We start from the raw sequence: 68,437 nt of genomic DNA, 5'->3' as shown, positions 1-68,437 counted from the left end.
TGATTGGTGGAATTAAGAGGTGGTACTTGGGTGATGTAATATTAAATGAGGGCATAAATGGAAGAAAATGAGATAAAGTGTTTTGGATATGTAAAACAACAATGGTTTTGGAACAAAATGAAAAAGTTAAAACAACAATAGTTTTGGAACGGAGGGAGTAGTGTACTTTTATCTCTCTTCATTTATTCTTTTCATAGCGGTATTATATGCAAAAACATCAATTAATGCTCCATTGAAATTCTAAGTGGACAATTATTGTGAAACAAATTTTTCCTCTCTAAGTGGACAATTATTATTAAACGGAGGGAGTAATAACTAGCTATATTTGAATGATAATTTATACTATTAATTATTAATTGTAAAATTTATAATATGTGATTTGGCAGAGAACATAATGCATTATGGAGGAGAGTCGTCTGTAAGAATTATGGGTGGAATGACAAATGTTTGTTACTCCATCTTGTGGCGGAGAGATATAACCGTTGCTCTCTTGTGTGGCAAGATGTGTTTATCTGTGTGATGGGATTGATATCAGGTAATTCATGGTCCTGGAGGATCGAACTCAGAAGGCCGTTTTGGGGTGGGAAGTTGATGAGGAAAGAGCCTTCCATGCTGCAATTGATTCATTCCTTTCATACTCGAGGTCAGATTGTCTAATCTGGTAGGGTGATCAACGAGGTCTCTTTTCTGTTAAAAGCTTATATATGCAATATCTTAGAACAAAAAATTCTCAATCAGGAAATTTTTTCCATCCCAAACCGAGTCCGCAAAATCATTCCGCCCAAGTTCTCCATGTTTCTATGGCAGGCAGTTCTTGACAGAATTGTAGTGAAAGAGAATCTGGTGAAGAGAGGCCTAGTTATTGAGAACGAGGGAAGATGCTTCTTGTGTGGGATATCAGTGGAATCGACTATGCACTTGCTCCTGCATTATCACTCGATCTGGAAACTCTGGTGTGGTGTTCTATATAGGGAGAACAATATGTGGTGCTATCCAGATAAACTACATAACTTGATGTCAAAATGGCCTGAACTCTGTGGTCAGTCCGATTCTTTGGGAACTAATCCCCTACGCGCTAATTTGGTCAATCTGGTTAGCTAGGAACAAGCAGGTCTTTAACAACAAAGTTTTCTCAACTGTTGAGGTTTGGGATTTACATATCTCACGCATAGCTTGGTGGGTGAAAGCTAAGTGGAAAGATTGTTCCTACTCTGTTAATGACTTCTTCCAGAATTTTGGGGATGTGAAAATTAAGTCTGTAAAAGTTAGAAACAGAGAGTATGAATGGGCTCCTCCCCCCGAAGGGGTTCTCAAATTGAATGTTGACGGGTCAGCGCTAGGTGCTCTAGATCGAAGTGGTGTTGGCGGTTTAGTGAGGAATTCTATGAGGCAAATCTTGGGTGATTTTTCAAAATCGATGGGTGAGCTTTGGGCCTATGAAGCGGAAGTTAAAGTTATTCTCCATACCTTGATCTTCTACAAACATTTTTCCCTTCACCACATTCTTATTGAGAGTGATTCATCTTTAGCTGTGGGATGGATCTCCAAGCATGATAACAAACCTTGGAAGCTAGCTCAAGACCTTAACCTCATTGATGCTCTTTGTCTGGAAGTTGACTGTATTGGAATTAATCATATATACAGAGAGTCTAACCCCCAGGCAGATTATTTGGCCAAGTCAGGGTGTTGGAGAGAGCAGGATGTTTGGGCGTTTTTAGGCCCTGTTTCTCTGAGTTGATCTTCAGATTGTTGGGGATTGCTACGATCGTTGTTGTACCGGTTTACAACAGGATGTTTCCTTGTTGTGGATCGGGTTTTCCAAGCATTCACTTCAGTCTATACTGCTAGAAGGCTTCAAGGGTTTCAAGATCATTATTTATACTTTACCAATTGTACCGTTCAAGTATTGGTGGTAGGAAAATTGAAAAGTAAGAATTAATAAGAGAGATCAAGGACATAATATGAAGTTAGATAGTAATTTTAATAAAACAAGAACATTAATTGTTATTTCTTAATACTTGTGCAACAATCTTAAAGTATCAGTTATATAAGAACGTAGGGAGTACCAATTATATTTATTAGCTATTAATGGCAAAACTTTAAATGTGTATCTCAATCCTAGTTGACTATATTCAATGGCTTTTATATTATTAATTATATTAACTTTATAAATGTAAAAAAATTAATGCGTATAAATAACATACTAATTAGATATATTGAATGATAGTTCATACTATTAATTATTAATTGTAAAATTTATAATATTATAAAAATATTAATAAGTGATTGATGAAGACACTATATATATCGTACCAGTTATATTTATTAGCTATTAATTGCAAAACTTTAAATGTGTATCTCAAGCCTAGTTGACTATATTCAATGACACTTTGTATTACTAATTATATTAAGTTTATAAATGTAAAAAATATATAAAAAACATATTAATTAGCTATATTCAATGATAGTTCAACTATTAATTATTAATTGTAAAATTTAAAATACATTTAAAAAAATATTATATATTGAATTGACTTTATTTTTACATTAATAAAACACTTTTTTTAATTATTAAAGCAAATCATGTAAAAACATTAATGTGCATAAACAACTATACTAATGTTAGTAAGTATCCTGTTCACTACACTTATTTTTTTTTTCGAAAACAAAATGATATATTATTCACAGCTTTGAAAACAAAGCTCAAGACGATACAAAGTATGCACAAGTGGTTAATAGCAACAAAAATCTAACCACTCCACATTAAGAGGCAACCTCTAAATCTAGAAATTAAACCAAAAAGCTATACAACGCCAAGAATCCAAAACAAACCCACAACAAAGAAAAATCATCAAATGCAGCAAAAACCAACCCAAGAGGTACAAAGTAAAGCTAGAACCAAAAGAACTCAGAGGATAAGAGAGCAACCCAGTTGATCAACAACCGACTCCAAACAACACAAACAAAACACCAACCACCACTACATGCATGAATCTGAGCTGCAATTTGGTTCAAAGCAAACTCATATGTACAATCATATCTCATACTCAAGTACTTCCCCATCAACAGAGCACTCCCCTTGTCATAACACCATGTGGCTCTGAAAACTCCGGTGGCAGAAGTACCATTTGATTCCCTACATTTTCCACCTCAGAAGTCAAGTCCTCAGAAAAAGGACATCCACTAGAAACCTCAACTATCTCAGCCTTTTTCCTACCTATCTTCTCAACTTTCTCGAGCCTACTACTAGGCCTAGTGGTTTTAACAACAAAAGATCTCAAACTCGTTTTCCTAGGTTGTCCACGACTTCCAGGGGTAATCCCACTCGGACCCTCTCTAATAGAAGAAACACAACCAAGAGCAGAAAGACATTCATCAGCTCCAAGAGTCACGTCCAGATCTACTTTGCGCACTCCATCAATACCCCCACTGTCCGTGCAAGGAGATCGATTTTCCATCACCTGTAAGACCTTAATTTTATTAGGATGATTATTATTGTTTGAGATGAATGATAATTGTGAAATTCTAATGAACAGTGTGTTTTACGTAATTGATGACGTATGTGAAATTTGTTATGTTGAGATGAATGTGATGAGGTTTTATTACAAAGAAGAGAGTTATGTTGATTTATTTATTTAATTCAGTTTTTATTTAATAAAAATTGAATTATTTAATCGTCAAGGCCAACAAGCCCATGCGATGTAATCTTCTTAAAAGCTCCCATTCCATCAAGGTTAAATTGATAGAGATGTTGAACCTGAGCCTTGGCGAGAAAGAAGTCGCGGCCACGTTCTTCCACGACCTCAGCAGCAACGTCAACTACCAAACTGGCTTGAGAGGTCTTGATCTTGGAGTCCATATCCGCGAGGGCCTGGTTTTCTGCCTCAAGTTGCGACCTCACATCAGCCAGGGCCTCGTTCGTCTCTCCCAACTCGCTCTCAAGGAAAGCGACTCTTTGCCTTGAACGATGCAAGTGGCCCTGCCGGTGTTGATTGTCTCCGTTTTTGCCTTCACCTCCTGCTGAAGTTCATACCAATCCAACTCCAATTCATCCATCCTTTCCTTGCAAGCAGCCAGGTCCTCCTCGTAGTAGTTCATCTCAACGCCTACGTTGGTCAGTTTCCTCGTTTGAGCTGCCATCTAGGTCAGCAACTTGTCCCATTCCTTCTGGGCCTCCTACGTGGCCACGCGGTAACCTTCAGCCTCTTGTTGAAGGTTCTCCATTTCTGCGGAAGAAGCTGAATCTTGGGATAGTTGGGCGAAGAGGCACCCCGCTCGCAAGAGGTGGTTGAGGGCTTCCTGCGCTGCGACGTCAAGGTCAGGAATCTCAGTTGCTCTCATATTGCCGAGAAAGGCTTCGAACAACATGAAGTCGATGGTGGAAGGTTCTTGGCTTGGTGAAGGTTTTGTTTGATCGCCGGTAGTAGCATGGCTGGTTTCAGGAACATGGGGGCAAGAGACTGACGACGCTTGGAGGTTTGCGCCTTCGTCCTGAGGGCTCACCGGCCGGGGGAAAGATGTTCCTGCTGGATCTGCCCCGACTTGATCAGGGGAAGGAATTGTTTGGTGAGGATTTTCAGAAGGTTGTTGACCAACGGAAACCCCCTCTGGACAAGGTGATGACTCAGCACCGCCCAAGGGCTTCGGCGACTCTTCGCTCGCCAGGTATGGGGCGGACGCTTCGCCAGCTGAAGGTTTCTTGCCTTTCTTTTTCTCCAGGTGTGGGGCTGACGCTTCGCCAGCCGGAGGTTTCTCGCCTTTCTTTTTCTTCTTTTTCCCTCTGAATCGGGGTTAACTTTTTTGGATTTCTGGGACCTCTTCGGGGGGGAAGGCGGAGCGGCGTCACCATGGGATCTAGGGGCCAGATCGTCAGTAGGCTGCGATGGGGCGACACCAGGTGTAGCCTCATCAGACCTAGTTGAGCCTGGAGCAGGGTCAATTGAAGAAGATCCTTTGACTTTCTTCGACGGAAGAGCGGCAGTCTCTGCGTCAGAATCGGCGGCGACGCGTTTCTTCTTGCTCACCTGGGTATTGAAAACAGGAGGAAACTCAAGTGAATCGGCAATTAAGGCGCGCTGTAGGGCGGCCACAGTAAATTCAATCCCTTCGAGGAGGGTGTGGAGTGTATTTTCACGAGCGGCTTCGAGCAACTAGGAGCATTCAAAGATGGGGAACCCGGCGAGGAAGCCGAGGATCGCTTTGTCTTCATTATTCAATGATGCATCGGATGGCGGAGGAACGTCGCGGGGCTCCTCGGTCCAAGAAAAGGGAAATGAAGCAATCCCATCCCGGCGTGTGAAAGCTTCAGGATAGGAGGGGTGCACGATTATGCGAAAATATCGGCGCCCGGGCCCCATCTTGATATTGCTCTTATAAGGTTGGAGACGCTGCCGACCCGTTCGGGACTTTAGAGATACCCACCCGGGAGTCTCAGCTTTCAAGGATATTAGCTCCACGTCGTAGAAGTAAAAGAAATGGGAGGTTTTGGCTTCAAGGTTGACGGCGTCACATAGAATCTCATAGCATCGAATGAAGGCCCAGGCGTTCAAGTGAAGTTGGCTTGGGGCTACATTAATCTCCCTCAAAACCTGGCAAAGAAAAGGGGAGAAGGGTAGTTTGATCCCCAGATTAAGAAAGAAGTACTCATAAACATAAAAGAAGTGGGGCTCTTCCGCGCCTTGTTCGAGTGTGCGACACTTCCAGGGGCGACGGTGTAAGATCATGATTTGGTCATGTAGTACAACTCTATGTTTTGATGATAACAAGTATTTATTTGTGGATGAACAATTATGGTACTCTGACGTTTGTCTTGAGTGTTTTGACAAACAGGTTCTGATTCTGATACCAGAAGATATATTCATCAGAAGATCTGAGGATCAGAAGATCTGAGGATCAGAAGTTCTGATGATCAGAAGATCTGATGATCAGAAGATCTGAGGATTAGATGTTCTGAAGATCAGAAGAGCTGAAGATCAGAAGATCTGTAGATCAGAAGATCTGAGGATCAGAAGATCTGAAGACCAGAAGCTCTGAAGGATCAGAAGCTATGAAGGTCCAGAGGCTCTGAAGGTCCAGAGGCTCTGAAGGTCTAGAAGCTCTGAAGTTACGAAGGTCAGAGGATCCAAGCTTCCCTCTAACTCTGATCACCAAGCTTCACAAGTTCCAACAAGAAGCGTCGTCAGATCAGAAGTAAATGGTTAAAGGCAAATGTCACTATCAAGAAGTACAAAAGCAGTGTACTATTCTGACAAGCCTACCTACCAAGGTTCAGCCACAACAGGTTCTGGAAGTTCCAAAAATGCCCTCCAACGGTCATATTTTCTCAACAGAAATATCCTTCGCACCTTGGACTATTTAAGGTTGAAGATAAGAGAAGAAAGACTGAGGAGAGCGAAACCAAGAGCTGCAATACACGAAAAGATTCAAGCCTCTACTTTCTTCATCAGTTCTTATTTAGTTTACACTCAGCTTATTCAGAAGCAAACCTTTGTAAACACCAACCTCAAACAGTTGTTTGATTTTCCTTAAGGGACCGGGTAGGTCAGTATCCTTAAGAAGACTAGGATCTGTGTATCTTAGTGGTGATTCCTTTAGGAGATCAAGGTTGATCGGATCCTAGAGAAGACTAAGAGAGTGAATCTCAGTGTGAGCTAAGTCAGTGTATTGTTAGTCACTTGTAGGTTTCAAGTGCAGTTGTAACAATTATCTGATTAGTGGATTGCCTTCATTCTAAGAAGGAAGAAATCACCTTAACGGGTGGACTGGATTAGCTTGAGGGATTTATCAAGTGAACCAGGATAAAATACTTGTGTGCTTCTCTCTTCTCTCTATATTTATCCGCTGCACCATCTATCTCAGATAAACCGAAAAGATTTACTTTAAATATTAAGGGGAAAGCTTTTATATTCAAAACTCTATTCAACCCCCCCCCCCCTCTCTAGTCGTTTTTCACACCTTCAATTGGTATCAGAGCGCAAGTTCTGATTACCACACTTAACAGTGTTCAGTAGATCCGGGCCAGTGTGAAAAACTCATGGATTCCACCACTACTACAAGCAAATATCAATACAGTGCAAGACCACCTATCTTTGATGGTCAGAGATTTGATTTCTGGAAAGACAGAATCAAAAGCTTCTATCTTGGCTTTGATCCTGATCTCTGGGATTTTGTTGTTGATGGTTACACCCCTCCTGTTGATAAACATGGTGTAAAGATCCCAAGGTAGAAGATGAGTGAAGATCAAAAGAAGGAGTTCAGAGATCATCACAGATCAAGAGCTATTCTGCAAAGTGCCATTTCATATGAAGAATATGAGAAAATTACTGATCGTGATTCCGCTAAGTGTATCCTTGATTCCTTAAAGATGACACATGAAGGAAACAAAAAGGTGAAAGAGACAAAGGCGTTGTCTCTGATCAAGCAGTATGAATCCTTCCAAATGGAACCTGACGAATCCATTGAGGATATGTTTTCCAGATTCCAGTTGATTATTGCTGGAATAAGACCTCTCAACAAAAGCTACACTACAAAAGATCATGTCATAAGGGTCATTAGAAGTCTTCCTGAAAGCTGGATGCTGTTAGTGACTTCAATAGAGCTTACAAGAGATGTTGAGCATATGAGTTTAGAAGAACTCATCAGCATACTGAAATACCATGAGCTGAAGCGCTCAGAGATGCAAGATCTGAGGAAGAAATCTATAGCCTTGAAATCCAAATCTGAGAAGGCTAAATCTGAGAAGTCAAAAGCTCTCCAAGCTGAAGCAGAAGAATCTGAAGAAGCATCAGAAGATTCTGATGAAGATGAGCTGACTCTGATATCCAGAAAGCTCAACTGCATCTGGAAGCACAGGCAGAGCAAATACAAAGGCTCATCAAAGGACAAAAAGTCAAAGAAGCATTTCAAACCAAAGAAAAGTCTGATGGTGACTTTTGATGAATCAGAGTCAGAGGATGTTGACTTTGATGGTGAAGTTCAAGGACTCATGGCTATTGTCAAAGACAAAGAAGCACAGTCAAAAGATGCAACTAACTCTGACTCAGCATCAGAGGAAGATCCTAAATCAGACGATGAAAATGAGGTATTCGCTTCTTTCTCAACCTCTGAACTAAAACATGTTTTGTCTGATATTATGGATAAGTATAACTCTTTATTGACTAAGCATAAAAAGTTGAAAAAAAATTTATCTGCTGCCTCTGAAACTTCTGTTGAACATGAGAAAAAGATTTCTGAATTAAATGTGAGTAATCATGCTTTAGTTAACTCTAACTCTGTGCTAAAAAATCAAATTGTTAAGTTAGAAGAAGTTATTGCTTATGATGCCTCTGTTAGTAAGAATGAATCTAAATATGAAAAATCTTTTCAAAGATTCCTAGCTAAAAGCGTAGACAGAAGCTTAATGGCTTCAATGATCTATGGCGTAAGCAGAAATGGAATATATGACATTGGTTATTCTAAACCTTCTAAAGTTGCTCCATCATCTCTTAAGAAAGGAACTTTCTCTATGTCAAAATATCATGCTCAAATTCCTTTATATTATCCTGTTGAAAGACCCAAAGTTGCCAGAACTTCTGGGCTAACTAACAAGAAAGGACCCAGAAAGTGGGTACCTAGGGATAAGATTATATATGTTGCAGATATCTTCAATAGGTTCATCGAAACTCCAACCATGGAACCTGGACAGTGGATGCAGGCAACACATGATGGGAGAAAGGCATATGTCCCAAGATCCAAAACTTGAACCTAAAGGTGAAGTTGATCTTGGAGGCATCAGTAGAGTAAGATTTGGTCAAGGAATCATTGGTTTTTGATAAGAACCCCTCTGTTGATATTCTGAACGCTATTCATGTAAGAATTAAAGACAAGCTTGACTCTGACAAGTCAAAGCTAGCTGAAAAAGCTTGCAGAGATGAGCATGACCGTTTCAGAAAGAAACAAAGACTCAAAACTTGTCAAACTAGAAGCAACAACATCAGAAGATGCTACTACAACTTCTGACTTGCATCATCAGAAGAAGAGTAGGTTCATAGCTTCTCATTCTGAAGTATCTGAAGATGAAATTTTGTCCAGAATGGAGATGTCACCAGAACCACACTTCTGCTCTCATCAGAAGATATACTAATCAGCAGCCAAGTATCCCTTGGTATTCCTTCTGAGGGGGAGTATTTCGTCTTATGCTCTTACTATTTTTTTCCACCTTCATTCTTTTTGCTTATGACAAAAAGGGGAAGAACTAATAGTATCTTGAGAACTCCCTTATGTGATCAATTTCTATGCTCTGACGATACATTATGATTGATGTCATCTCTTTCAATGCTATGATACATCTTATGACTCAATTAACTCTGATCACATACTTCAATATGGCTCAGAATCTAGATACTTCTAACGAGGTTGATATTAAGTATTAGATTCAGGGGGAGCTTAGCTCAGAATCAAGCTCGAGTCTTGGATTCAGAAGGAGCAAGATAAACTATACACATCAGGATAAGTTTTAACTCTGATACCTTATACTCTGAGTGTATTCAGTTTATTTGTTTAGAGTTGTTCATCAAAATACATGGTTTTGTCATCATCAAAAAGGGGGAGATTGTAAGATCAAGATTTGGTCATGTGGTACAACTCTATGTTTTCTTGATAACAAGTATTTATTTGTGGATAAACAATTATGGTACTCTAACGTTTGTCTTGAGTGTTTTGACAAACAGGTTCTGATTCTGATACCAGAAGATATATTCATCAGAAGATCTGAGGATCAGAAGATCTGAGGATCAGAAGTTCTGATGATCAGAAGATCTGAGGATCAGATGTTCTGAAGATCAGAAGAGCTGAAGATCAGAAGATCTGTAGATCAGAAGATCTGAGGATCAGAAGATCTGAAGACCAGAAGCTCTGAAGGATCAGAAGCTCTGAAGGACCAGAGGCTCTAAAGGTCCAGAGGTTCTGAAGGTCCAGAAGCTCTGAAGTTACGAAGGTTAGAGGATCCAAGCTTCCCTCTGACTCTGATCACCAAGCTTCACAAGTTCCAACAAGAAGCGTCGTCAGATCAGAAGTAAATGGTTAAAGGAAAATGTCACTATCAAGAAGTACAAAAGCAGTGTACTATTCTGACAAGCCTACCTACCAAGGTTCAGCCACAGCAGGTTCTGGAAGCTCCAGAAATGCCCTCCAACGGTCATATTTTCTCAACAGAAATATCCTTTGCACTTCGGACTATTTAAGGCTGAAGAAGAGAAGAAAGAGTGAGGAGAGAGAAACCAAGAGCTGCAATACAAGAAAAGATTCAAGCCTCTACTTTCTTCATCTGTTCTTATTTAGTTTACACTCAGCTTATTCAGAAGCAAACCTTTGTAAACACCAACCTCAAACAGTTGTTTGATTTTCCTTAAGGGACCGGGTAGGTCAGTATCCTTAAGAAGATTAGGATCTGTGTATCTTAGTGGTGATTCCTTTAGGAGATCAAGGTTGATCGGATCCTAGAGAAGACTAAGAGAGTGAATCTCAGTGTGAGCTAAGTCAGTGTATTGTTAGTCACTTGTAGGTTTCAAGTGCAGTTGTAACAATTATCTGATTAGTGGATTGCCTTCATTCTACGAAGGAAGAAATCACCTTAACGGGTGGACTGGATTAGCTTGAGGGATTTATCAAGTGAACCAGGATAAAATACTTGTGTGCTTCTCTCTTCTCTCTATCTTTATCCGCTGCACCATCTATCTCAGATAAACCGAAAAGATTTACTTTAAATCTTAAGGGGAAAGTTTTTATATTCAAAACTCTATTCAACCCCCCCCCCCCCCTTCTAGTCGTTTTTCACACCTTCAGACGGATGCTCAAGCCCCGGCTGGTGATAAGGACATCTTCGAGAGATTTTCCGTAGCATAACCCTCCGACCTGACGGGCGTCGGTGGACCACTCAGAGGGCTGGCAGATGGCCTTTAGAATAGGTTCCTGGGTAGCTGACTGTGGGAGGGTGGAAAGGACTTTGTGTCAGAAGGCACTCTTTTCACTTTCATTAAGGGGAAGCCCCCCGGCAGGAGGAGGAGTGGCCGGGGCGCGGGATGTTTGAGCGGGGCTTTGGGGTCGGGAGGATCTTTTGGTGCGTCATTGAGGAGTCATCTTTTGCGAAAAGGGACTGGGACGAAAAAGGAGAAGATGCTGGAGTAACAGCTTGGGTAACTTTGCGAGATTGTGGAGGGTTTCAAAAGTGGCAAGTGAGAGAAAGAAGTTGAATTTAAAAGTTATGATAAGAAACGGATTGGGAAACCGTGCTCCATCATGGCAAAGGTGGAATGATTACCTCAGGAGACGTGGCATAGATTTTAGGAAAACGGGGGTACCGCATTAAATGAAAGCTGCAACGGCTGCTACTGATTGGTGGAAGTTCAAAATTGCTAAAGTTATGACGCGACTGGAAATGACATGTCAAAGGCAGCGGTTGAGATTCTGTGGATTCACAACCCCTGGCGTCACTTCGAGGCACGTGCATACCTATGCTGAGGCGGGCAGATTAAAAGCCGTCACCACAAGCCTGCTTGTGGACTTGGGTCGCCCGGAAGAAGAGGGCGCGGCTGGAGATCCAAAGTGTTGATTGCAAAGACTTTATTAATCAAGCTATGTTGACCATTGTTTTTCACTTTTAGATTTTAAGTTTTTAAGCTTTAGTCAGTATCCTTAGGGATCTCGCCTTATTTCTTACTTAAAGACACACTCAGCTCTCATGCTTCGAGCTCGATGTCTTGTGGACTTGTAGACTGGGTGAGACCCCAGGGTCCCTCGCCCAGGGAACCTGACCTTGGGCCGGGGGGGGGGGGGAGGGGGGTGCCGTGACTTTGGGTCATCCCTCCCGAGGTCCGACTGGCCCATTTGGCCATCAAACATTCGGAGGCGAAATCAGCAGAGTCAACAATTGTTATTTTTTAATGGGAATAAATGAGGATGTTTTGATTATGGTGACACAAGACTGATGAATTGTGGTGGGGGCTATAATTTGGATTTTTTTATAAGCCAAAATTGTATTTAAAATAAGCATAAGGGGTGCTTAGCCCGAATACAAAAGAGAGTGCCAAAGCACAAGAGAAAGTGCGGCAATAGTTATATAAAGCCGAAGCCAACCACAGGATAAGAAAAAGTGAAAAACAAAATATTGCCCAAAATTTATTCAAACCCCTAGGAGATATACGCATACAATAGAGTATCACAGTATCAAGAACCACTTGAAAGAATACCAGCAAGATTCCCACCACACGCTAAACCAAGTGCAATGATGAATTTTGGAAATCGAGTGAGCCCTCCTGGCTTTGCCACGAGGCAAAGTTCGCAAATGTACATGCCCACGGGTATGAACTTTGGGTCACTTCAGGCTATCAGGCAGCAGTTCGACGATAGCCAGCACGAGATGGTTAACATGTTATCTCGACAAATGAGGGAGATCTTCAACCCTTTGATCCAGAACACAAATGCCAATAACCAAGAGTTAGCCCATCAGATGGGGCGTTTGGCGACAGCGTTAGGAGCACAAAACGAGACAGCACCTCTGCCGAGAATTGAACCAATTCCACCAGTCGCAATCCCAGCTCGCAGGCCCGTACAACCCTACCAACACGTAGGACAAAACCCTTTATTCGAAGAAAATGAAGGGGGACCACCAGGGCCGCAGAACGTATACATGGTAAATAGGGATGAGCACGCTGATGGAGTGTTGGAAAGAATTCGAGACCAAAATGCTGGGGGGCAACAAAACGTTGCTGCTGTGGTCGAACAATTGCTAAATCAGCACGGTTTTATTGTAGGTTTTGCTAACAGACCCCATTTTGTTTCAGCCTTCACTGAAGAGGTTCTCGATGCGGAGCTCCCTAGAGGTTGGAAAGTCCCAAAGTTCACTAAGTTCTCTGGGGACTCAGGGGAATCTACTGTGGAACACGTGGCGAGATACCAGATTGAGGCTGGAGACCTGGCCATTAACGAAAATTTGAAAATGAAGTACTTTCCAAGTTCCTTAACTAAGAACGCGTTTACATGTTGACGAACGCACTGTCGTGATGCGTGCCAAAGTATTCTGCTTTGAATGCAGTACAAGGTGATGAACACCAGGATCGATCTCACAAGGACTTGATAAATTATTAATTGATATTAGAGTAAAATAAAGCAATTAAAAAGGGGAGTTTTTTGATTGATTTGATAGAAGGTAACAAACAGAAATTAAAAGAGATTTAATTCAGATAAAAGAAAGTGTTAGTCCTCGGATTATAACATTCAAGTGCAACAAACCTTCATAGGTTACAAAAGATTAATTCTTCCTCATTGTTTCCCTAATTCGTGAGAGTTGATTAACTAAGCGAAAATCAATTCACAGTTTCCTAAACTAAGCGATTAAGAAACAGTTACGAACTAACATGAACTAAGCGAACATGCATCAACTCTTATTTCTAAAACTACAGAATTCAGCAAACCCTAGATCAGAAATAGAGATAAAGAGAATTAATAAAGAACAAATTTGCATTAAGAACAGAACCTCAAGTTTGCAAACACAAGAATATTAAAAATCCTAAGACTAACTATGGAGTTTAGCAACTCATACTAGAAAAGATGGAGAGAGATATTAGAGGGGAGGAGGTGAGGTGGTATGTGGTGAGGTGGTGTAATGGTGAGGTGGTGAGGTGGTGGTGTCTAACAAAAGCCTAAACTCACTTATTTATACTAATAAATAAACTTGTTCATCAAGTAACAATCTTTGTTATCTAAATCTTTTCTAAATCTTCACAAATCGGGCCCACATAAAGGAGTAAGCTGCTGAACAATCAGGCATTCGCGGGTCCCACAAGAAGTATGAATCTTCAATTGAGGTAAACATGAGAGTTGTATCTCTTTAAGTCAGCTTCGCGGGCCTTCAATCAGATCCTAATTCGGAGTTTTGTAGCCCAAGATATGATCATTTTAGTGCAGACTGTTCCAGACTTGCAGGATTAGCGACAGCAACTTTGCAAGGAAATTATGACCAAGTTAGAGGCTGATTCGCAAATTGTGCTGAACATGAAAGTTGTAGGTCTTCGAGTTAGCTTTCCAACGACATATTATGGGCCTTATTTCGATATTTCTAGCTCCCTATTCAATCTGTTCTAGCAAAACAGTCATAGAAACTAAAAGTGTAGAATTAAGCTCTTTTCCATGAATAATCCAAATAAACACTAATGGTCAAAACATGACTAAGTCATAAAAATTAAGAACAAAAATGTATATAATGAAGCTTAGAAAGACACACGTAAAGTGTATCAATTATGCGCTTATCAAATACCCACACACTTAACCTTTTGCACTTCTGGGCAAAACTTAACTTCAAAGAAGATTCAGAAAATCAATTATGATAACAAGTACTTCCTAAAACATAAAAACTCAGCTCACACTTATCTTTGAGAAGTAGAAATTCAGGTTTATGAGCAAGAAAACAACCACTTCATTTTCCACAAAGATTAGACAAATTAGATTCCATCACCTACATTCCAAGCCAACAAGAAATCGCAAATTGAACATCAAAGTTGGATGCAAGTGTTATACTCTCTACTCTCAAGTGTTTGGGCTTGTGTTTAATCATGCTTAAGCAACTCTCATCATCTCATGAAAACATGCATCTATCATAGGCTTGACAAGATTCTAACACACTAATTAAATTGAACAAATGCATACAAAAATTAAAGGACTTTTCAAGGTTGTAATGAGGCTAAGGTCAAGGAAGGATTTATGGAAGATATTCAGGGCAAAAACCTTAGGAAAAATAAGAGCAATGGAGAATAATTCAAATTAAATTTACTCACAACCCCAAGAATTAACACATTCTTCCTTTTACAACTTCATTTTTCAACTTCCACTTCCTTTTCTTTCTTTAGTGCCTTCCTTCACTTTGTAACTTCTCTTTTTTTCTTTCTTTTTCTTTTTTAACATTTGCATATTTTTCCTTTTTTTTTTCAACTTCTTTTCAGCTTGCTTACAATTTATCCTCAAGGAAGGCACCTCTATTGAGCAACTTAGACCATGCATTCAAATAAATCACCCCCGCACTTGTTGAATACTCATTCCCAAGTCAATTCCAAAGCTCTTACATTTCCTAAGGTAAGGGTATCATCATTGTTTTTCACTTACGCTTGTAATGAGCTACAAAAGAATAGAGATATTAGGCTCAAAGGAATTAAAACAAAGGTTAAAACATGCAAGGTAAGCTTTTTAGGCCAATAGCTTATTGAAAAAGAATGCCTTATCACATCAAAGTATGAAAATGAACAACAATTTGAGTCAAAATCAAGTCAAGTTCTGCAGTGCATATAAACATGAGGAAATCACACAAGAAAGAAGATATTCATGACAAAGATATTACCATTCAAGTGTTTGGTCCAAAATCTCACAAAGTAGTCTCATATGGCAAGCATATAACACAATGAATCCAACAAATCAGTTCTCAATGCAAATCATGATGAACTCAAAATGCAAGCAACTCCATCCAAAAGAGACATGAAACTTAACAGAAAAGTGGTTACATTGCTCACAAACTCAGCATCTCTAAAACTCATTGAAAAAGTGTGAACTATTTTATTGAAAACAATAAAAACAAAGCAAATAAATTGAAACTGCAAACTATCCTAACTGAGGTTCTACTACTCCTAAATAATATTCCTACCCCCACACTTAAATCACACATTGTCCTCAATGTGAGGCACAAATCATCAAATAAATTAGATAAGTGTAATAAAAGAGAAAGGTTAGGAAAAACCAGGGATCAAGGGAACTGGCGACGCATGAAACCTGGTAATGCTCTGAAAATGCTATCACCTGGATCTGGTGAAGGCCTTGCATTAAGCGGAAGCTCATAGTCTTGAGGCACAGCAGCAACAATCCACAAGTCAGGTGGCTTTGGAGGGATCTCATCTGCAACAATCTTAACAAACCCAAACTGTTTTCTAACACCTTCAGCATGACTCATGACAATGTTCAGTTTGAGTGAAAATGTTTTTCGAGCATGTGTCCAACCTGAAATAAGAGTAAATGAAAAATCAGTACATTCAACAATCAACTCTTTGTCTGGAGGTTTCAATAGAGGTTTCAAAACATATTCCTCTATGAAAATTGATTGCTTGCAATCAACAGAGTCTTCAATAAGCACGACTTTTTCAAAAATGTCTAGATTAATTAAAAGCGGCTTATGTGGAAATATTGCTAATTTAGATCCACGTTCTACATCCATCTTCTTAACTTCATCCCTTGCAAAACACTTCTTGAAATCATCCAACAACTTATTTTCTTCTTCACCGGGGATACATCTTCTCATTCTCATAAGTTCTTTGTGGAGGAAGGAGATGTATTTCTTGTTGGTTGGCTTCATCATTAGAACCAGCATCAGAATCAAAATCAACTTCAAACTCACTAACATCACTAGAACCATTAGTCTTAGCATCAAGATGAGTATCATCACAAGGATTAACTTCATCATGAATCTCTGCATCAGCTTCATGTTGCAATGTGGGAGCGCGTGCAACTAGCTCGTTAACTGGAGCTTGTAAATTTGCAGTATCTTGCAGGTGTTGATCAGCATTTGCATTGAGATTTGCAGACATTTGGTTCAACATGTCTTGAATTTCTTGCAATATGGAAGGTTCCTCGTGTCGAGGGTGTTGAAACTGGGCTTGGTTTGCTTCATATTGCTTTGAAATGTCTTCCAGAAATTGGGGTGGATCATTCCAAGGTTGATGAAATTCCTCTTGTGAATGATGTGGATCATGAAATGGATATTGAAATTCCTCTTGCGGATTGTAGCATGGTGGTGAATAAATAGGCTGCTGGAATTGCCCTTGTGGATGATAGCAAGGTGGGTCACACCAAATATTTTCAAAATCCTCTGGTGGATAACATTAAGGTGACTCAAACCGTTGTTGATAGCTTTTGAGCAACATTTGTGTAACAGAAAATTGTATCTCGTCGAGTTTGGCTTCTAGCTTATCAAGTTTAGCTTCCATCACTGCAAAAACTCCACAAACTAACACTTGTGATCCAATATTATCTTTTTTTTCACCACAAAAAAAAAGAAAAAAAAGGGGAGTACATGGTGACGAACGCACTGTCGTGATGCGTGCCAAAGTATTCTGCTTTGAATGCAGTACAAGGTGATGAACACCAAGATCGATCTCACAAGGACTTGATAAATTATTAATTGATATTATAGTAAAATAAAGCAATTAAAGAGGGGAGTTTTTTGATTGATTTGATAGATGGTAACAAACAGAAATTAAAAGAGATTTAATTCAGATAAAAGAAAGTGTTAGTCCTCGGATTATAACATTCAAGTGCAACAAACCTTCATAGGTTACAAAAGATTAATTCTTCCTCATTGTTTCCCTAATTCGTGAGAGTTGATTAACTAAGCGAAAATCAATTCACAGTTTCCTAAACTAAGAGATTAAGAAACAGTTAAGAAATAAGAAGAACTAAGCGAACATGCATCAACTCTTATTTCTAAAACTACGGAATTAAGCAAACCCTAGATCAGAAATAGAGATGAAGAGAATTAATAAAGAAGAAATTTGCATTAAGAACAGAACCTCAAGTTTGCAAACACAAGAATATTAAAAATCCTAAGACTAACTATGGAGTTTAGCAACTCATACTAGAAAAGATGGAGAGAGATATTAGAGGGGAGGAGGTGAGGTGGTATGTGGTGAGGTGGTGTAATGGTGAGGTGGTGAGGTGGTGGTGTCTAACAAAAGCCTAAACTCACTTATTTATACTAATAAATAAACTTGTTCATCAAGTAACAATCTTTGTTATCTAAATCTTTTCTGAATCTTCACAAAATCGGGCCCACATAAAGGAGTAAGCTGCTGAACAATCAGGCATTCGCGGGTCCCACAAGAAGTATGAATCTTCAATTGAGGTAAACATGAGAGTTGTAGCTCTTTAAGTCAGCTTCGCGGGCCTTCAATCGGATCCTAATTCGGAGTTCTGTAGCCCAAGATATGATCATTTTAGTGCAGACTAGTCCAGACTCGCAGGATTAGCGACAGCAACTTTGCAAGGAAATTATGACCAAGTTAGAGGTTGATTCTCAAACTGTGCTAAACATGAAAGTTGTAGGGCTTCGAGTTAGCTTTCCAACGACATATTATGAGCCTTATTTAGACATTTCTAGCTCCATATTCAATCTGTTCTAGCAAAACAATCATAAAAACTAAAAGTGTAGAATTAAGCTCTTTTCCATGAATAATCCAAATAAACACTAATGGTCAAAACATGACTAAGTCATAACAATTAAGCACAAAAATGTATATAATGAAGCTTAGAAAGACACACGTAAAGTGTATCAATTATGCGCTTATCACATGGTTCACAACCCTTGCTCCTAGGTCAGTCCACACTTGGACACAATTGGAAAGGATTTTCCATGAGCAGTTCTTCAGAGGGGAGTGCAAAGTGAGACTAAAGGATCTGGTCAGTGTCAAAAGAAAGAATGTCGAATCTATTGATGACTATCTAAATAGATTCAGGATGTTAAAATCTCGATGTTTTACTCATGTCCCAGAACATGAGTTGGTTGTTTTGGCTGCAGGTGGTTTAGAGTATTCGATTAGAAAGAAACTCGACACGCAGTATATTAGAGATATGTCTCAGCTCGCTGATAGAGTAAGGCATGTCGAATTACTTAAAGCAGAGAAAAACGATGAAAGAGCTAAGACAACTCACAAATGGCCTAAAAAAGAGAAAGTGGCCTACATAGATACAGAGCTGGTGTGTCCAACACAGTACAACTGCCACGAGGTCACCCCCGAAGTCGACATTAATGACATCAATCTGGCTGAGCTCTAGCCAGGAGATCCTTATGTGTGTAAGGCATTAAAGCCTTATGAAAACAAGTTGGGAGAAGAATCTCCCAAAGACAGTATTCCTACTGTCAAAACTTATACTTTTGATGTTACCAAATGTGATGCAATTTACGACATACTTGTCTCTGATGGTTTAATTGTGGTCCCTAAAGACAAAAAATTGCCTTCTCCTGAACAGAAGAAGGGCAAAAAATACTGTAAGTATCATAACTTTTTTGGCCATTGGACCTCACTGTGTGTTCGTTTCAGGGACCTTGTTCAAGGAGCACTAGATTCTAGCAGGCTCAAGTATGGCGAGAAGACTAAAGGCCAAGCGAAAGTCGACTCAGATCCACTCCAGAAAGCTGAAGCCAACTATGTGGAGCCCCTCTACATTTGCATGGTAGATATCACTGAGAAGCTCGACTCAGGCTTGATTCTGGAAGAAACAGAGACAAAAAAAGTGGCAGTTGAAGCACCAGTTGAAGAAGTTAGCTTAGAAGAGGTTTACCCCAAAGCTGGAGAAACTCTTGTCGAGTTCCTGTCTCGAAGCCAAGATGGAGAAAAGGAAGTCATGTTGTGCCCTAGATGCAGCGCTGTTTTCGATAAGTCAGCAGCCAAGGCTTACCAAGACTATGAAATGAAGAGACATTATCAACAACAAAAAGCACCTGTGGCCAGAAGATTGCCTTTCCCTCATGAAGAGGTTGCCACCCATATGGATCAAGATCGAAAAGGGAAGAGCAAAACCTATCTCCCCAATGCTGAGGTGCCAAAAAACCAATGGTTCTGGTCAACACCACCTAAACCGAAGCCAAGGCAGAAATGACAGAAAATCGACTTGGGCCAAGGATCTTCATACGTTAACAATTCTCAGGTGTCAAGAAACTATTCCTATGGCTCGAGATACTACTATGGGCCAACACAGATGACCGGGACCCAATTCCGACGCTTCTTAAGGAAAAAGAAGGCGGAGCGAGAAAGGGGTGGTAAATTTCGATCCCTGTGAGATATCAAGCCTGCAGATGCCTCCGAAAACAAGTCAAGCGTGGCATCTATCATCAATCATCTGGACCAGGCCATCAAGCAAGGGATGACCCTGCCAAACCCCATTCAAGAGAAGGCAAAGGTGGCTGCTGGGGATGAATATGAAGACGAAGACATGCTAGAGGACTTCGACGAAAGTGATGGGGAAGACCTCAACATTATTTTCATAGTGTCCATACTCCCGGCTGATTTCGACCGAGTCTCAGAGGTCATTGAAGGCGACGAGGACTACTATGTCGATGAAGAGGCAGATGATAACCGGTTATGCTATTATGTCATGCAGAGAGAAGCTGTCGAAGACGACAAGGCCATTTTCCAAAGGCCTTCAGAGCACATGAAGAGTCACTTGAAGCCACTGTTTGTGTGGGCCAAAGTGGAAGACAAAGGAGTCAATAAGATACTTGTCGACGGTGCTGCTGCAATCAACCTGATGCCCAGGTTCATGATGAAGAGGTTGGGCAAGACAGAGACAGATTTGATTCCCCATGACATGGTTTTATCAGACTATGAAGGCGAAACCAGCACCTCCATGGGTGCTATCATGCTGAATATAACAGTAGGGACAGTGAGAAGATCGACCTTGTTCATTGTAGTGCCTTCAAAGGCCAACTACAACCTTTTATTGGGCAGAGAATGGATCCATGGAGTAGGGGCAGTGCCTTCTACCCTACATCAGAGAATCTCCATATGGAAAGCAGACGAAGTTGTCGAGAATGTGCAAGCTGACCAAAGTTACTATTTGGCGGAAGCAGGCTATGTCGACAAGAAGAATTTTGAGAAGAGTTTGGCTACAATTGCCCCACTTGACACAGTGGCCAATCAGTATTTCAACCCTTACTCAGAGTACTCAGTGACCCTAGATCCAATTCGAGGATTGCACCTCAATGAATCATGCAAGGTGGATGCTATGAGTGGATGGCACAGTGACGAAGAAGAATTTGCCGCTAAAGAAGTGGCAAGTAATGAGGCTGCCACCAATGTGGCAACACCGCACAATAATGATTAATTCGAGCTTGGCTCGAATTTCGGCTTACGCAGCCGAAAACAGGATGAAAACGGCTCTAGAGGCCGACAAAATGGCTAACAATATGGCCATGAAAGTAAAGTTTAAAGTTACAGTTTCACCTACCGAGATGCTATCTCGGAATGAAAAAAAAGACGGCGTATGTGGAAACGAGCCAAGCGAAGAGGCCAAAGAGGACATGTGCGATTTGAGGTTGGATTGCATTTATGATGATGGTCTGTTGGGGTTCGAAAAACCTTTAGTAGATGCCACGAAAATGGAGGCTCAAGACCCTTTGGAGGAAGTAGATTTGGGAGATGGCTCGAAGAAAAGGCCGACCTATATAAGTTCCTTGATAAACCTAGAGCTTAAAGGTAGGATGATCGAGTTGTTGAAAGAATTCAGAGATTGTTTTGCTTGGGACTACGATGAGATGCCTGGTTTGAGTCGAGACTTGGTGGAATTACAACTGCCAATCAGAGAAGACAGGAAGCCAGTAAAGCAACTGCCCAGGAGATTCCACCCAGACGTTCTAGTAAAGATCAAGGAGGAAATCGAAAGATTGCTAAGGTGCCAAGTTCATCAGAGCGGCCAGATATGTTGAGTGGCTAGCCAATGTAGTCCTAGTGATCAAGAAGAATGGTAAGATGAGGGTCTGCATAGATTTTCGAGATCTGAATGCTGCCACACCCAAGGATGAATATCACATGCCCATAGCCGAAATGATGGTAGATTCAGCAGCAGGCCATGAATACTTAAGTCTTTTAGATGGATACTCTGGCTACAACCAGATTTTTATTGCCAAGGAGGATGTGTCGAAAACAGCATTTCGATGTCCTGGTGCCTTAGGGACATATGAGTGGGTGGTCATGCCATTTGGTTTGAAAAACGCTGGCGCGACCTACCAGAGGGTAATGAATACTATTTTTCATGACTTTATTGAAACTTTTATGCAGGTTTACATTGATGATATAGTGGTCAAGTCCCCCTCTAGGGATGAACACTTGTCACACTTAAGGAAGTCATTCGAAAGAATGAGGATACATGGCTTAAAAATGAACCCTCTTAAATGTGCATTTGGTGTAATTGCAGGTGATTTTTTGGGTTTTGTGGTGCACAAGAATGACATCGAAATCAACAAGAACAAGGCCAAAGCCATTCTCGACACAAGTCCACCAACTAGCAAGAAGCAGCTACAGTCGCTTTTGGGCAAAGTCAATTTCCTCGGAAGGTTTATTGCTAACCTTAGTGATAAAACTAAGCCGTTCTCATCCCTTCTTCGACTAAAGAGAGAAGACATTTTTCACTGAGAAGCAGAACACCAAAAAGCATTTGATGAGTTAAAAACCTATTTGGCAAACCCTCCTGTGATGATTCCTCCTATAAAAGGGAAGCCAATGAGGTTGTATATTTCAACTACAAATGAAACCATTGGCAGCATGTTGGCACAAGAAGACGAAGATGGCATCGATAGAGCCATATTTTATTTAAGTCGTGTGTTAAACGATGCTGAAACTCGATACACTATGATCGAGAAACTGTGTTTGTGTTTGTACTTTTCTTGTACCAAGCTGAAATATTATATAAAGCCAATTGATGTAATGGTTTTTTCTCACTTTGATATAATAAAGCACATGTTATCCAAGCCTATTTTACACAGTCGAATTGGTAAATGGTCTTTAGCATTAACCGAATATTCACTCACTTATGCCCCTTTAAAGGCAATTAAGGGGCAAGCAGTAGCTGATTTCCTGGCAGATCACACTTTGCCTGAAGAGATAGCTTATGTAGGATTGCAACCATGGAAGTTGTTTTTCGACGGCTCAAGCCATAAGGAAGGATCAGGAATTGGTATGTTCATAGTGTCTCCGCAAGGCATCCCAACTAAGTTCATGTTTCGGATTCGGGAAAGCTACTCCAATAACGAAGCTGAATATGAGGCTTTAGTCTCAGGCCTCGAAATATTGTTGGCCTTGGGGGCAAAGAACGTCGAAATTAAAGGTGATTCGGAATTGGTTGTAAAGCAACTTACGAAGGAATATAAGTGCGTAAGTGAGAATTTGGCGAAATACTACGTAAAGGCCATGAGTTTACTGGCCAATTTCGACCAAGCAGGAATTAGCTACATACCCAGGGTAAGCAATCAAGAAGCTAATGAGTTAGCACAAATTACTTCTGGGTACATGATAGATAAATTAAAATTGCAAGAGCTAATTAGGATCAAGGAAAAATTTAGCCCTTTGGATCTCGACGTTATGGCCATCGATAACCTTACCCCTAATGATTGGAGAAAGCCAATAGTCGAATACTTGCAGAATCCTGTAGGGTCAACTGACAGGAAAGTCAAGTATAGGGCTCTAAGTTATACCATCATAGGCAATGAATTGTTCAAAAAGAATGTCGACGGCATGTTGTTAAAATGCTTAAGCGAAGACGACGCTTTCATAGTCGTATCAGCTGCTCACGACGGCCTATGCGGCGCTCACCAAGCAGGGGCAAAGATGAAATGGATACTATTTAGGCAAGGGATGTATTGGCCAACTATCATGAAGGATTGTATCGAATATGCAAGAGGCTGTCAAGATTGTCAAAAACATTCAGGAATCCAACATGTGTCAGCCAGCGAATTACATTCTATTATCAAGCCATGGCCCTTCAGGGGATAGGCAATTGATTTAATTCGCGAGATCCACCCAGCCTCGTCAAGGCAGCACAGGTATATAATTGTGGCAATTGACTATTTTACTAAATGGGTCGAAGCCATTCCACTACAGAGCGTGACACAAGAAACGATGATCGAATTCATACAGAATCACATTGTGTACCGTTTTGGACTGCCGGAGTCACTCATAACTGACCAAGGTACAGTGTTCGTAGGATGAAAAGTGGCAGCCTTCGCAGAATCTTGGGGCATAAAACTTCTAACCTCAACCCTCTACTATGCTCAGGCGAATGGCCAAGTAGAGGCTACCAATAAAACTCTAATAAGCTTGATTAAAAAGCACTTGGGTCGAAAACCAAAAAGCTAGCATGAGTCTCTTAGCCAAATCCTTTGGGCTTACAGGAATTCACCAAGGGAGGCGACAGGAACAACACCTTTTCGGCTGACCTATGGCCAAGAAGCCGTGCTACCCGCAGAAGTATATTTGCAATCGTGCAGAATACAAAAACAAGAAGAAATCCCCAGTGAAGTTTATTGGAACATGATGCTAGATGAATTAGTAAATCTCGACGAAGAAAGGAACTTGGCACTAGACGTCTTAACGAGGCAAAAGGATCGCATAGCCAAAGCATACAGCAAGAAGGTTAGAAATCGATCTTTTGTCACAGGAGACTATGTATGGAAGGTTATTCTCCCAATGGATAAGAAAGATAGGGCCTACGGAAAATGGGCCCCCAATTGGGAAGGGCCATTTAAAGTCGAGAAAGCGCTACCTAATAATGCCTACGTAATTAAAGAATTAAGCAATCAACGTCAGGGCGTTACAATAAATGGCAAGTACCTAAAAGCGTATAAGCCAATGTTGCATGAAATCAAAATCGAATAAAAGGTAAGGGTCGAGACTGCCAAATTGGAAATGTTTCATTAATCAAGAAGAGCATTACAGATATGGCAAGATACAAAAGGAATTAAAAGCCTAGAACGGAAGATTGGCTTTATATCCGTCATATCTAGCTTGCATAGGTTCCAGTCGATCCACCAGCGCCGCCATCTGGCCCTCAAGTCGAGCCTTCTTTTGACGAGCGGCTAGGTCTTCAAGAGAGACCGCAGATATCTCGACAGCCAGTCAAACGAGGCCTTCCGGGTCTTGGTGGCCTAAGGAGGCTTGGAGAGAATTGAACTTCCCTTCCAACTCGTCTATTTGATAGTCCTGGAAAAACACCATCACTGAGAGCTCCCTGAATTCTTCAAACAAAGGCTTGGCTTCTAAGAGTAGCCCCCGGAACACCTGAAGAGGGACCCTAACGCGGGCAATGATAGGCCGTTGGAGCAGTTGATCAATGAGCCCTAAAAGTTCAACAAGGCGAAAAGAAGATTCATATAGGCCATGGAAGAGGTTATGCTGAAAGGCCATGTCTCTGATACGTTGGAGGATAAGTTTGCTAGACATAATTAGAAACGAAGATGGTAGTAGCAGGAAGAAGATGAGAATAAAGAGGAGAAGTTACTGATGAGACAAAGGTAAAAAACGGCTTTATTTATAATAGGAATGTAACAAACAGCCGCATTAATGCATGGCATGCAGTTGCCAAAGCGTTAACCAAACACGGCAAGCCACGTCAGCCACTACCGTGAGTGAAGGAAGTTCTTCAGTCATTGAACAAAAACTTGGTAAAAGAGCGTCATAAATTACCCTACTTTCCAAGAAGTTGATTAATGGTTTGGAAGATGGAAGGTTAGATTATATGCCAAGTTAAATGGTATGAAACTCACAAGTACTATGCAGGAAATGTTTTAATGAGAAATCGACAATAAAAATTCAATTAGAAGGTAAACCATGTCGATGTCATTAAAACGAAATTCATTGTCAAACAAAGTCATACGAGTTGGGCATTACAGCATTGGCAACAAGGCCATATAAACACATGGCCACTACAAAGGCAATGAATAAAAAGTATGAGTCCTAAATCCTCGACTTGAAAGCTTCAAGTTGAACCCCGGCAGCAGCAATCCTGGCATCCAAGCTTTGCTTCACACCTTGCTCCGCTACGACCTCCTTAGAGAGTTGAGATGTCGACAACATCACATTTGCACACTCAGCAGCCAGAGTGTTCAGCTGGGAATTCACAGCTGGAACTTCTTCGATCAGCGTTGCCTTCTCCTTCTCGAGCCTTGCCATTCCCCTCTGAAGCTCATCCAGTCGAGTATCAACACTTGATAACTCAGCCGTTATAAGAGTTTTCCTAGCAGTCAGCTTGAGAATCTCATCTTTTGCAGGCAAAAGCCCATTGGTGTTAGAAGCCACTTGTTCCTTTTTGGTCTAGATGAGCTGCTCCACAGTATTAGCCTTGTCAAGTGTGGCCAAGAGGTCAACCAAGAAAGTCTGAAGCTCGACAAGAGCATCTGCCTGAACTTGGTCAAGTCGTTGGCTCAACAGGAAAGTAAGCAGCTCTTTGACATCATAGCCTGGTTGAGGGTTGGCCCGGACACTGTCAATGAAACCTTCGTCGAAGATCAACCCCTTCAGTTTACTTAAAGCTTCTTCAATCTGGCCAGCATCAACTACCCTGCTAGATTGAGCAGTCTCAATAGTTTCAGGTTGACGTGGCGGAGAATCGAGATCCAGAGTGCCATCAAAGAAGCTCTGAAAAATGGTGAGTGGATCTTCGACCAAAAGGGCATTAAGCCTCTCACTGGAAGTGTGGGAAGAAGCGGCTGTCTTGGAAGAAACCGAGCCTCCTTTGGCATGAGGAGAAAGCAAAGCAACCCTAACATCCCGTTGAAGCTGCTGGGGAGAAGGTTCAGATTGTGTTGAGGCCAGAACATCAGCCTTTGGAGGAAGCATAACACCAATCACCCGGTCAGGCTGAATGATTGGGGCCACTTGACCTTCGCCACTCTGAACCTCGACATGTGGCGCACTTTCTTCACGAACAGGGGAAGACACGTTCTGAGTATCCTGCGGAGGAAAATTAGAAAGATTATCTCGACATTCTTTGGTGTAATAAGGTTCGCAACCAGGGTGCTGCCAAGCGATTGGCTTCGAGTTAAAATAGAATGTCAACTTGTTCCATACAGGGTCCGACTCATTAGAGTCTAAACTCGAGCTCGAAGAGTCTAAACTGCTCAAAGAGCTAGACAGAACAACTGGTAGGGGATTAGAAGAAAACCATGTGGCTCGAGGCACAGCCATTTTAGACATGCCAACCCTCTGAAGAATAAAAGTGGAAATAGATGAGAGGGAAGACAAGAAAACAAATCAAGATAAGATGTGAATCACAATGATTTACCTTAGGATCAGATTCTTTGAGAGGACTGGAACTCGTCGAACTCTTAGAGTGGCGAGAAGAGGAGCTGCCAAACTTATGACTAGACTTCTTCCTGGAGGTCTTCTTGGCCGAAGCCATCTCGACAGGAATAGGTGTAGTGTCTTGAAGAGGGCTGGAGGCCTATTGATCACCACCTTGTTCATCGCCTTGCTGGATCTCTTCATGTTGGCTAGTTGACTTGGCCGGGGAAGGATTGCTCACAGCAGACCCACCAACACCTTTGGCCCTTTTCGGGCTTGCAGAGGTGGTGGGCGTGGCCCCTCGTTTTTGACTCTGAAATAAAAGGCAAAGGTCACAAAGAGTATATATCGAAGAAAGATTGAAGCTCCACAGTTAGATATTACCTTAGGCACTTTGAGCTTATCAGCCAGACTAACATCATCATCGTCATCCTCAATCTCGACAGTAGCAGAAGTTACTCGGGGAGAAGCTTGAGGAGTTGGTCGAGGAATTGGCTCAGCTGCAAAAGAAAAGCAAAGAAAAGTTAAGCCATAAATATCGTAAAGATGCCAGGTCGAAATGATTACCTTGACCAATAAGCGTTCTTATCGATATGTGGTTGAAGATTTCGACCGACACATGGAAAGGAAAATTCCATAAGTAACACTTAGTCCAGGTCACCCGCTTCCGAGGAGGCAATGTGCTATGATAAAAGTTCTTGATACTCACGTGGTCAACCCATTTAGGAAGGACCACTGGAAAGGCCAAAGCATACTTACAAGTAGGCAACGGTGGGAATTTAAAGCCTGTTTTTCGAGTAATGAAAGAAAGACCATCCTCACCAGAAGGAATAATCAATCGAGTTTTCTTGGCTTTAGATTCCCACATTTGCCTTAGAACTTGAGCTGCTTTGGCAACAGTCTCTTGAAGTCGAGGACCTGGAAAGTATACTACACCGAAAAATTGCTGGAAGGCGTTGATCTCAGACGTATGCATACCTTTGGTCTTCTTAGGAGCTTGTTTCTGCAAAAGAAAAACATTCGTTATGCGCTGGAAACAATCTTCAATCGACATCGAAATGTCGCTCCAATAAGCAGACCACCAAGCTTTAAACGCCTTGGTGACATAAAAAGATGAAGCAAAGTTAAAAGGGTTGAGGCCAATCAGCTCCTCATTGTAGTAGTTAATAGTAGTGTCGAAAGCACTCCGTCTGGTGATGGCGCCATGATAAAGGACAAGAGATTGGTCGAACAATGTGTTGGGCAAATCCTGACTCAGCCCAAATTGTCGAGAAACAAGCTGAGGATTATAGCCGCACAGAGTGAAGTCATTGCTGGCAAAATTTATAGTCAGCACCCTAGGGGATAGTATGGTCTGCCAGAGTTCGATTTGGTGTTGAGAGAGGTCTTCTTAGCCAGGAAGATTGGGGTAAGAATTCCTTAGCCACCGAGGGCCATAGGAAGGTTTGCTATATGGTGCAAAACTAGAACGAAAGCGCTTCAATTCAAAGAACATGGTGAAGTACTTCTTGAAATCAGCTTCAAAAGTAGAAGCATCATAAGGAGGAGTTAGGGTTTCAAGCCGGTGAGCGTCGATCCTTGTGTTGGACACCACGGAGGGAGATTTCTTGGCTGGAAGAAACGGACGTGAAGCCGAATTACGTGATGGTGCATAAAAATTTGAAATCCAACGGTTATTTTATTATATAACCGCAGAACCCTAACATGTAGGCCAAAAAGGAGCCATGATTACCCTAGGATAGAGACGGCGGATGGACAGACGAAGTCAGACGCTAGAGCTCCTGATTGGGGTAAAAGTAAGACGCTAGGATTGCTGATTTGACGTGAAGTCAGAAAGGCAGGGGTGGCGAGCGACCGTCAATTCCGTTCGAAATTCACAATCAAAAAATGCTTGATTCCTCCAAGGCCTGGTAGTCGAGAATCAACATTTTTGGGGGGCATTTGTTGGCCAAAAATGTTTGGCCCAAAACGCAATAAATTTGGCCCAAAGCACATGAGGCAGTCGAGTATGGATCAAGGGAATTACGAAGAAACGCCAAGTTAGGAGAGTAGTCGAATTCGACAAAAGGACATTGGCAACCGTTGCTACAAACACGGGCACATTTAACACGTGCAGCATTGACTGAGTCGGTTTCTCACCATGATGATCGAGTACGCGGCCAATATGCAGTTGAAGAACACGATCTCCACCACCATGCATGGGACTTCCGGGACAAGCATCAGATCGTGGGGGAAACCAGACCCCCCATGCATGGGACTTCCGAGACAAGCATCAAATCGTGGGGGAAACCAGACCCACTAACCCATCCATCGAGGGAGAAAACCGCCAAGGGCACACGGGATATGAAGCTCTATAAATAGGAGAATCCAATTCAGAAAAAGGGTTCCCAACTCAGCTCTAGAAATCACTAAAAAGCTCTCATGTCCGCATCAAAGAGACTCAACGAGCCTAACGTGATCATGGAGGAGTACGTTGACGAACCAGCCATTTACGATTTCTGCATTTAGATTTTTCGAACTTGTTGTTGTTACCGCTTCGTCGTCAATTTGACTTTGTGTAAAGCTTTTCAATTCGCGAAACACGGCTGTCGAAAAACCCAATTTCACACGCGCTTTGGCAAGACGTTTTCCCAAAAGAACCCTTAATTCGCGAAACTCTTAAACTTTTTCCAGTCGAATCTGGAAGATGTTTGTTTACCAAATATCACGGTAAACACTAAGATTACTTCGTATCATTTCCAGTCAAACAATCAGGCAAAGTATATATAAGATGATCACTTGTATAGTCTTGCACATATTATCATTTCCTTTGTTATTACTTGAAAAGTTCTGAGATATGAATACAGGCCTAAATGTACATAATTTGTCGAAAACTTGCTAAGGATAGAATTAGAAGCCAACGATTTTAAATACTTTGTTCTGATCGTGAGCCAAAAGTTCATAAAGTATCTAGTTGCATGAAGAAAAAGAAGGGGTAAAAAATAACTCTTCACAACAGCTAGCGACATTGTCAAAGGGTGCAGTGGCCGGCAACTGGAGGCAAAAGACGAGGGCGGCGCACAACTACCAGAGGAAAGGGCTGCATCGCATAACGAACATGAATTGATAGGGTTCTGTTCTCTTTCAATATCTCTCGTGATCTCTCAGTTACTCTCATCAACATGAATTGTTGTTTCGCTTTCACATACATACATGCCTTGATTCAAGATAGAATCATAAAATATTTGTATAGCAATTTGCTTCATTCCATGTCCAGAAACAACAAAGAATCTGTGATTGTTTATATGTTTATGTTTATCATGAATGCGTTGGAAGACAACTCATTTTGCATTCAAGACTCAAAGCCACTTTCTAAGATGTCGGAAAATACAGCCATACTGATAGGAAGATTCCTATCAAAGATCTAGCCATACTGTGCCTACTGATATGCTTAATTTGCCACTGGTTATGCTGCTGCGTGAACCTGCGCCTCTTTTTCTTTTTGTTTTGAACCTTGTCTACTCTTTCCCCTGTTTTTGCTTTATTTCTTTCTCTTGTAACTGGTACCTGTTTTGAGTAGCACCTCTTGTGCTTTATATATTAATTATGGCTATTTTAGTGAACTGAATACATTATTTAAAGGGCAAAACTTAGGTGCAGTTACTTAGATGCTGTTTTTGTTGTTGGCTAATTAAAATTGAACATGTGGATTATTATTTCCACATCATTAATATCCTAAACTAATAATTTTCACACCGTCAAAATCCTGTCTTCGTCAAAAAGAGATCTTGGGAGCGATGAACCACACACCTATTGGAAAAGCCAGAAATCTGCCACTGACTGCTAGCAACTTGTGTTCGTGTTCACTGCCTTTAATAAGAAGAGCAGGACTTAGACAACGAACCATCCAATTGCAGCACCCAAACGACAAGGACGTTGTTGGAGACGAAGAACAACATCGTGAGAACGCATACGTGGGCAACGAACCAGAGGAAGCAGAGTAACAAGATTGTAACCTAGAGTTTGTTCCAAAGAAGAAATCAAGAATTGAATGAAACTGAATGATCCAATTGATTGACTGAGTGAATTGTACAATGGCTTCAGTTTATATACCCTGAAGATAAGAAGCGGGAAAGCTTAAGAGCTTAACCACCAAACTAACTAACTAACAAACCACTGAGTAACTAATTAACAAACTCAGTTAACTATGTAAAACTAACTATGGTAACTAGTAACTATGGTTATTTACAAGCAGTAATACACCAAGATATTTACAGTGGCAATAGCCCCCCTCAAACTGGAGAATGTATATCATACAATCCTAGTTTGGAGAAGAGACGACGAAATGGTGCAATTGTTAATGGTTTGGTAAAAATGCCAGTTAGCTGTAGTGAAGATGAGACAGGAAGAAGATGCACTAGACCCTGCTGAAGCTTCTCCCGAACAATATGACAATCTAGCTCAATATGCTTAGTTCGTTCATGATAGTTGGGATTGTGAGATATATGAATAGCTGGCTGATTGTCACAAAACATAGAAACAAGGGATGTTTGCTCAACTTGGAGATCATGTAACAAATATGTGAGCCATTGCACTTCATAGACAGTGGCAACCATAAATCTGTATTATGCCTCACATGAAGAGCATGAAGTTGTTGTTTGCTTCTTTGAACGCCAAGATATTAAGGATGATCCCAGAAACAAGCAATATCTAGTGATAGATTTTCTCGAATCCACACAGCCTGCCCAATCAGAGTCGCCGAAAGTAGTGCGAGTTGTAGAGGATGATGCAGGGTAATAGAGACCACATCCGGGATTACCCTTGATATAACGAAGAACTGTAAGAATAGCTGCTTCATGAAGATGTGTCGAGGCCGAGAGAAATTGGCTCAATTGATTCACCACATAAGCTATGTCGGTCCTGGTGGTAGTAAGGTAGAGAAGACGACCAATGAGCCTGCGATATGAGCTGATAGCTGTCAATGGAGTGCCAAGAGTAGCATTGAGTTTCTGAGATGCATCCATGGGTGTGGAAGCAGGTTTACACCTGAGCAATCCTGAGTCAGAGAGCAAGTCAAGAGCATACTTGCGTTAGTTTAACACGATCCCTTCTTTGGATCTGGCAATCTCAAGACCCAAAAAGAATTTAGCTTCACCCATGTCTTTGATGCGGAATTGAGCATGAAGAGATTCCTTAACATGATTAATTTCAGACATGTCATTGCCAGTCAATAGAACATCATCAACATATAAAAGAAGGGTTGTGAATGAGCCTGTAAAAATCTTCTTGATGTACAGATTGTGATCAACTGAGCTCTGAGAAAAGCCAAGGGCCTGAAGAGCATGACATAGAGTAGTATATCATTGCCTACTTGCTTGTTTAAGTCCATAGAGGGACTTCTTGAGCAAGCAGACTTAATTGGACTTGGTTGATAAAAGACCTTGAGGCAAGTCCATGTATATTTCCTCATCAAACTTGGCATGAAGAAACACATTATCAACATCTAGCTGATGAAGGAACCAGCTCTGGGAAGATGCTAAGGCTAGGAGAACTCTCAGGGTTGTCATCTTAGCCACTGGGAAAAGTATCAACAAAATCAATGCTTTCTACTTGTGTATAACCCTTCAAAACAAGGACAGCTTTGTATTCTATGGTCCCATCCTGCTTGTGCTTAACTCAATAAACCCACTAGCATCCAATTGAAGTTTTGTCAGCAGGTTTGTCCACTAGAATCCATGTGTTATTTCTGTCAAGAGCCTTTAATTCCTGGTTCATTGCCTGTCTCCAACACTCATGTTTGACAGCTTCTGAGTACATAGTAGGTTCCATCAAAGTAGTGATGTTCATGACAAAACTTTGATATGTGGGATGTAAGTGATGATAAGAAATGACTTTATCAAGGGGATAAAAAGTACCATTACAAGGGAACAATGATAGTCTTGCAATTATGTAGGTTGCTTCTTGGTTCTTTGAGAGACCCGCAGTTTAAAAGGTTGTACTGGGGTTGAGACAACAGGTTGAGGAGGCAAAGGTACAACAGGTTCAGTGACTGAGGAAGACTCACTAGGTAATAGGCTAGGCTGAGGGAAAGAGGGAAAGTCATGACTATTTTCTGAATTTGGAGGAGAGGGATAAGGGAAAATATTCTCATGGAAACGGAAAAATTTATTATGGACCACTTTTGTGTGGTACAAAGTTGCACCACCCCCTTTTGACCCACAATAACAGGTTTTTAAAAAAAATCAAAAAACATATTTTACTAATATTTAATTAATTATTAGATTAATTAAATTAGGTGAAATTAAATAGTTTTCATCTTCTTCTTTTCTTCCTCCCACCCAACAACCACTGCCACCCACAACCCTAAACCCACCGCCGCCACCACAACTGTAACACCCCGACTTTCGGGAGTCACAATTAGTAACCTATTAAATAAAATGGAATTATTTTCCAACAAGGATCTAATAAAAGCGGGTATATTTTTTTTTTCGTTTGCTTTTTTTCCAAAACATTTCCAAAACCTGATATGTATACTCTTACCCAAACCCTTACATCCGGCCTTGACAAGGCAAGTACCCGTGAGTGACGACGGATGTTCAAGACATAAAATATACAGTGAAGTAATGTCTTAACCGACAACAAAGTTCAAAATGCGATAACACCCTAAGCCCAATATACTTCCTACAATCCCCTCACTGGAGATTCGCAGAAGAGTAATGCATCGGAACCTACCCAAGACCAAAGTAAGTAATACAATCATCCCTACGAGCTTCAACCAATGACGGTAAGCTTCTCTACCCAAGGCTCTAGCCTTACATCTAACTATTACTTCCACAAGTCTTTGGTTGGTTCACTCACTCCAAGGAAGTCTCATCGTCAATCAGTCCAATCACCTTCTTGCAGCAATCAACAGCTCCTCAGAGACACACCTGTTAGGGTCTGGCAGTTTGCCGACCGCCCAAACACAAACAAAGCAAACAAGGCAGAAAGGGTCAACTTCCTAGAGTAATGTAATATAAGTCCTAGCTTGATTTAGCATAGTTAAGTAGCGTGTGAATAATAATTAGACACAACATAAGTCAATCTCTATCCTTTGAACGTCAAGTCATCAATCCATCACTCGCCGTCTACGCATAGATGTATCTTCATTTCCTTGCCAGGGCAGCATCACGTCTCACTAATGGAAACGCACGACTCAGCGGTCAATCATCTAGCACGATGAGCTCTATACTCTCTAATCAACAACAGATAACAGGATCAAGGACTAGCCCCTTAATCGATCCAAGTAATAGGAGTTAAGGTCTAACCTCTTAAGAAAATAACAATTAGTATGACTAAGGTCAATCCTCTAAATCAACTAACACATAATAGGATTAAGGTCCAGCCACTTTAATCCAAGGACAAATAATATGATTAAGGTCCAACCACTTTAATCAAATAGCAAAAATAGGGTTAAGGTCCAGCCACTTTAATCCACAAGCAAATAATAGGATTAAGGTCCATCCTCTTTAATCCATAAGCAAATAATAGGATTAAGGTCCATCCTCTTTAATCCATAAGCAAATAATATGATTAAGGTTCATCCTCTTTAATCCAATAACGAATAATATGATTAAGGTCATACCCCTTAATCAAGAGTAATTAATAGGATTAGGGTCCAGCCACTTTAATCCAGGGGTAAACAATACGATTAAGGTCCATCCTCTCTAATCGATGGATAAATAATATGATTAAGGACAAACCTCTTAATCAAAGAATAATTAATGGGATTAAGGACAAGCCCCTTAATCAAGTCATGCAGGTATGCAAGAGCTAGAAAACCACGATTCGTCCTCACCCGGATACGTGTCTAGCTATGGTTCATGTCTCTATCGTTTTTCCCTAAGGTAAACGTCGGTCCTTTGACCAATCACTTCACAACAAGGAGTAGCACCTGCACTTAATGGCGGTTCTACTCATAACGGCTCCTCTTCATGATGTTCACAACTCGAATCATTATCTTTCCTTGAACCTCAAATCTTCGACCCTTCCCATTTTCGAACTCATTTCATATCCTAAGATTTCCTCAAAATGGGTTATCTTTATTATTCAAAGTGTTCTATTTTGAGTTAATTCATTATGGAATTTATTCTCAAATAAAGTCTTATGCATTCATTTGTTTCAAAATCTAACAAGTCAAAAGATCAATATCATCCCCAAGTTCTCTTTCCTGAGAAAGCCTCGATCAATCACGTCAGCAGTAGCTCATACCTTCCGTCGGGTCCTACTTGCTAATTCTTATAACACTTCGCATTTACAATCGGTATAATCATAAGGTTTTGGCATAACTTTGTGTTTATGCAATTACCTAATTCAAGAAATAGCAAATGTCTATCCATTAAAAGAAATAAGACTGAAATCTCAGTAAACGGCCGAAGCCTCGGCAGTCAACAGAAGCATAAGCCTCACATATCAATATCATTTAACAATTGCCGATTCTTCGACACCTAAGCATATAGCTAATAGCTAGGAGAGTTGCCCTTACCTTGGGTAATTCTCCTCTATCCTGAAACTTCACAGCTTGTTCTGAATCTTCCTTCCTTAGCTCAACTCGATCCAAACCTTAAGCAAAATATTCATGCTTAGTCGCTAAGAAACAATTCGATCTAAAAATGCTCACTAACGTTGGAAAAAGCTTCCTAAACTTCAGAGTTAGACACGTAGGCACGAATGGAAGAGTTACCCCAAATGGGTGAGTTTGACTCTACTCAAGTTTCACACATAAGCACTTAGCACATAATAAAGTAAGGTTCTGACTCCATCTTAAAACACAAATCATATCATCATATTCATGGAATAAACCTAGTCATGTTCCTAGTACATGCTTAACCATTTAGCTTGCCTAGAACATAAGAAAACACTTGGACACATTTCACATATTCAAGTTTAGACTCAACCCAACAAATAACCAAATACTAGCAACTCATTTTAGCATATAATTTCATCTTCATTTTTACGCATGTCATCACTGAAACATGGTAAACAACAACAATAAATAGCAACAGTAAAACAGCAACAACAGTTACAGCAAAACAGCAACAAAAACAGCAATTACAGCAGATCAGCAATAGGAATTACAGCAAAAACAGAAACAGTGACAGCAACAATAAAAACTGAACAGCAACAGCAATTACAGCAAAAACAGAAACAGTACAGCAATATTAAAAACAGAACAGCAACAGCAGCACTTAAAACAGAACAGAAACAGCAGCAATTAAACAGCAAAGTGCCATTTACTTTCTCATTCATGTACAATTCATGCAACTTGATCATGCTTCAAACCTGAACGGGTCTCTATAATTTTTCACAAAGCTTCACCTCATTTTTAAATCACCATGCTTATAGTTGAATCTAAATTTATCATCATGCATTCATTTATGCCATAAAATGCACTTACTTAAGAAACAAGTAGCACTTAGCATACCCAATCATTTAAACACAAAATCAACCTCAAGCTTACTCCAAAACATATCCTAAAAACATGCATCAATTGATTCAATTCTAATCTTTAAAAGAGGGATTTTTTCCTCCCCTCAACACACAAACAAGGTCACGGCCCCCCTCCAAAAATAGGGTAATCCAACTTCTCTTTTGAATCCAATTAATTCTTAGGCATATTTATACCCTAACTAAGGTAGGAAAACCATCCAAACACTCATACAACTTCATTTGTGAATTAACATTTTTCCACGCCCAATTGAAACCTAAAAATCCAAAGTTGATGTTTTCTCGAAATTGATTGCACATAGCTCATTCTTAGACATATACTAACAACTAATGTGAAGACCCTAAGCATGAATATGACTCTAACATAATTAAAGCTTAAGAATTGAGAAAAGTGGGTATTTCTACCCCTTTTCCACATAATCATCAAAGAACATAGCATCTATGCATATAAGTTATCAATTCAGACACTAGAGCATGCATATAAGCTAATTGAAGCAAAGTTTGAAGCTAAACCAACCTCTAACTCAAAAGCTAGAAATTGAGATGAGAAAAGGTTGAAGAGAATGGAGGTGGTGGCTGCCTTTGGTGGCTTGCTCCCGGTGGTTGTGGTGCTTGCATGGAGTAGAGGAAGAAGAACATGGTGTTGGTGGCTGCGTGGAAGAAGAAAGGACCAAGGTGTGTGTTGGATGCAGCCAGAGGAAAGAAATTGTGAAGAAAATATGGAGAAGGAGTGCTGCGTGAATAATAAAAGGCTGAATAATAAAAGGCTGAATGCCTTCTTATTATTTTATTCTTCTTTGCTAAGTTATAAAATATGTGTAAGTGGTTGAAATGGTAAAGTGTTAAAAGGGCTGAAGCATATCACAAACGTGGAGAGATAAGGATGGAGTATATATTTTACAAATCGGTACTAATTGATTTAGACACTAAATGATTTAACTCATAGAGTTAAGAGAAAAATATAAAGATGATATATTACTATATCAAAAATTATGAGGAACTTTATGAAATGATGAAATATAAATTTTGATCACTTTCGGCAAATTAAAATGATCCATGGACAAGGAAATGAGTAAGAATTAAGCTAAATAATAATTGTTAAACAATTAGAACAAATATGACGTTGTCATATTATGCAATTAAGCTATGTATCCTTCCATAAAAGGTTGATACTTGCTCCGGGTTCATTTTAAATGAGAAAATGGCTTGAACGTAGTCTGCTTCAAAATGTGCCGCATAACTACTTTTTGCGATTGACATCGGATGAGAAAACTTCCTTCATAAGAAAGATTCCTAGTAGCGAAGGAATTTAGACTAAGCGGATGGAAACTTCGTTAGAAGCCCCGAATAGAAAAGCCTTTTGTTAGGGGTCTCACTTAAAGTCCTTGCGGAGATAAAGTCTAACTTTATCGAGTTTCCGATAAGTGAACACTACCGAGTTTACAACCGAAAGTTCCGTAATGGAACACGGGTCAAGGGAAAAATACCCTGAAGGTCTTATTCTCTTGCCGTTGTCGAACTACATCTTAAACAGTGCTCTAGTAGCGAAAATAACCTTTTTCGAACACTCTCGACCCTAGTCGGGTGTGAATACGGCCCGTGCTATATTTTAAACTGACTATAGTGGCATAATTAAACATATATTGAGTAGTCTATAAAGTTTCAATCGACAAATCATCAAACTCTTGTTCAAGTTCCTCTCAAGCTTACACAGCATCCTAGGCGTGAGTCAGAATTTAATTAATTATTCTAATTCTAATAATGTGGGTCTTACAACAACCCCGCCGCCACCACCACCACAAAATCGAAAGAGAAAAGCTTTGGGTCGTCAATCTTCTCTAAGGTGGTTGGGTGAAGTTGAAATCGGAAAATTTCAAAAAAAGTTGAGACAAGTAGAGGGAAACCAAAAGATTTGGTGCCTTCGAAATTTTTTCCAGATCCGATTGCATCTCCACGGCCAGCGCCAGCCACCTCCGCTTCTCGCGGCGTCTGATTTCTGGGTTGAGAGTTCAATCACGACCCACCTTCTTCTTCTCTTCTTTTCCTTCGATTTTGTATGAGTTATAGGTTTGGGGTTTGGATCTGGGGTTTGAGGGAGGTTTTGGGTTGGTGGTGGCGTGGATTGGGAGTGGGTTCTGGGTGGTAATGGGTTGGGAGTGGGTTCTGGGTGGTGTTTGGATCTGGGGTTTGTGAAGAGTTCAGGGTGGGTGGTGGTGGTGGTTATGGGTTGGGAGTGGAATCTGGGTGGTGGTGGGAATTCTGGGTTAGGAGTGAGTTTGTTATTCTTATTTTTGTTTTGGTGTTCTTGTTATTGTTTAGTGGTTGTGGGGGTTTGATGCTCTAACAGGTTGTTTTGTGAGGAGCAAAATTCTGGGTTTGTTATTTAGTTTCTGGAATCTTGGTTTTATGTGGCTTTGTTTCTGGGTTTTCTGGTGTTGGGTTCCTAGGTTTCAGTTATTAATTTGTTGAGATGATGGGGAAAAGTGGAGGGAAGAAGAAGAAGAAGATTGAGGAGGAGGACGATGGGTGAACATGAAGAAGATGAGAAGAAGCTGGATGAAGATTGTTTTTATTTAAGTTACATATATTGGTATTATGTTATAAAATTGCGTTTTTGTGCTGGCTTTGGTAATGTAATGGGTTGTCTTAGTTTGGTGTCAAGTTTTGGTGTTTGGTGCAAGACGTTGGGGTTGGTTTGTACAATTTGAAGGTGCTTGGTTTGGAGGATTGATGGGCCATGGACAGGGGAGGTGCTTGGTTTGGAGGCTGGTCTTGGACAGAGGAAGCAACAATACAGGGGAAGAAGAACAGAGTGATGATGATGAGGAAGAACAACAAAAATGAGAATGGGGAGAGGTTTTGATTTCTGAAATTGGGAGGTAGAAGATGAAGAGGAGAGAGAGGAGAGATTATGAAGAATTAGGTTTTAATTAACTTAATTAAAATTATGACAAATTAATTGTTGTGATTAATAAATATGTATTTTTATTTATTTTAAAACCGGGAAACCTGCAATGGCAGGTCAAAAAGCAAGTGGTGCAACCATGGACCAGAAAAAACTGGTCCATGTTAAACGCCTCCCATGGAAACAACATTTCTTGAAACACACATATATCTGGACTAAAGATCATAGACTAGGTAACCCTTAGTGCCAGGTTTGTAACCAAGAAAAATACACCTTTTTGCTCTAAGGTCAAATCTTGGTACGATGACTAGATAGTGTGGATACAAAACAAAGAGATCCAAACACCTTTAAATCAGACAAGTCAGGCAACACTTTGTACAGAAGTTGAAAAGGACACTTGTTATTTAATACTAGGGTAGGCAGTCTATTGATAAGAAAAACAGAATGTGCAATGACATGAGCCCAAATTTTTTTGGGAAGATGAGCTTGAAATAGTAATGCTTTAGCTACATTGAGGATGTGTTAATGCTTCCTCTCAACTATGGAGTTTTATTGAGGGGTCTCAACACAACTTGTTTGATGTAAGATACCTTTTGCAGCATAAAATTGACTCATATCAAACTCTTTCCCATTATCACTACGAATGGTCTTTACAGTAGTAATGTTAAATTGATTTTCTACCAAAGCACATAATTGATGAATAAGAGGGCGAACCTCTGCCTTAGAGTTAAGCAAGTAAGCCTAAGTATGTCTAGAATAGTCATCAACTATGGTTAAAAAATAGGAAAAGTCATGCAAAGAAACAAGAGATTCAGATTCTGGACCCTAAATATCTACATGAATCAACTAAAAAATGTAATTAGAATGAGAGTTGCTAAGAGGAAAACTTAGCTTCTTTTGTTTTGCCACGGGGCATACATCCCAAACATGAGCTTTATTACATTGACTATAGGGAAACAACTCCTTTATTGAGTGACCCTTAACAAGAGAAGGGTGTCCTAGTCTATTGTGCCGGAGATTATGCACATTTGACTGAAAACTATAAGCTAAAGGTGAACATTGAAATGAAGAGCTAGTAGCTGAAACAGAATTACAAGAACTAGTAGCTAAAACAGAATTACACTTGGCCTGAGATGAAAGTGTAGACTTTTCAAGTATGTAAAGTCCTCTCACTGCTCTAGCTATGCCAATCATCTTGCAAGCATTGGAACCCTGAATTAAACACAGATCATCAAGAAAAGTGAGTTTAAAACGTAGGCATTTAACCAGTTTATGCACTGAGATCAAATTAAACTGGAAATTAGGCAAAAACATGACATTTGTTAGGACAAAATCAGAAGAAAGTGTAATAGAGCCTTTGATAGTGGATGGCTCAATGATCCCATTTGGAAGAGAGACTTTGATGGGTGGCACATGCTTATAGAAACTAAAATAAGCAAGATTATTATAGATATGATCAGTAGCACTAGTATCTACAACCCAAGTGGTTTCAAGAGGATTACCATTCTTGGTTGGGAGAACCTCAATGCAAGAGTTTACACTAGCAGTGTGTTGTGTGCTGGAATTCTTCTCCTCTACTGAAGGAAGAAGAGTTAGTAGATGATGATATTGATCAGATGTAAGCCTAAACCGAATAGAATCCTTTCCTGAAGTGGTTTCTTGAGCCTCACTTTCTTGCTCCTCATCGGCAGTTTGAACCATGTTAACAGAACGATTAGCATACTTCAGATTCTTGAATTTGAACCCATGTGGGAATCCATGCTTTTTGTAACAATCATCAACAATGTGCCCCATCTTTCCACAGTAGGAATACTTCTTGGAAGAATACTTGGTGCTGCCAGAACTGGAAGCTCTGTAATCAACTTGATTTCCTCTGCTTTCATTCCCAGTATCCCTAGAAGCCACCATTACTTTGGATCCAGAGACATTTTCAGAGGAAAATTGCCTCTCTTGCTGAGCTATGAGGGTAAACACGATTCACATTTGGTAATGAATCTAACAACCTGAGAATTGATCATTCAAACCCCGTAAAAACCTAACTACTTGATTCTTATTCCTTTCTTCCTCAATCTTTGTGATAGCTCCACAAGAACAATGAGGATCACAGGTTCATACAGGCAAAGGGTTCAGAATATCCAATTCATCCCATAAAGTTTTCATACTGGTATAAAATTTCGAAACAAAATTATCACCATGCTTCAAGCTGAAAATTTCTTCCTGCAATTCTGAAATCCAGAACAGATCGGCTTGCGAGAAACGCTCACGAAGCTCCTTCCAGACATCGGTAGCCTTGTCGCGCCAGAGAATCGATTGAGCGATCTCAACGCTCATGGATTTGATCAACCAGCTCAACACCATCATATTGCAGCGTTGCCAGTAAGGAAGCATCAGGTGATCTTGCGGCGGCTCACGAATCGTTCCATCAACGAAACCCACTGATAAAACTTTATGGGGGCTTATTCCTTATGCTCTAAGCTGGTTTATCTGGATAGAAAGAAACAATGTGGTGTTTCTAAATAAAGAATTTAGTGTTGAATCAGTGTGGGATCTTCACATGGCAAGGATGGCATCGTGGATTAAGGCGCACAAGCCTTTTTGTCCCTACAATATTGATCAGTTTGTGATGGCTTTTGAGCATGTTCGCTTGCCTTTGAAGGTTAAGGTTAGGAAATCTATGGAGTGGGAGCCACCGGAGGATGGAAAGGTTAAGTTCAACGTGGATGGTTCGTCTTTGGATTGCCCGGGTGTTAGTGGTGTCGGGGGCATTCTGCGGAATAACAGAAGACATGTATGGGGCTATTTTACGAAAGCAATGGGTGATTTATGGGCATAGGAGGCGGAGGTCCAGGCCATTTATCAAGCACTTTTGTTCTGTCAAGAGTTCAAGGTCAGTTCTGTTTTAATTTAGAGCGATTCGTCATTGGCTGTGGATCGGATACTAGCTTGAATCGAGTAATTGGAAGTGTGATGTTGCTGTAACGTCTTGCCATTTGCTGGTCTATAGTGCTTGGTTGGTGCTCTGGTTAAGGAATTTAGTTTGTGGCCGGTTGTATTGATACATTTTGATGGGCTTTATTGTATTAGAGGCAACATCGTGTGAGTACTCTTTTTTTTGAAATGCATAGTGTGCGTACTCTTTTTCATTACTAGTTTTTTTTTCCAATGAGTTTTCCTAGTAAGGTTTTAATGAGGCTCACTTCTCCTAGCTCATGACAGGCTTGTTCTCATGTTTTAACTCTTTCATCAGTAAAATCTGTTTTTCTTTCAAAAAAAAATTGATATCTTTATTATCTTTATTTATTTGTTTTCATTACCATGATGATAATGTGTGATACTTTGAGTATTTTGACTGTAATAATGCTATATTATTAATACATAACTTTTCTAGAGAAAAGATTCTCATACGTACTTGTGACATGGCAAGATACTATTGACGTGACAAGATTTTATGGACCACACGTTGTGAGGTGTAGGGGGCGTGCATCATAGAATATTCCTTAGGGAATGATGTTCTTGGAGATGAATAACAAAGGTTGATGATGATTAAGGGCCAAGAGGTTTCAAAACCAAGAATTGAAGTGAAATAGAGTTGTTAAGGGTCATGAAGTGTATTAAAGTGGGCATTGTGAGTTGAAGAATGAAAAAAATGTTGCCAGCGAGGTTGGTACGGATGTGTGTGCACATATGGCACGCACATGCGTGCCAGGTCAGTGGCTTAACGTTTATGCACGCATGTGCGTGCTGAAGTGATAGGCACATGCGTGCCCCCTCTGCTTATTTTCCTATAAATTGAACTTTTGCAATTTAGTTTAGGACATGTTTGTTTGCAGTTTTCAAAATAGTTTTCAGTTCTTAAAAACTGAAAACCTGTTTGATACGACATTTTTTCAAATACTATTTTTGAAAACAGTTCTCATTTTCAGTTTTTAAAACTTAAAAATTGAAACAGCTAAAATATTTTTTTAGTTTTCAGATATCAACTTTCTAAATGTTGGAAAACATGTCATTCAAACTGTTTTCTTCTTCTGAAAACTGTTTTTACAAGTTGTTTCTGAAAACTGTTTTAAAAACTAAAAACTAAAATTGCAATCGAACAGACCCTTAGTATCTTAGTTTTTCTGAACAGAGGCTTGTGTAAGGTGTCTTGGAGCTTTCTTAAGGCTTCCTTTCAGGTTAGATTATATCTTCCTTAGTCATGTCGGATTAAGTTTCTTTTAGCACTTGGGGATGTGAATTATTGACATTGTTATGTTTTAGTTTCTATGTTTAGATGGAATAAATTTTTCCTCTATGAATCTACATCCCGTTTTAATATTACATTGACTGCATGCAAGTTACTTAGCTTATCCCTTATTTTCGAAAATATCTTCTTCAAAACCTTGAAAAACCAAAATTTTCTCTTTCATAAGAACAAAAACTCCTTTCTAAAATCTTTTGTTTGAAGATCATAAGAACACTATAAGAACATCATGAATTTCTTTAAGAAAAACCCCCCACTTTCACATACATCTCTAAGCAACTTGATTAAAATCATTATCTTCTGGATTTGCCAGATCAGCAGAAGTTGCAACCACAGAGCATATTGAGAATGACCTTGCTCAAGACTTAGAAACTAAACTACCTTAGAACAAGAAAATGAAAAGAAGGACAAGAGAGGGAGAGAGAACTCACAGCTACAATAGGGAGGAGATTGGTGAGTTGGTGTAAAGGAATGAGAGGGGGAGAGGGTCTATTTATACTACTGAGGAGGGGACAAGGCATTCAAGAGAAGAATGAATGAAAATTTCCCTCCAAAAGTCCTTTGAATTTTCGGCCAAAGCTTGGTCAACAAGGGTTAGTTTTGCAATTTATTTTCTAGTCCAAAACTCTCTTTAAAACCATTCTTTAATCCTCAATTTAATTGGAATTAAAACCACAAATTTTAAGCATTCAAAGACAAGTCCTTGCTGACTTTAAATGAAGGAATCTTTACTTTCAAAATGGTCCTTTTAACATCAAGACATTCAAAGATAAGTCCCTCCATGAAAGCCTCCATTCCTTGATTTGCTCTTTCTCCTTTAACACCATAAATCACCTTAAAACAATGAAAATATATCCCTTCACTCCCACACTCTTCTTGGCCGCCCATTCCCTTCTTTTCTTCAGATTTTCTCTCAAAAATCTCATTTAACACAAGACCAAGTCAAGGACATGTGATTAAGTGCATTAACTACCATGTTTTCCCTCTTAATTCACCATAAAACCTCTTCATCTTTTACATCTCCAAAAATTCGACCAAGCCTTCATTAAGACGCCAAAAATATTTTCAAAAATATTTATTTGATAAACCATAGGTTTTAAAATGATTAAATACACTTTATTTAAATAAAACCCTCAAAAATAGAAGAAATGAATATTCCCTCATGGAATATTTTTAGAGTCATGCCCAACACCTCCCCATAAGGTGTGGCCCACGAAATTGTCCTTGCCGACTCGTTTCGCCCACTTATCGACTTTGTTGGGCCGATTTTGACCAAAAAGTCGTCGTCGCAAAACCCTAGCTATATTACAATCAAAACACTCGTAATGGCGCGTACATCGATGTTTAGACATGACTAAGATGTAATATTGCCTCTAATAATAAATCATCATTTAAAAAGGCATTATATCACATATAGCACAAGAAATTCACAAAATACTATTAAATAATAGTATTTAAATAATGAGCCATAAATCGGGTCTTACACTGGCAGTCTTCTAGATCAGATGGGGGATGTCTTAAGGCTTGTTTCTTGTAGAGTTGTACTTAGCAAGTTATTGTAATTTTGTATGCCTAGTTTTTTAATGTGCATTCTATACAAAAATAAATATTATTACTTTTCTTAACAATTTCCATTTGATCCCATAGATGCATTTAAAGGCAAAGGCTAGATGTCTTATGTTGATTTTGTTTTGTGTTAGATGAGACTTACTTGAAGGAAGAGTATTTTGAGACATTATTCTTGTTTTTTGTTGATTATGAACTTTGATTGAGTTTACTTTGTGTTGGATGATACTTTAGCTGATGGTATTGCAAATAGTGTATTGAACTTAGTTATTTGAAATTCGGATGAATTGTTAAACTTGCACATTAGCTGGCTATTTGAAATTTATTTTTGTTCCTCTACTTTCAAAATTTTCAAGTTACTTAAATGAGTTTAATTTTCATTTCAAATAAATACAGAAAAATAAATTATTGTAAGTTTGTGACGGAATATTCCGTCACAAATTTTATGACGAGATTCCCTGTAGCTAATTTGTAATGGAAAGTCATCGTAACAAAAATCGTGACGGATCAGAGCGTCATTGTTTGTTCATGAAATTTATCTGTCATTAGTTTGTTACAGATAGTTCCAACCACATCTCTAGCCTTCTAGTAACAAAATTTTATTATTAGTTACGGATAAATTTCTTCACTAATTTGTTACGAACCATAAATTTCGTAACAAATGATTAACAACGATACTTTTTGTTGTGGTTGATATTCTGTCATAAATTATGTCTAAGGCGTATTTTCATGATTTGCAAACTCTGGTGCTGCATTTCACGGACGTTGGTCTGGCATGTGGAATTATTTGTGTTTGTGGACTCTAAACATGTAGCTGAACATGGAATAAGGCATGTATTGGTTTACATATGATTACTGGGTGATTTTAATTATGATGGGGGTGCGTTTTTTAAATTGATGTAGCTGAACCAATTATTTAGGATCAAAGTTGTCATTTGGTACGCGTCATGGGGTTATTCATTTGGTTATGTAATTGAGTGTCAAAATTGTATCTGGTGTGCCATGGCCTTGAGGATTCTTATTTGGGAAGTGGGTTACTTAGCAGCTTCAAGGCAAGACTACTTATGTGTTTCGAGGCTTTTGAATGTATATGCTTACAGGGAGGACCATCTATCTGTAGAAGTTTGGAGGAAAGTGCGTGATGAATATTACATTTTGTCAGAGCTTAGGTTCCGGTACTGTTACAAGCTTCTGGTGGTTGTTTTGTTTTCCTTGAAGATTTGTTGGATATTATCTTTTGTTACAAGCTTGTGGTACTATTACAAGTTTGTGGGTTGTTTCAAAGGCAGCTAGAGACTGTTGTACTCTTTTTTTCCTTCACTAGATTTTTATCTCATTGGGTTTTTCCTAGTAAGTCTTTAATGAGGCACATTCTCTATGTTTAGCCTGTATAGAGGAATGTAAAATGTTGGGATGGATATGTATGGCTTTGCCTTATTTCATGAAGGGTTGTCCACATGTGCTTTTCCCTTTCAATAGTATTCATTTGTTTTTGAAAAAAAAAAATTATATATTTGATGATATTAACAACTAATTACTTGATTTAAAAAATTTCTAATTCATATATCGTAAATTTGAGTAATATTAACTAATTACACAAAGAGAACTCTAATACTATTTATTAAAATGTGTCAACACAATTATTTATAATTTTATTATATGTTAGAATTAAAAATAATTTTCATATTTATTTAAACTATAATATATTTATACAATATTAAAGTGAAATGAAAATGAAAATATTCTATGAAAATGTATTATGTGATTTTTTTAACATTAATATATACTTCGTCAAAACTTTTAATTCAATTAAACTTGTATTTTGTTTTTATCTTTATTTTTACAATACGATAGTACTGATATAATGAGGAACCTTTCAACATCAATATGAGATCCAACTTGAAGCCTCCAAGATCTGCATCTTGGTCTCCTCCTTCCACAGGTCTGCTGAAGGGTAATGTTGATAGAGCTTCAAAAGGGAATCCAGACCCAAGTTGGGTGGGGGCGTGGTACGCAATGCAAGTAGAAAAATTATGGATTTTTTCTCCTTGAATTTAGGTCATGGTTGGGCATTCAAAGCGAAGTGATTCATCCTTGGAAGTGATTCATTGATAGCGGTGGGAAGAGTTTCTTCAAAGGAAAATAGGCATTGGAAACTATTTAATGAGCTGAACTAAATTTATTTTCTAATGAGAGAAGTGAAATGTGTGGAGATTAGACACACTTATAAGGAAAGCAACATTGTTGCTGATTTTTTTAGCAAACAAAGGTGGTAATAGATTGGATCCTCTTTGGATGTGTCTTGAAGATAGGAATTCAAACTGTGACTATAACTCTTCATGAGAAGGATTTTCCCATGAGCTTGTTTTGTGTGCTTTATGCTAATATTTTTATTTCTCAATAATAATATTTATTTTCACAATATATTGAAGTTCAGGCATACAAAATTCCAAGAATCCATAGCATCAATGAACAACCTTTTATTAAATAAAGTTTTTAAGATAATCATATACCACATTTTCCACCTGGCCCACCAAAGAGAAAGACTTGTCGATATAAAGATCCTTCATAACCACGATACAACACGTCATAAAAATTAGGTGTGTATCACAATCTGACTTCATGTCCTTGGGTTTTATTTCGACTTCATTGTAATTTGAATCGACAATCTCAAGATTTGAAATGAAACCAGAGTTTTTGAATAACTCCTTAGGCAATTTACCACTACCCATTGGGGGACTAATCATATTGGGTGGAGCAAATGTTTCACCTCCATATTTAATTAAAGATGAACCTTGACGTAAGTGAGTAAATATTTTTTTAGGCCAATACCTCAGTGCCACAAGATCTTCCCCACCAATACACCACCAATTACCTGTGACTTTATCCTATAAATATTCAAGCAATTAAAAGATAATAAATAAGTTATTACATGATATTAACATTCATATCTAATGAAGAAATAAAATATTATAAAGCATATATAAATCGATAATATAAATTACTAATACCTTATTCTTTTTATGACTGTTTGAAGATATTTTATATGTTACTTTCTTAGTTATTTCAAAAATATTTAAATTTATAATAGACATGTTAGAATAATTATATTTTATATCAATTAAGTAAAATATTTTTTAATTATAAATTGTTTAAAGTTAGAAATGGTATTTAAAAAATACATAAATATATTGTTATAAGCTTTAATAGTTTCACTTATTCATGTCTAATTTATCCAATGAAACAATTAGGTTTGCCATTAAATTGTCCACCAATATTTTTTTTTGTAGCCACATTGTTTTTTTTTTTTTTTTTTTGAAACTGGGTAATGCATTAAACGAAAAATCAAGATGCCATAGAGGCTAGTACATCAACAGTAATCAAAGACTCCAACTCCGGCAGCACCTCCTCAATCCAAACAGTGTTATAAAAATGTGTCTTTATAACATACATTATAGTTAAAAAAAAAGGTACAAGTTTTTTTTTTTGTGAATACAATTATATGTGTAAAATATTTTACATAGAAATTGTAACTCATGTCACTTAGTTCATAAATAATTCATACACAAGTGATATTTTTTGTGTTTGACAAGATAAATCAACAACCTCATTTTATGTGGGGGGGGGGGGAAACACATCATTCCCCTGATATATACTTCTAAATAAAAAAGAAGAAAGATCACTCAATTTTTTTTTAATGGATTTAGTAATACATACAATTATCAAATTCACAGGAAAAGATAATGTGTTTTATAAGGGGTATATGACTAGTTTCATTTACTAATTTCTAAATTTCAGATGATATGTTTTTTGACATTAAAATTTTAAAAGTATATTACACTATTAGTAAAGTAAAAAATGTGAAAACATGCATCAAAGATAATAGTAAAATAAATAAAAAGTTAATTTCACACCTCATTCGAAGTTTCATTATTTATTTCTATTATAAATTTAAGACTTGGTTAACGTTTTTTTTATAAAAATATAATTTAACAATCTTGCTCTTGCATCAGGCTTGTGGTTCTTCTGGTTTATAAAAAGGTTGTCTCCGGCTTCTTTGCTTGTTCTGCTGTCTTGAGCATGGTTGTTGTGCTTGATCGCATATTTCAACCGGTTGAACCGGGAACCGGACCCTTGGCTGGTCCAAACTAAGCACAAAACCGTATGGAGAGAAAACCGGAGGTGGACCGGATGAACCGGTCCAAAATCGGCGACCCGGTCGAAACCGACCGGTTGGTGGTTTTGGGCGGTTCAAGGAAAAATATTATTTTTTTACTTTTTTGGACAAAATGGGCTCTCAAACATAAAAAAAAAACTCATAATGTATGGGCTCAGCCCATGAGACATCTGATCCCAAAAAAAAAGAACAGAAATCCCTAAATACCAAAAAAATAAAAAACAAGTTCCTAATCCAGAAGGAAGAGCAACGCATGCACAGCCACCCTTGCGCCGCACAGCCGCCATCGCCGCACATCCCTGTCGTTGGAGTTCTCCTTGCGCCGCCATCGGAGGTTAATTGCATATTTGAGCAAGTTTCCACCCATAGGGTTGCAGTGAGACTACACAGGCAAGTAGATCTATTCCAAAAAGCACAAGGGTGCTTACCCGTGTACAAATATATCAGAAAAAAGGAAAAACAGATAAAAGATGAAAGATAATTGAGAAAGAACGAAAAGTAGGGAAAAGGAACAGATAAATAGATGATGATAACATTGTCCTATGTGTGCAGACAATGGATATCTCTTAGTAGAATCTTGAAGAAGGTGAATAAGCATTAGCCCAAATCCTTTTCCAATATATCCTCCTTCGTGGCAAATGAAAACTAAAAGCTTGTATTTACCTTATATATATTATATTTATTTGAAAATAATATTAAATAACTTATAGCGGTAAAACCGATTGGACCACGGTTCAACTACAGTTAAACCTGTGAACCGTGAACCAGTGCCTGCACCGGTTTGATCACTGATCCGATTTTAATAACCTTGGGTCTAAATATTGGAGTCAAGGACGTACTAAGTTTAAGAAACATTAACACTCAAAAAGGTAGGGAAGCTCAAAACTCACCTGGAATCATATTCTTGGGACCAACATAACCACATGTTCACATAACTCTTCTGTGTCTTTTCCCCCTCAGGACCATCTTTTGCAAGTCCAAAATCAGAAAACCTTGCATTATATTTCTATATAATACCAGAGCAAAGAAATTTCAGAAATTTATTTGTTTGTTTAAAAATTAAACATATCTGCAAATACTCACGAAAACTCAAGAAAAAAATGTTGATTAGTTCGCTTGACCCAATAGCTCTTCTTTTGGAGACAGATATTGGCCTTTTCCATCTTTTACATTTTTTTTTAGTTCGAGACCGTTGAGCTCCTACAATTGGAAGCCCTTAAATTAATTATAGGAATAGAACATAACAGATTCTCAAAGGCTTTATCTTAATGTTCTCACTAACTTCTTGTCTCAAGCCTTGTTGATTTGACTTCAATATCCCCTTGTTATCATGGCAGAGAATTTTTTAGCAAGAATGAGAAATTAATGAAATAACAAGCTAAACCAAATTATCCAATTAACCACAAGTGGTAAACAACTCATTACTAATATGAATCATTTGGACACTCATGGACAAGATATTCTTAATAACCACCCTTTTTCTCAAGTGGTCAGTGATCCAAAGTTCTCACATGAAGTCATGCCTAAGGTGTGTTCATCTTCAACTTAGCAAGCTTTTATTTTTGGCTTAAATAAGCTTTTGGTCCCTAACCTTTACCAAATGCTAGGTTTTCGTCCCTCGCCGGAGCAAAGGTGAGTTTTAATCTCTAACCTTTGCCACAAGATTTGGTTTTGATCCCTCCGGAGCTCTGAGTCAATGCCGGAGCTCCGGTGGCCCATGTGGCAATGTCACATGGGATTAATGAGGCCAAATGTTATTTTTATTTTTATTTTTTTTTAAAAGAAAATTAACTCAATAATTAAAAATCCTCAACTCAGTAATTAAATAACCCACTAACTCAGTAATTAACCTAAACTAATCCCTCACCTAAATTAAAAGACCCATTTAATTACTTCCCCAACCCCAACACAAAAAATCATAGACGTACAAGTGCAATGACAATTACCCAGTAAACCAGCAAGAAAAACTCCCACCCAACTTTAGCAAAAGCTAGCACGACCCAGGACCACAAAAATACCAACAATATACATGCCAACACAAAGCATTCCAACACAAAGAACTCCTCAGAAAGAGTAACTTCAAGTCCAACAAGAAGCTGCCGCAGACATGTTCTAAGATCCAAGAATGCAAAGAAGAGGATTAGAAAACCATTCAGAAGAAGAGTAACAAAATCCTAAACAACATAATTATAAACACAAAATTGAAGAGGAAGATTGGAAGAACACGTCCTGCTCTAACCTCACCATGATGGTTTCTTGCCCTCTTTTTGCAGCAACCGTTCAACAACATGCCGATTAACTCTAGGATCAAATTTTCCCCATCAATCGTGGACTGGGCGAGACCCCAGGGGCGCTTACCTCAGAGCGGTGCGCGAGCCAGGGAGTTGGGCCTCCCCCGAGAGGCCCAACTGGCCCACTAAGGACGGTTAAGGACGCTAGGCCCAACGTCAAGCCTATAAATTGTAAGATCAAGTTCTGATCGAGTAGTACAACTCTATGTTTTGATGATTACAAGTTAACCTTTTGATATGAACAATTGTGGTACTCTAACGTGTTTTTCTGAGTGTGCTATTTACAGGCTCTGACCTCAACTCAATCTCACACAAATCAGAAGCACTGTGTATAAAGAGTAACCCAAGCAACGCTTTCGCATTCACCATGTTCAGTATGAACAGTGGAAAAGCTTCAGAAGTTCTGAAGCTATACAAACTCTGATGTGGACTCAGTCGCTAGAAGCTCTGAAGATCCAGAAGTTCTGATAACCAAGAAACACTGAAGGTTCAGATGTTCTGATGGTGTAGAAGACTCTGAAGATCCAGAAGCTGATTAGTGGAAACTCTGAAGTCCAGAAGCAAGAAACTCTGAAGGCCATGTTCTTCCCTCTGAGTTCAGAATCAGAATATACAATGGTCAGAGGATCTGTGCTTTCCCTCTGACTCTGATCAACCGGCTTCACAAGTTCCAATACGAAGCATTCCTCTGATCAGAAGTCTCCTAGGTTAAAAGGTCAAGTCGCTATCCAAGTACAAAAGCAAATGTACCTTCCTGACGACCTACCTAATGTTCTCAGCCACAGCAGAAGCTGGATTTTCCAGAACTGCCCTCCAACGGTAGCATTTCCCATGCAACGCTCAACCCTAATCCTTGGAGTATATATAGAGGCTGAAGATTGAAAGAAGCGGCGAAGAAAAGAAGCAACACATACGCGCAAGACATATTCAAAATATTCTAAGCTTTCTTTCATCTGAAATTCATTGAGTTTACTATTAGCTTTTTAGAAGCAAATCTCTTGTAAACATTTCTTTGATAAACAGTTTGTTTAGTTCCTTTAGGAGATCAAGGTTGATCGGATCCTAGAGAAGACTAAGAGAGTGAATCTTAGTGTGAGCTAAGTTAGTGTAATTGTTAGTCACTTGTAGGTTTCAAGTGCAGTTGTAACTCTTACCTGATTAGTGGATTGCCTTCATTCTAAGAAGGAAGAAATCACCTTAACGGGTGGACTGGAGTAGCTTGAGTGATTTATCAAGTGAACCAGGATAAAATCCTTGTGTGCTTCTCTATCTCTTATCTTTAGCACTTAAGTTCTCGAAAGATTTGTCAAAATCTTTAAGGTGGAAGTTTTGTACTGAAAACGTTATTCAAACCCCCCCTTTCTACCGTTTTTCATACCTTCAATTGGTATCAGAGCGCAAGTTCTGATTACCACACCTAACAGTGTTCAGTGATCCGGGCCGGTGTGAAAAACAATGGCTGCCACCACCAGTGAAACTCAAAGAGATGGTTACAATGCAAAGCCTCCTATGTTCGACGGTCAAAGGTTCGAATATTGGAAAGATAGACTGGAAAGTTTCTTTCTGGGTTTCGATGCAGATCTCTGGGATATTATTATGGATGGCTACGAGCGTCCAGTTGATGCAGATGGCAAGAAGATCCCAAGGTCAGAGATGACTGCAGATCAAAAGAAGCTGTACTCACAACATCACAAAGCAAGAGCAATTCTTCTAAGTGCTATTTCCTATGAAGAGTACCAGAAGATTACAGATCGTGAGTTTGCTAAAGGCATTTTTGAATCTCTGAAGATGTCTCATGAAGGAAACAAGAAAGTCAAAGAATCAAAGGCATTGTCTTTGATCCAAAAGTATGAATCCTTCATCATGGAGCCAAATGAGTCCATTGAAGAAATGTTCTCCAGATTTCAATTGCTTGTAGCTGGCATACGACCTCTCAACAAGAGCTACACAACAAAAGATCATGTCATAAGAGTCATCAGGTGTCTTCCTGAAAGTTGGATGCCCTTGGTGACTTCAATAGAGCTCACGAGAGACGTTGAGAATATGAGTTTAGAAGAACTCATCAGCATTTTGAAATGCCATGAGCTGAAGCGTTCAGAGATGCAAGATCTGAGGAAAAAGTCCATAGCCTTGAAATCCAAATCTGAAAAGGCTAAGGTTGATAAGTCAAAGGCTCTTCAAGCTGAAGAAGAAGAATCTGAAGAAGCATCAGAAGATTCTGATGAAGATGAGCTGACTCTGATCTCCAAGAGACTCAACCGCATCTGGAAGCACAGGCAGAGCAAGTTCAAAGGCTCTGGAAAGGCAAAAGGAAAGTATGAGTCCTCAGGCCAGAAGAAGTCTTCAATCAAGGAAGTCACATGTTTTGAGTGCAAAGAATCTGGGCACTACAAAAGTGATTGTCCAAAGTTGAAGAAAGACAAGAAGCCAAAGAAGCACTTCAAGACCAAGAAGAGTCTGATGGTGACATTCGATGAATCAGAGTCAGAGGATGTTGACTCTGATGGTGAAGTCCAAGGACTCATGGCCATTGTCAAAGACAAAGGAGCAGAGTCAAAGGAAGCTGTTGACTCTGACTCAGAATCAGAAGGAGATCCTAACTCAGACGATGAAAATGAGGTATTTGCTTCTTTCTCTACCTCTGAACTGAAACATGCTTTGTCTGATATCATGGATAAGTATAATTCCTTATTGTCTAAGCATAAAAAGTTGAAAAAGAACTTATCTGCTGTCTCCAAGACTCCTTCTGAACATGAGAAAATTATTTCTGATTTGAAAAATGAAAATCATGCTTTGGTAAATTCTAACTCTGTGCTTAAGAACCAGATTGCTAAGTTAGAAGAAATTGTTGCCTGTGATGCCTCTGATTGTAGAAATGAATCTAAGTATGAAAAGTCTTTTCAAAGATTCCTAGCTAAAAGCGTGGATAGAAGCTTAATGGCTTCAATGATCTATGGCGTAAGCAGAAATGGAATGCATGGCATTGGCTATTCTAAACCAATTAGAAATGAGCCTTCTGTGTCTAAAGCTAAATCCTTGTATGAATGCTTTGTTCCCTCTGGTACCATATTGCCTGATCCTGTACCTGCTAAAGTTGCTAAACATCCTCTTAAAAAGGGATCTTTCTCTATGACTAAATATCATGCAAATATTCCTTTAAAATATTATGTTGAGACACCCAAGGTGATCAGAACCTCTGGGGTAACTAACAAAAGAGGACCTAGAAAGTGGGTACCTAAGGACAAGATTATCTATGTTGCAGATATCCTTGATAGCTCCACTGAAACACCAATCATGGTATCTGGACAGTGGATGCTCGCGTCACATGACGGGAGAAAAGCGTATGTTCCGAGAGCTGAAACTTAAGCCTGGAGGCGAAGTTGGCTTCGGAGGAAATGAAAAGGGTAAAATTGTTGGTACTGGTACTATTTGTGTAGATAGTAGCCCATGCATTGATAATGTTTTATTGGTAGACGACTTAACACATAACTTATTGTCTATAAGTCAATTAGCTGACAAGGGTTATGATGTTATATTCAATCAAAAGTCCTGCCGGGCTGTAAGTCAGATCGATGGCTCTGTTCTATTTAACAGCAAGAGGAAGAACAACATCTATAAGATCAGATTATCTGAGTTGGAGGCTCAGAATGTGAAGTGCCTTCTGTCTGTTAATGAAGAGCAGTGGGTATGGCATAGACGGTTAGGGCATGCCAGTATGAGAAAGATTTCTCAGCTAAGCAAGCTAAACCTTGTCAGGGGCTTACCCAACCTGAAGTTCGCTTCAGACGCTCTTTGTGAAGCATGTCAGAAAGGCAAATTCACAAAAGTCCCTTTCAAGGCAAAGAATGTTGTCTCAACCTCAAGGCCGTTGGAACTTCTGCATATCGACCTTTTTGGACCAGTGAAAACTGAGTCTATAGGTGGCAAGAGATATGGGATGGTTATCGTTGATGACTATAGCCGCTGGACATGGGTAAAGTTTCTAACCCGCAAGGATGAGTCTCATGCTGTGTTCTCTACCTTCATTGCTCAAGTGCAAAACGAGAAGGCTTGTAGGATTGTACGTGTCAGAAGTGACCATGGTGGAGAGTTTGAGAATGACAAGTTTGAGAGTCTGTTTGATTCCTATGGAATTGCACATGATTTCTCTTGTCCCAGAACTCCTCAACAAAATGGTGTTGTTGAGAGGAAGAACAGAACTCTTCAGGAGATGGCTAGAACCATGCTCCAAGAAACTGGCATGGCTAAGCATTTTTGGGCAGAGGCAGTAAATACAGCATGTTACATTCAGAACAGAATCTCTGTGAGACCAATTCTGAATAAGACTCCTTATGAATTGTGGAAGAACATAAAACCCAACATTTCTTATTTTCATCCTTTTGGCTGTGTTTGTTATGTTCTCAATACTAAGGATAGATTGCATAAATTTGATGCTAAGTCTTCTAAGTGTCTATTACTTGGTTATTCTGATAGATCTAAAGGTTTTAGATTTTATAATACTGATGCTAAGACTATTGAAGAATCTATTCATGTTAGATTTGATGATAAGCTTGACTCTGACCAGTCAAAGCTAGTTGAAAAGTTTGCAGATTTAAGCATTAATGTTTCTGACAAAGGCAAAGCTCCAGAGGAAGTTGAGCCAGAGGAAGATGAACCAGAGGAAGAAGCTGGTCCCTCTAACTCACAAACTCTGAAGAAGAGCAGAATCACTGCAGCTCACCCTAAGGAATTTATTCTAGGCAACAAAGACGAACCAGTCAGAACCAGATCTGCCTTCAGACCTTCTGAAGAGACCTTGCTGAGTCTGAAAGGATTGGTGTCCTTAATTGAACCCAAGTCCATAGATGAAGCTCTTCAGGACAAGGATTGGATTCTGGCCATGGAAGAAGAATTGAATCAATTTTCCAAGAACGATGTTTGGAGCTTAGTGAAGAAGCCTGAGAGTGTCCATGTTATTGGAACGAAATGGGTATTCAGAAACAAGCTGAATGAGAAAGGAGATGTAGTCAGAAACAAGGCAAGGCTAGTTGCTCAAGGCTACAGCCAGCAGGAAGGAATAGACTACACTGAAACATTTGCTCCAGTAGCAAGACTGGAAGCAATCAGACTGTTGATCTCTTTCTCAGTAAATCACAACATTGTTCTACATCAGATGGACGTAAAGAGTGCCTTCCTAAATGGTTATATCTCAGAGGAAGTCTATGTTCATCAACCCCCAGGTTTTGAAGATGAAAAGAAACCAGACCATGTGTTCAAATTGAAGAAATCACTCTACGGTCTGAAGCAAGCTCCCAGAGCATGGTATGAGAGACTTAGCTCATTCCTTCTGGAGAATGAGTTTGTAAGGGGTAAAGTAGATACAACTCTTTTTTGCAAGACTTATAAAGATGATATCTTAATTGTGCAAATTTATGTTGATGATATTATATTTGGTTCTGCTAATCAATCTCTATGCAAAGAATTTTCTGAGATGATGCAGGCTGAATTTGAGATGAGTATGATGGGAGAATTAAAGTACTTTCTGGGAATACAAGTTGATCAAACACCAGAAGGAACATATATCCATCAGAGCAAGTACACTAAAGAACTTCTGAAGAAGTTCAATATGCTGGAATCTACAGTGGCCAAGACTCCAATGCATCCAACATGCATTCTGGAGAAAGAAGATATAAGTGGTAAAGTATGTCAGAAGCTCTATCGTGGCATGATAGGTTCACTTCTATACTTAACTGCATCTAGGCCAGACATATTATTTAGTGTTCACTTATGTGCTCGCTTCCAATCAGATCCAAGGGAAACCCACTTAACTGCTGTTAAGAGGATCCTAAGGTATCTGAAAGGCACCACTAACCTTGGCTTGATGTATAAGAAAACATCAGAGTATAAGCTTTCAGGTTATTGTGATGCTGATTATGCTGGAGATAGAACAGAGAGAAAAAGTACTTCCGGAAATTGTCAATTTCTGGGAAGCAATCTAGTCTCATGGGCAAGCAAGAGGCAATCAACCATTGCACTATCAATTGCAGAAGCAGAATATATCTCAGCAGCAATATGCAGTACTCAGATGCTCTGGATGAAACATCAGCTGGAGGATTATCAGATCCTTGAGAGCAATATCCCAATCTATTGTGATAACACTGCTGCAATCTCATTGAGTAAGAATCCTATCTTGCATTCAAGGGCAAAGCACATTGAGGTAAAGTATCACTTTATTAGAGATTATGTACAGAAGGGCGTACTTCTTCTGAAGTTTGTTGATACTGACCATCAATGGGCAGATATCTTTACAAAGCCCTTAGCAGAGGATAGATTTAATTTTATTCTGAAAAATCTAAACATGGACTTTTGTCCAGAGTGAAGATGGATCAGAACCTCTGACTATGATACTTCTTGATCAGAAGATGTCTAGTCCAGAAGGTAACTCAATCAGAGTGTGTGTACCCACTGGTACTGACTCTGAAGCTGAGACAACAACACATGTGTCAGAATTTCTGATGCATAGTTCCTTGTGCCCGTGTGACAGTCTGTTATGATTGCGTGTAGATATGCTTATCTCCTGTGTGTGATTTGTGTATTTTACTGTTACTATCTATCTTTAATTTTCAGCCGTTGATCTTAAAGTGCTTTTTGAATCAACAACGGTTATTTGATAAAACCCACTATACACACACGTTCTCTTTCACTTCCGGTTTTCACTCTCGCTCTCTCTGCTTTTCAAAACCGCCTTTTTCTCGATTTCTCTCTCGATCTCTCTTCATCTTTTACCTTCATCTTCTACCTCAAACCTTCAACCTCTTCAAAATGGTAAGACAAACCAGAAGATCTAATGCAGATGCACCTCAGTTCCCTCACATGGTAGTTGGTCTAGCAACGGGTCAAAGGGGCTCTGAGAACCCGGCACAAGAACAAGTTCAAGCTCAAGAGCAAATTGTTCCAATTGCAGAACGGGGCTGTGCCGTTCACTGCGTATTTGCTCCTGAGGAACTTCAAGTCCTGGCAGAATGGAGATTCGACCTCGACAATCTGGCTACAAATGGGTATGATCTTCGTCCTGAAGTCCAAGCTCAAGGTTGGGGAAATTACTTCAACAGACTTCGAGGACCGGTGTATGAGAAACTGGTAAAGGAATTTTGGAAGCACGCCGACTGCGATGATACTCAGGTGGTCTCTCATATTCTTGGAAGAAAGATCATCATCACTGAGAAGTCATTCGTGCACTTACTGGGTGCAAACACTGCTTATGGGTTTCGTTTCCAACTCACGGAATCGAAGCTGAAACCCAGCACCAAAGACAAAGTCAACCAGGCCCTGTACACCACCTTCAAACCGGGCAAGACGAGTTACAAGGTGATGGACCTTCATCCCAAACTCAGAATCTGGCACAAGATCCTGCTTCACTGCATAAACCAGAGACCGAAGGGCAGTTCTCCAGACTACATCAACTTCAACCAGAAGGTGATGTTGTTCTTCATCCAAGATCAGAAGAAGATCTGCCTTCCCTACTTCCTGTTCTCCTACTTGAAGGAATGCATCCGGAAGTCTCGCACCACCGCCTCCATCAAGTCTGCAATCAAATATATCCCTTTTGGGAGGCTGCTCTCAGACTTTCTCATTGAAAGCAACTTGGTGCAAGATTTGATCCATGCTGGATGTGTAGAGGATCTAAGCACAATTGTCAGTGATGTCTTCACTGCAAACTCCCTGAAAAAGATGGGTTTGGTCCAGAAGAAGATTGCTCCTGCTCATGAAGACACATCTTCTGAAATCAGAGGAAGAAGAATGCCTCTGAATGACTACCCTCTGTGGACACAAGCGGACAATCCTGACGCCATCAGATGCTATGTTGAAGACCTCAGGGCTCAAGGTTTCGAAATTGACCTTGATGATTTCGTCAGCAGACTGCCACCAGCTCCAGAGTTTCCTTCTCCTCCCAAGAGGAAAGCTCAGAGGAAGATGGTTCTGGACGAATCTTCTGAGGAATCTGATGTCCCTCTGGTCAAGAAGACGAAGAGAAAGCCTGATGATGGTGATGATAGTGATAGTGAGGATGGTCCTCCAAAGAAGAAGAAGAAGAAAGTCAGAATCGTGGTGAAGCCTACTCGGGTGGAACCAGCTGCTGAAGTGGTCAGAAGGACTGAACCTCCTGCCAGAGTGACTAGATCATCAGCACATTCAAGTAAGCCTGCACTTGCTTCTGATGATGATTTGAATTTATTTGATGCACTCCCTATTTCTGCTATGCTCAAACACTCCTCAAATCCCCTCACTCCTATTCCTGAATCCCAGCCAGCCGAACAAACCACCACTCCACCACATTCCCCAAGATCTTCCTTCTTTCAACCTTCTCCTACTGAAGCACCTCTCTGGAATTTGCTTCAGAATCAACCCTCTAGGTCAGAAGAACCAACCTCTCTCCTCACCATTCCGTACGACCCATTACTTTCTGAACCAATCATCCATGACCAACCCGAGCCAAACCAAACAGAACCACAACCCAGAACGTCTGATCACTCTGCTCCCAGAGCATCAGAACGTCCTGCTGCCAGAACCACGGATACAGACTCATCAACAGCCTTTACACCTGTATCCTTCCCAATCAATGTTGCTGATTCTTCTCCCTCCAATAACTCTGAATCCATTAGAAAATTCATGGAGGTTAGAAAAGAAAAGGTGTCTGCCTTGGAAGAATATTACCTAACATGTCCAAGCCCTAGGAGATATCCTGGCCCTAGACCTGAACGTCTAGTAGACCCAGATGAACCTATCTTGGCTAATCCTTTACAAGAGGCAGACCCCTTGGTTCAACAAGCTCACCATGTCCCTGACCAACAAGAGCCTATTCAACCAGAACCTGAACCCGAACATTCAGTGTCTAACCAATCCTCGGTTAGATCACCTCATCCTCTGGTTGAAACTTCAGACCCCCACCTTGGAACCTCTGAACCCAATGCTCCCATGATTAACATTGGTTCTCCACAAGGTGTCTCTGAAGCTCATAGCAGCAATCACCCAGCCTCTCCTGAAACCAACCTCTCCATAATTCCCTATACTCACCTTCAACCCACATCTCTCTCTGAGTGCATCAATATTTTCTATCATGAAGCCTCCTTGAGGCTCCGCAATGTGCACGGTCAGACTGACCTCAGTGAGAACGCTGAAAGTGTGGCTGATGAGTGGAATAATCTGAGCACTTGGCTAGTGGCTCAAGTTCCAATTATGATGCAGCTCCTGCATGCAGAGGGAAGTCAGAGCATTGAGGCTGCAAAGCAAAGGTTTGCTAGAAGGGTGGCTCTTCATGAACTAGAACAGAGAAATAAGCTTCTTGAAGCTATTGAAGAAGCCAAGAGAAAGAAAGAACAAGCAGAAGAAGCTGCACGTCTTGCAGCAGCTCAAGTTGAACAAGCCAGACTTGAGGCAGAGCGACTTGAAGCTGAGGCTGAAGCTCTTAGATGCCAAGCACTTGCACCAGTTGTGTTTACTCCTGCTGCTTCTGCTTCCATTCCAGATCCTCAAGCTGCTCAGAATGTTCCTTCCAGTTCTACTCAGACAAGCTCATCCAGACTCGACATCATGGAACAACGTCTTGACACTCATGAATCCATGCTGATTGAGATGAAGCACATGATGATGGAACTTCTGCGACGCACTGACAAACCTTAGTTTTAGGATCTCTTCTTTTTCTTCTTTTTCGTTAACTTTGTTTTCCTTTTGTTAAACTCTGTTTCTTTTTTATTTACTTATTCTATTTTATTCGTTTGTGATTATATATGCATATCTATATACTTGTGTCTCATATGTTTGCTAAACTCGTTTTATTCATAATCTTTTTGTGTTTACATCATACCTTACTTCCCTAAAAAGTCTAGAATGAAGGATCTCTCCTCATTCTTCTGCACTCCTGGCGCTGCTCTGACCTATCCTTCTCCAGACGCTCCAGTACATGCTGGATGTTGCTGAGCCTGTTCTTTAGCTCATCCCTCTCCAGAATCTCTTCTGAAGTCTTGAGCTTCTCTTCCAAACACTCTTTCTCTTCCAGCAGCTTGAGTTCAAGCCGGCTGAGTTCTTGCACCTCCTCCACGAAGGCAAGAAATTCCTTCAGGTCTCTCTCCAACTCTGGACGCAGGTCCTCTTCCAGCAGTGTCCGTGTTAGCTCCGAGATGGTCGCTGTACCCTCTGGATGCCTGATGTTAAGGAACAAGTCCTCTTCAAAGGCCTTCTTCCTCAGCTCTTCTAGTGCTACGTTGTATGATGCCATTCTTTTTTACTGAAAATTGTTCGAGGTGTGAAGCTTACCTTTCTCTCCAACGCTTTTTATAGACTTCACTTTCTCTCTGCAAGTTAATGCTCCTACAGTTTCTCGAGGTTAAGTTCTTGGTAACTGACCCTTCTATTTACTCACTTGACCGGTGGTAAACGTTCATCCCTTGCATTAACTCTTTTATTTATTTCGCCTAACTCTGATTCTTGCATCGTTTTCACTTTCTTTTAAACTTAGACCTTCTCTAAGGGGGAGTACCTTGTACTTCAAGCTAAGTTTTTCACACCCCAAGCTTTTTGCTTATGACAAAAAGGGGGAGTACACCCAGTTTTTGATGTGTAAGATGTGTTAGTGTGATTTATTTTTCTTTTGGAGATTTTAAGAGTTCCACCTTCATGACCATAGATGTGTCACTGGGCAAATACAAGGAATACATTTCACTTCTTCTGAAGTGATTCTAAGTTGACTCTGATACCCAAGACTCTGATACCTTGTCCATGACTCTGATCACTTATGCGCTCTGATTATTCGTTTTTCATCTATGTCATAAGTTTTTCTTTCTGAACTCTTACATCATTTAGCTCAGAATCTAGACTTTACTAACGTTTTCATCAAGTATTAGATTCAGGGGGAGCTAAGCTCAGAATCAAGCAGTGACTTGAATTCAGAATGAGCAAGATAAACTATTCACATCAGGATAAGTCTTATTCTATATCTCTAAACTCTGAGTGAATTCAGTTTAATGTTTAAGAATTGTTCATCAAAAATCCTAGTTTTGTCATCATCAAAAAGGGGGAGATTGTAAGATCAAGTTCTGATCGAGTAGTACAACTCTATGTTTTGATGATTACAAGTTAACCTTTTGATATGAACAATTGTGGTACTCTAACGTGTTTTTCTGAGTGTGCTATTTACAGGCTCTGACCTCAACTCAATCTCACACAAATCAGAAGCACTGTGTATAAAGAGTAACCCAAGCAACGCTTTCGCATTCACCATGTTCAGTATGAACAGTGGAAAAGCTTCAGAAGTTCTGAAGCTATACAAACTCTGATGTGGACTCAGTCGCTAGAAGCTCTGAAGATCCAGAAGTTCTGATAACCAAGAAACACTGAAGGTTCAGATGTTCTGATGGTGTAGAAGACTCTGAAGATCCAGAAGCTGATTAGTGGAAACTCTGAAGTCCAGAAGCAAGAAACTCTGAAGGCCATGTTCTTCCCTCTGAGTTCAGAATCAGAATATACAATGGTCAGAGGATCTGTGCTTTCCCTCTGACTCTGATCAACCGGCTTCACAAGTTCCAATACGAAGCATTCCTCTGATCAGAAGTCTCCTAGGTTAAAAGGTCAAGTCGCTATCCAAGTACAAAAGCAAATGTACCTTCCTGACGACCTACCTAACGTTCTCAGCCACAGCAGAAGCTGGATTTTCCAGAACTGCCCTCCAACGGTAGCATTTCCCATGCAACGCTCAACCCTAATCCTTGGAGTATATATAGAGGCTGAAGATTGAAAGAAGCGGCGAAGAAAAGAAGCAACACATACGCGCAAGACATATTCAAAATATTCTAAGCTTTCTTTCATCTGAAATTCATTGAGTTTACTATTAGCTTTTTAGAAGCAAATCTCTTGTAAACATTTCTTTGATAAACAGTTTGTTTAGTTCCTTTAGGAGATCAAGGTTGATCGGATCCTAGAGAAGACTAAGAGAGTGAATCTTAGTGTGAGCTAAGTCAGTGTAATTGTTAGTCACTTGTAGGTTTCAAGTGCAGTTGTAACTCTTACCTGATTAGTGGATTGCCTTCATTCTAAGAAGGAAGAAATCACCTTAACGGGTGGACTGGAGTAGCTTGAGTGATTTATCAAGTGAACCAGGATAAAATCCTTGTGTGCTTCTCTATCTCTTATCTTTAGCACTTAAGTTCTCGAAAGATTTGTCAAAATCTTTAAGGTGGAAGTTTTGTACTGAAAACGTTATTCAAACCCCCCCTTTCTACCGTTTTTCATACCTTCATAAATAGGGGGCGGTTACCAATTATAAGGGACTCTTAGCTCATTTGAGAAATAGCAAGCTTGAAATTCAGTTATATTCTCTCTCTAAGCGGTTACACTTTTTCTCTCTAAGATTCTCACATCACAACCCTCTCACGTTAGGTACTATACCCTATTTCTATGTTCTGAGGATAGAACATTTGGCGCCATTTGTGGGGATCAGTAGATTTCGATTCCCGGATTACGTGGATTTTGCTTTCGATTGAAAGAGGTGCGATTTGCGGAAAATTTCCTTCGTTTTTTGTATTCTAAACTGAATTCCTGGTTTGTGGTGGGAATTTGATGGAGACACGTCGTTGATGACGTAACGCAGAACTTACGCAGAGTCGCAGCTCCTCGCTACGTCGTGCAGTGGAAAGACCGCGCAGTGAGGAGTAGCAGCCTCTAGCGCTCTCGCTGGAGGTCTCGGAAGGTGATTGCCAACACCTCGGGCACCGGTAGCTCATAGGGATTAGAGACGCTTAATCCGACCAGTTGCCAGCCGGCTCGAGCAGCAAGATGAAGAAATCTGGGGGGGGGCGGAGGCTGTGACAGAGCTTGAACTGTTTAGGCGAAAAGATCAGCGGAAAACACAGCGAAAATGGCACCTGTCACCACGGAAGGGAAGGCCGATGTACTTGAATGGCTCGAACCAGACGACAATCTGCCAAGAAATGCAGGCGCCGCGAATGATTGATGAACCAAGGGCACCAGCGCGACCACATGAATGATGTGAGTACCACCGGGCGAAGGGTTTTGTTACAGAGGAATGCCGCGCTTTACAGCACGAGATCGAGAAGTTGTTGGCAGTAGGGAGGCCCATGAGTGCATAAGGCGGTAAGAATTCAACGCCTAAAGAAGTGGGAGCGTTTGCCGGAGGGTTAGGAGGAGGCGGAGTCACAAGCGCGGCGAGTAAACGATACGCTAGGGCCATGAATGCGGTTTTCCGCATCCTGACATTACTATTTCCTCTGCTGACTTTTTTGGAGTAAAGCTACATCTTGATGACCCGATTGTATCGGCAGAAACACTTTGAATCGGCTGTGTGCCGTGATCTCAACAGCACATCTGGCGGTCAAATATCCGTTGGCGAGCGGGCGCATTGGGAGAATTAGTGTGGACCAGAAGATGGCAGAGAATGCTACTGCAACGCGGTAGATCGGTACGGACGGAAGAGTGCCTCGACCAGACATCGGTGCCATGAGGTCCATGTGCCGGAGGAGGGAGGGCCTGGATTCGAGAGGCGAAGGCCGCGTTAACAGGCCCACACCGATCGAGGAAACCAAGGAGCTGAAATTTGGAGATAGGGTCCTTAAAATCGGGACTAGGTTGACTGAGAGCCAAGAACAAAGGCTATCAAAATTGTTGGAAGAAATCTGGATCTCTTCGCATGGAGCCACAAGGACATGCCGGGAATAGATCCAAACTTCATTTTCCACAGGCTAGCACTGGACCCCGGGGTTAAGCCAGTAACCCAGACACGCCGGCGCACGGGTGATGAAAAGGAGAAGGCCGTTCAACAAGAGGTAAATAAATTACTGGCGGAAGAATTTATCCGAGAAATCAAATATCCCACATGGTTGGCGAACGTGGTAATGGTAAAGAAGGCGAACGGAAAATGACGCTTGTGCGTGGACTACACGGATCTGAACAAGGCATGCCCAAAGGATTCCTACCCCTTGCCGAGTATAGACAAACTAGTGGACGGGGTGTCCAGCAATGAATTGTTGAGCCTGATGGATGCCTGCTTAGGTTACGACCAGATCAAAATACACCCGTCGGTCGAGGACAAAACGACATTCATGACCGCCAGGGCGAATTACTGCTATCAGACAATGCCTTTTGGATTGAAGAATGTTGGGGCGACATATCAACGGCTGATGGAAAGAGTCTTCGCAGATCAGGTAGGAAGAAGCATGGAGGTCTACGTAGATGACATGATCATAAAGTCCGTCCTGGGAGCGAATCATCATGAAGATTTGCTGGAAGCTTTTGGTAGGCTCCGAAAGCACAACATGAGACTCAATCCAGAAAAGTGCTCTTTTGGTATACAAGGAGGAAAGTTTATGGGCTTCATGATAACATCGAGAGAATTTAGATCAACCCGGACAAATGCAACGCGATTTAGGAAATGAAGAGCCCAGGCAGTGTAAAGGAGGTGCAACGCCTGACGGGGCGGATTGCGGCCCTTTTCTAGATTCCTACTTCACTTGGGCGACAAATCAGCTCCGTTTTTCTAGATTCCTACTTCACTTGTCCAGAATGCGAGGAGGCTTTCGGTTGCCTCAAGGAACTGTTGTCTGCATCGCCAGTTCTGTCAAAACCTGTCCAAGGCCTCCCCTTACATTTGTATTTCTCTGTCAGCGAACATGCAATCAGCTCAGTTTTCTCCAAGAGGTGGAAAGCGAACAAAAAATAGTCTACTTTGTGAGTCACACGCTTCAGGGTGCGGAAATCAGGTACTAGAAGATTGAGAAGGCAACGCTCGTCGTGCTAGTGATCGCCAGGCGCCTAAGGCCTTACTTCCAGAGCTTTCAGGTTAAGGTAAGAACTGATCTACCTTTAAGGCAGGTGTTGCAGAAGCCAGACTTATCAGGAAGGCTCGTCGCGTGGTCAGTGGAGCTGTCGGAGTATGGTTTGCAGTATGACAAGAGAGGGAAGATAGGAGCGCAAGCTTTAGCAAATTTTGTGGTAGAGCTAACACCAGAGGCCAGCGACAGGGTAAGTACGCAGTGGACGCTATTCGTCGACCAATCGTCAAATGAAAATGGGAGTAGAGCAGGGGTCACGCTGCAGGGGCATGGGGAGTTAATACTAGAGCAGTCTTTGAGATTTCAGTTCAAAGCTAGCAACAATCAGGCGGAGTACGAAGCGTTAATCGCGGGTTTGAAGTTGGCCATCAAGGTTCAGATCGACAGTCTGCTAGTTAGAACAAACTTGTTGCTGGTAGCAAATCAAGTAAATGAAGTGTTTCAGGTGAAAGAGTCTGCCCTGGTAAATATCTGGAGCGCGTGCAACTCCTCATGGGTCAACTGCAGAAGGTGGTAGTTGAGTTCGTGCCAAGGGCGAAGAATCAAAGGGAAGATGCCCTGGCAAAGCTAGCAAGCACCCGGAAACCTGGGAATTACTAGAGTGTAATTCAGGAGACACTGGCCAATCCGAGCATAGAGGGGGAACTAGTGGCCAGTGTCGAGCGCCAGGAAACTTGGATGGACCCATCGTGGATATCCTGACCGGAAGGCCAGGCGAGGTATTAAAGTACACAAAGGAGCAAAGGCGAGAGGCGGGACACTACACACTAATCGATGGCACGCTCTTTCAAAGAGGATTTAGCTCACCCCTCCTAAGGTGTCTTCCGCCCGGAAAGTACGAGGCCATCATGGCGGAGGTTCACGATGGAGTCTGCGCCAGCCACATCGAGGGAAGAACCTTGGCGTGCAAAGTCCTCACGACAGGTTTCTACTGGCCCACGATGAGGAAGGATTGTGCGAAATTTGTGAAGAAGTGCAAAAAATGCCAGATGTTTGCCGACTTGCCCAAGGCCCCGCTAGAGCAATTGGCTACAATCAGCGCACCATGGCCTTTCGCCATGTGGGGAGTTGACCTGATGGGACCCTTTCCGACCGCCAGGTCACAGATGAAGTTCATCCTTGTAGCGGTGGATTACTTCACAAAGTACCAGGGATAAGGGAAAGAGGAAGGTAGAGTGCGGGAAACCAGCGGGTGTGAGGCCGACTAAAGCGACACGACGCGTCAAGCGAGAGAACGGGCTAGGCAAACCTCCTTTCTATTATAGGGTAGTTGAGCGGGGCGACAAGCTGAATGATGGGGTGTTTGGCGTGGTGCTCTGATGAAGGGGGCCAATGACAGGAGCAAGGCCGCGACTAGGGAAACCAGGAATTAGGTCAAAAAATAAAGGCTGAATTGCAACTTTGGTCCCTGACGTTTACCAGTTCCACGATTTTAGTCCCCCACCTAATTTAATTACACGGATGATCCCTGACTTTGCTGGTTGTCTGCAACGTTGGTCCTACCGTTTATTTGTTAATGGAGGAGGCTTACATGGATGTCAAATTGGATAGAGAAAGAAGGACTGAAGAGAGAGGGAAGCATGTGAGTTGCACGTGAGACCTTCAACGATCATCTTCTACCCTCTTCCTCCTTAAAAAACAGAGCACCATGAGGAAGATGTTTCGAAGCTTGAGATTGAGCAAAAATGGAAGAGATAAAGAACGAAGGTGTCCCTGGAGGCGAGGAAGAATGTTGAATCAGTTGCTGGTCTCTTTCTCCGATTCGACTTCCACATCAGCTAAGTGACCATCCACGTAAACCTCCTCCATTAAAAAATAAACGGTAGGACCAACGTTGCAGACGACCAGTAAAGTCAGGGACCATCCGTGTAATTAAATTAGGTGAAGGACTAAAATTGTGGAATTGGTAAACGTCAGGGACCAAAGTTGCAATTAAGATGTACTCTTTTTCTCCACCACAGGAGTTTTTTAATGAGGCATCCCTCAAGTGTAAAATCTCTTTTACAATCAAATACAAAAGGATATTCTCAGCAATACTCCTAACTTTCAAATAAATTGAAACGGTCGCTCGGTAAGAAAAACTCCCTGAAGGTGGCGATCCCAACACGATCTTGATGTCTGGGGATCGCTCCGGAAA

The 68,437-nt window shown here is 40.4% G+C and overlaps 2 protein-coding genes across 9 annotated transcripts; one reads left to right on the top strand and one right to left on the bottom strand.

Annotated features, from left to right (window-relative positions):
* The first annotated feature begins 12,262 nt into the window (after positions 1 to 12,262).
* LOC130736894 (uncharacterized) lies at positions 12,263 to 13,021 on the top strand. Its single transcript, XM_057588667.1, has one exon. It carries the CDS (start codon positions 12,263 to 12,265, stop codon positions 13,019 to 13,021), a length of 759 nt encoding a protein of 252 aa, XP_057444650.1.
* A 455-nt stretch (positions 13,022 to 13,476) lies between these two features.
* LOC130738962 (uncharacterized) lies at positions 13,477 to 37,079 on the bottom strand. Of its 8 annotated transcripts, none has more exons than XR_009019720.1 (6): positions 36,820 to 37,076; positions 35,341 to 35,417; positions 27,816 to 27,840; positions 27,222 to 27,337; positions 26,839 to 27,150; positions 13,477 to 16,014 (listed from the first exon to the last, which is right to left on the bottom strand). XR_009019720.1 is itself a non-coding variant. In XM_057591145.1 (6 exons), the coding sequence occupies exons 5-6, from the start codon at positions 26,953 to 26,955 to the stop codon at positions 25,869 to 25,871; spliced, it is 1,008 nt and encodes a 335-aa protein (XP_057447128.1). In that variant the 5' UTR covers positions 26,956 to 27,150; positions 27,222 to 27,337; positions 27,816 to 27,840; positions 35,341 to 35,417; positions 36,820 to 37,079; the 3' UTR covers positions 18,051 to 25,868. The 8 variants fall into 8 exon arrangements, 2 of the variants coding, with proteins under 2 accessions (XP_057447128.1, XP_057447129.1); XR_009019721.1 differs by lacking the exon at positions 13,477 to 16,014 and adding an exon at positions 17,546 to 18,044; XR_009019718.1 differs by lacking the exon at positions 13,477 to 16,014 and adding an exon at positions 18,051 to 26,507.
* Positions 37,080 to 68,437: the final 31,358 nt, after the last annotated feature.

The sequence above is a fragment of the Lotus japonicus genome, chromosome 2 (assembly GCF_012489685.1).
Source record: "Lotus japonicus ecotype B-129 chromosome 2, LjGifu_v1.2".
NCBI classification, from domain to species: domain Eukaryota; kingdom Viridiplantae; phylum Streptophyta; class Magnoliopsida; order Fabales; family Fabaceae; genus Lotus; species Lotus japonicus.
This window is presented reverse-complemented; position numbering and strand designations above follow the sequence as displayed.

What these genes read in the sequence shown, in the direction of transcription:
- LOC130738962 (XM_057591145.1), bottom strand. Translation starts at nt 26,955, where the DNA reads ATGGCTTCGGCCAAGAAGACCTCCAGGAAGAAGTCTAGTCATAAGTTT. An exon ending in TCAAAGAATCTGATCCTAAG is followed by an intron (nt 26,760 to 26,838) that starts GTAAATCATTGT and finishes TTTATTCTTCAG; the next exon opens with AGGGTTGGCATGTCTAAAAT.
- LOC130736894 (XM_057588667.1), top strand. Translation starts at nt 12,263, where the DNA reads ATGAATTTTGGAAATCGAGTGAGCCCTCCTGGCTTTGCCACGAGGCAA.